Here is a 71720-nt window from a genome sequence, read left to right as displayed (position 1 = left end):
CACACCAGCTACTTTCATATCCTCTCTCACTATGTATATATATATGTATATATATATATATGTTTGTATTTGTTTGTGTATGTATATATGTGTGTGTGTATGTATGTATTGTTTTTATATGTATGTCTGTATGTATATATGTGTGTATGTATGTGTGTATGTATTAATGTGTTTGTGTATGTGTCTATGTATGTGTGCATGTGTATTTATGCATGTTTGCATTAATGTTTGTATATATGTGTGAAAACATATATGTATTTATGCATGTTAATGCATGTCTACATATGTATGTATCTTTGTATGTATGTGTGGTTTATGTATGTATATTTGTATCTGTGTATGTATGCATGTATGCGTATAGGTTTTTGTATATATATGTATGCATTTTTGTGTTTATGTATGTGCATATATATGTATCTGTGTCTGGATGTATGTACGTGTGTATATATGTATGTACGTACATACGTCCGTGTTCATGTGTATATGTATATATGTATGTGTGTATGTATATATATACGTCTGCGAATATATATGTGTGTTTAGGTGTGTATTTTTGTATATATATCTATGTATGTATATATGTATGTATAGATATATATGTATGGGTATGTGTATGTGGCGGTGTCTATGAATGTGTGTTGATGAATATAAGTATATGTATGTGTATGTTTATGCATGTATGTACATATGTATGTATGCATGTATGAATGTGTCTTTGGATGTTTCTGTGGTATTATAAGAGTCACTTATGTATGTGCATATGTATGTGGGTGCTTGTATGTAAATGAGACTATGTGTCTACATAGTATGTATATTCATATGTATGTATGTATATATTTGTTTTGCATGTATGTGTATATATAAAGCTATGTATGTATGTTTGTTTGTATGAATGTGTTTGCACGTTTATACCCATGTATATACATTTAAACACATATCCTGGGTGTGGCGCCCAAATGTTTATGTATGTATGTAAATGTATGTGTATATGTATGCATGCAAGAGATAGTCGTCTTCGGTATCGAACATTCTGGGTTCGAGTCCTGACTCCTCCTAGTGTGTCGAGTTGTTGTTGAGCAAGACACTGAACCTGTAACTGCTCTCCTGGCGCTGGTGGACGACATGCCTACTAGAACATTAGAGAATGAATTTCTGGGGAAGATTATTCCATATATCTAAAGTGTGGGTCCAGTTCTTGCTCATCTTCATGACAAGTGTGCGTCTATATTTATGTATATACATGACCATCTCTGAGAGGACGCCAACCCATGGAGGAGAAGCACAAGGCCGTCTTGACAGCTAGTCAACACGCTGCTGGACTCAACATTTCCTTTTCAGTGTTCACATGTCAACCGTTAACTGAAATAAAATTAGACTGAATATAAAACAAAACATTGTTTGCATATAGAATGATTTCAAATGGGAGATGAGAAATATTGCTTGGATAATGTCAGGCACATTGGATCGGGATACTTGGGAGCACCCTCACTTGAACTGAAATAAGTTAAATAAATTCTATCAGTTTATTCTACTACACTGAACTACTCACACATATACATGACTAACACATATACGTGACTATACATGACTCTCGGAATCCAATGACAAATATAACGTCCAAAATTTTTCTGGTTGGGCGGCTCGGTGGCGCAGCGGTTAGAGCTGTAGCCTCACAGCAAAGCAACTCGGGTTCAAACCCCACAGCGGTTGCCTCTGTGTGGAGTTGGCACGTTCTCCCCGTGTCCGCGTGGGTTCTCACCTTCCTCCCACCGGCCAAAAGCGTGCATTTAGGTTGATCGGCAACTGTAAAGTGTCCCTAGGAGTGAATGGTGTGAATGGCCCTGTGCAATACAGGGCGGCCCTATAGGCTGAGAGATGGGCGCCGGCCACCCCCTGCCACCCGCTGTGGCGGGGGCTGATGCGTGAATGCCCCAGATAGAAAAGGTCCCACATTTTCATTTTATAAAAAAATTACTTATTTAGAGCAGCTTAATTAGCCCTAATTAAAATGTGATATATAATTATAACAGATGTTTATAACACAAAAAATACAGACAAATAGATATAACACAGACAGGCTCATAAATGATGAAGGAACTTTATTCAAGGTTGAGGTTGGACACTGCAGCAGGATGTCGTCACAAATGAAGTTTCTCTCCAGTCACTGCGGCTCGAATCCACACCAAACTATCGGAGTCGCTCGAGGAGATCGCAGCAGATGTCGCACCACTTGAACACTCATTGACAACTCGGGAGATATTTTAAATGGGTTTTACAAATGTGAACAGTTAACGTTGGCCTCATTGAGACTTAATTCAGAAAACTAAAAAAAAGGTGATAATTGCTATCATGACGATAGCAACACCCCACAATGTAGCTGACAGAACAGACTTGACTAACTTAAGACTGTCACAGCAAGATTTAGACCAGGGGTCTCAGACTCGTGGCCCTCGGAACAATATTTTGTTGCCTGAAATCAAAATGTGTTAGTGCAGCCATCACATTTTATACTATAATTTCAACAAAAAAAAAGGCAAAGAAAAAAAATGAAACAATTAAAAAAAATCACAACTTAGCAATGTACTTTTTGCTTCAAAATTTGAAAGCAGAATTTTATGAAAAAAGTCTTGTGACTCTTAAAACAACCTGTTTTCCTATTTCTAAAACAAAAGCAAAAAAACGGGCAAAATTTAAAAGATTTAATAACCAGAATAGCCTTGTAAACATTAAACCTCCTCTTATACATGCTAACAATCCATTTTCTAATAAATTCTAGTGGCCAAGTTTCCCCACAGTAAAAAGATTTTCCCTTTTAACTCAACCTAAAACAACCTTTTCTTTTATTTCTAAAAGAACGGGTAACATTAAAGATTGATTTAATACCCAGAATAGCCTTGTAAACATCAAACCTCCTCTTATACATGCTAACAATCCATAACAAGATTTTCTTTTAACTCAATATTTTTAGGGTGTAATTTCCTCAATTCTTTTATAATAGTCTGTTTTAATATTACTTAATCTATTTTTTAGATGGAAAAACGTGTAGAGACTGTTAAAACAACCTTATATTTTCTTATTTCTGAAATAAAAAAGTAACATTTAAAAGATTGATTTAATAACCAGAACAGCCTTGTAAACATTAAACCCCTTATACAAGCTAAAAATCAATTTTCTAATACATTCTAGTGGCCAATTTTCCCACAGCGACAAGATCAATATTTTTAGGGTGCAAGTTCATCATTTTATAATATTCATTTTTAACTATTTGTCATCTGTTTCAGTTAATTACATATAAAGATTATTATAATTTACCCATTTACCTCCTTTGGACTTAGTGTTACTTCTAGGTAATGATTTTACTGGTCCGAACCAAAATGAGTTTGACACCCCTGATTTAGACAAACTGTCATACGTGTTTTACAGGTCTGATCAACAAAGTAGTAATGATTCAACAGGATTGAGTGCCAAATGTTGGCGAGATAAGGTTTGTTACTTTATCATTTAAAACTTTCTGGGAAGCCCTTTTCCTCTCATCTTCTCCCTTCAGCGAAACATCTGAATCCATCTCTTCCCTGCATTCCTTTTACTCTCAGCAACTAACATCATGTCCTCGTTCAATCCATCCATAATTATCTTCTTCCACACCCTCCATTGCACAAGAGGACTTAAAAACCTCAACATCCTGTCATTCACACACATTTTTTTCTTTTTGCAGCAAACCTTCTGACCTCTGCTTGTTCCACCATCCCACTACACATCACAATATAATCTGAGGATTGTTTTGTCAAAATGCATGCTTACGTGCAAATATTTCAGACAGATTTGGGCTACAGACTGCTGCACAACATTTACATTTAATTGTAATCTAACACTTTAGAATTGAACATAGAATGTAAACAAGAAGTCTGTCCTGAACTGACCAGAGATAGCAAAGATGCTCGATGCTAATGCTATTAGCCTCTTACCTGCTGCCTGCCGACGTCTCACCTTTGAATGAAACAAAATAACAGTTACAAATTTCACTACATCTTAGGAATTTGTTTTGTTGACCAGTTACGCGTTCATCGAATTGTAGCAATTTCATTCGGAAAAACGTTTAAATGTGTTTCTCCCGTAATCGGCGTTCCACTCTATTGCTGTTGCCGCTGCTAGCTAGCTAGCTAGCTCGGCTCCACTTCCGGTCCACTCGTTGGCCACGCCCCCTAATTTATAACATCGGTCGGAAATTCGAAAAAATGATGTACGTCATTTCCTGTGCCGAATTGATTGGACAAATGTTTGTATGTATAGATTCAAAAGTTAAATAGAAATTTAGTAGACATTATATTAATAGGAAGGGCATCCGGTGTAAAACTTTTGCCAAATTCAAATGTTCTGGAGGTCAAAAGAATGTTAGATTTAAGAGTCTGAAACTGGAAATTGAAGGTGTGATGCGCAATGTTGTTAGTAGCCATGCGACACAGGTGGGATGTGAGTTTGAGGAGATGTTCTGGAATGAGCTACATAAAGTGATGCAGAATATCCCCAGAGGTGACAGAGTGATGATTGGTGCAGACTTCAGACATGTTGGTGCAGGAAAAAGAGGGGATGAAGAAGTGATGGGCAGATTTGGTGTACAGGTTAGAAATGCAGAGGGATGAGACAGGAACATAGGGGAACTTAGAGTGGAGGCAGGAGCACGCAGCTAGACTACATCTTGTCTAGACGAGGTAACCTGAAAGAGATCAGTGACTACAAAGTAGTTGTAGGTGAGAGTGTAGCCAGATGGTGGTTTGTGGGATGACTCTGGTGACAAGGAAGATGAAGAGGACAAAGGCAGAGCAGAGGACAAAGTGGTGAAAGCTGAAAAGGGAGGAGTGTTGCATGTTTTTAAGGAGTTGAGAAAGGGTCTGGGTGAGCTTCCAGATGATTGGACAGCTAGTGTTATCAGGGAGACAGGTAGAAGAGTACTTGGTGTGTGACCTGGAAGGAAAGTTGATAAGGAGACTTATAAAGGAAGTGCAGGAGTATATACAGAGAAAGCGGTTAGCAAAGAAGAAGTGGGATACTGAGAGGACTGAGGAGAACAGACAGGAGTTCAGGGAGATGCGGCGAAAGGTAAAGATAGAGGTGGCAAAGGCCAAACAAAGGGCCTACGATGACTTGTATGCTCCGTTGGATAGTGAGGGTGAGAATGATCTATAACAGGTCCGGGTGATTAAGGACAGGAAATGTATTGACAGATGATCGAAGAGTGATGGGAAGATGGAAAGAGTACTTTGAAGAGCTGATGAATGTGGAAAATGAAAGAGGCAAGGGTAGACGAGGTGACCATTGTAGACCACCAAGTAGCACAAATCAGTAAAAGTGAGGAAAGCATTGAGGAGGATGACGAGTGGAAGGGTAGTTGGTCCTGATGATATACCTGTGGAAGTTTGTATGTATGTTTAAAGATATGAACTGATGTATCTATGCATGTGTATATATGCACATATTAATGCATCTGTTTATGTATCTATGTATGCATGCTTTTGTGTATCTATGTATAAATTTAAGTATGTACGTTCATATGTGTAAGTACGTATGTTGTGTGCTGATGTTTGTATGTCTGTACCTATATAGAGACATACATACAGACACACGCATATTTTCCGACATACATACAATAACAGAGATACGTACATATATAGACATACAAGCACACATATAAATTTATACATACATTGTCACAAGTCGCTGGGGCGGACTTGAGCAGGGAACCACACTTCAGAGCAGAGAAGGGTTGCAGACAGGGCTGGTTGCAGGAGGGGACAGAGGTTACACCGGTCAACTGGGTCCGGTCATAACAAGGGAGGGGACAGAGGTTACACCTGGGGTCCGGTCGTAGCAAGGCTGGGGCCCGGTCGTAGCAAGGCTGGGGCCCGGTCGTAGCAAGGCTGGGGCCCGGTCGTAGCAAGGCTGGGGCCCGGTCGTAGCAAGGCTGGGGCCCGGTCGTAGCAAGGCTGGGGCCCGGTCGTAGCAAGGCTGGGGCCCGGTCGTAGCAAGGCTGGGGCCCGGTCGTAGCAAGGCTGGGGCCCGGTCGTAGCAAGGCTGGGCTCTGGGAGCCACAATCCCCCGGCGCCAGGCAGAGCGTGCCACTGCCCTTTATAGGGATCTTGATTAGCGGCATCTGCTGCCGCTGGCGCCGATTACCATTGGGATCAGGTGTGAACCCTGACATACATGCATAGCCATGTGTACATATATACATACAAACACACATACACACATGCATATATACAAACATATGCACATAAACACATACTTAAATATATACATACACACAAAAATACACATACACAAATTCTGATATACATACACAAAAAAATACATACATACATAAATCACACACATAAATCACACACATATTCATACAGTATGTATGCGTGTGTGTTTGTATTTATGTGTGTTTGTACGTATAAATATATGTATGTATGTCTGTTTGTGCATATATATGTATGTGTTTATGTATGTATGTATGCATGTGTGCATGCTTTTTGTATGTATGTATGTAGGTGTGTACATATGTTTGTATGTATAAATTTAAGTATGTATGTTAATAGGTGTTAATACGTATGTATGTATGTGTGTTTTTATGTATGTAGGTATGTTTTATGAAATGCAGCCTCAGGGCGGCACTGGCCCGTGCCTCTCCAAGCCTGCCTTGGGAGGGCACGGTGCAGTGTCTCCCTGTGCCGGTCCCAAGCCCGGATAAATGCAGAGGGTTGCGTCAGGAAGGGCATCCGGCGTAAAACTTTTGCCAAAACCAAATATGCGAGACGACCAAAACTATACCATACCGGATCGGTCGCGGACCGGGTTAACAACGACCGCCATTGGTACTGATGACCTACAGGGTACTAATGGAAATTGGGCTACTGTGGGTCGAAGAACAAGAACAAGAAGAAGAGGAGGAGTGCGTGTTCGGAAGCAGAGAGAGAGGAGGAAAGGAAAGAGTCTGGGACTGAGAGTATGGATTTTGAATATCGGGACTCTGACAGAAAAAGAAGAGAGTTGGTGGACATGATGCAGAGAAGGAATGTGGATATACTGTGTGTCCAGGAGACCAGGTGGAAAGGTAGTAAGGCTAGAAGCTTAGGAGCAGGCTTTAAGTTGTACTATTATGGTACTGACAAGAAGAGAAATGGAGTAGGAGTTATCTTGAAGGAGGAGTTTGTTAGGAACGTCCTAGAGGTGAAAAGAATGTCAGATAGACTTATGAGTCTGAAACTGGAAATCGAAGGTGTGATGCTCAATGTTGTTAGTGGCTATGAACCACAGGTGGGATGTGAATCTGAAGAGAAGGAGAAGTTCTGGAATGAGTTAGATGAAGTGATGCAGAATATTCCCAGAAATGAGAGAGTGGTCATTGGTGCAGACTTCAATGGACATGTCGGTGAAGGCAATAGAGGGGATGAAGAAGTGATGGGCAGATTTGGTATCCAGGATAGGAATGCAGAGGGACAGATGGTGGTAGATTTTGCAAAAAGTATGGAAATGGCTGTAGTGAACATCTTTTTCCAGAAAAAACAGGAACATAGGGTAACTTATAAGAGCGGAGGTAGGAGCACGCAGGTAGACTACATCTTGTATAGACGAGGTAACCTGAAAGAGATCAGTGACTGCAAAGTAGTTGTGGGTGAGAGTGTAGCCAGACAGCATAGGATGGTGGTTTGTAGGATGACTCTGGTGACAAGGAAGATGAAGAGGACAAAGGCAGAGCAGAGGACAAAATGGTGGAAGCTGAAAAGGGAGGAGTGTTGCATGGTTTTCAGGGAGGAGTTGAGAAAGGGTCTGGGTGGTCAGGGAGAGCTTCCAGATGATTGGACAACAACAGCTAGTGTTATCAGGGAGACAGGTAGAAGAGTACTTGGTGTGTCATCTGGAAGGAAAGTAGATAAGGAGACTTGGTGGTGGAATGAGGAAGTGCAGGAGTGTATACAGAGAAAGCGGTTAGCGAAAAAGAAGTGGGATACTGAGAGGACTGAAGAGAACAGACAGGAGTTCAGGGAGGTGCGGCGAAAGGTAAAGATAGAGGTAGCAAAGGCAAAACAAAGGGCTTATGATGACTTGTATGCTCAGTTGGATAGTAAGGAAGGTGAGAATGATCTATACAGGTTGGCGAAACAGAGAGATAAAGATGGAAAGGATGTACAACAGGTCCGGGTGATAAAGGACAGAGAGGGAAATGTATTGACAGATGCTAGAAGAGTGATGGGAAGATGGAAAGAGTACTTTGAAGAACTGATGAATGTGGAAAATGAAAGCGAGGCAAGGGTAGAAGAGGTGATTATCGTAGACCACAAAGTAGCAAAAATTAGTAAAAGTGAAGTGAGGAAGGCATTGAAGAGGATGAAGAGTGGAAAAGCAGTTGGTCCTGATGATATACCTGTGGAGGTGTGGAAGTGTCTAGGAGAGGCAGCGGTAGATTTTCTGACTAGATTATTCAACAGGATCTTAGAGAGTGAGAAGATGCCTGAAGAATGGAGACAAAGTGTGATGGTGCCTATTTTTAAGAATAAAGGGGATGTGCAGAATTGTGGCAACTACAGAGGGATAAAGTTGATGAGCCATACAATGAAGTTATGGGAAAGAGTAGTGGAAACTAGACTGAGAGCAGAAGTCAGCATTTGTGAACAGCAGTATGGCTTCATGCCTAGGAAGAGTACTACAGATGCAGTATTTGCGTTGAGAATGCTAACAGAAAAGTACAGAGAAGGCCAGAGGGAGCTGCATTGCGTTTTTGTAGACCAAGAAAAAGCATATGACAGGGTGCCAAGAGAGGAGCTCTGGTATTGTATGAGGAAGTCTGGAGTGGCAGAGAAGTATGTTAGACTGGTGCAGGACATGTATGCTAGCTGTGAGACACTGGTACGGTGTGCTGTAGGGGTAACAGAGAAGTTCAAGGTGGAGGTGGGACTCCATCAGGGATCAGCTCTGAGCCCCTTCTTGTTCGCAATGGTGATGGATAGGCTGACAGATGAGGTTAGACAGGAATCACCATGGACCATGATGTTTGCAGATGACATTGTGATCTGTAGTGAGAGCAGACAACAGGTAGAGGAAAATCTAGAGAGGTGGAGGTATGCTCTGGAAAGGAGAGGAATGAAAGTTAGTCGCAGCGAGACAGAATATATGTGTGTGAATGAGAGGAACTCGGGTGGAACGGTGAGGCTACAGGGAGTGGAGATCAAGAAGCTGGAGGATTTCAGGTACTTAGGGTCAACAGTCCAGAGCAACGGAGAGTGCGGAAAAGAGGTGAAGAGACGGGTCCAAGCAGGTTGGAATGGGTGGAGAAAAGTGTCAGGGGTACTATGTGATAGAAGACTTTCAGCCAGAATAAAAGGAAAGGTGTACAAGACACTGGTGAGACCAGCGATGATGTTTGGACTAGAAACTGTTACAATGACCAAAAGACAGCAGGCAGAGCTGGAGGTTGCAGAGATGAGGATGCTAAGGTTCTCTCTGGGAGTGACCAGGATGGAGAGGATCAGACATGAGTATCAGAGGAACAGCACATGTCAGATGTTTTGGAGAGAAGGTCAGAGAAGCCAGACTGAGATGGTTGGGTCATGTACAGAGAAGAGATAGTGAATATATTGGTAGACGGATGCTGGAATTGGAGCTGCCAGGCAAGAGGTCTCGAGGAAGACCAAAGAGAAGATTTATGGACGTAGTGAGAGAGGATATGAAGGTAGCTGGTGTGAGAGAGGAAGATACAGAGAATAGGGTTAGATGGAGAAAGTTGACTCGCTGTGGCGACCCCTAACGGGAAAAGCCGAAAGAAGAAGAAGAAGAAGGTATGTTTTATGAATATGTTTGTACCTATATAGAGACATACATACAGACACGCATATTTTCCGCTATACATACGTACACACATACAGTACATTCATACATACATGAAGACACACATACATGCATACACAATAACAGAGATACATACATATATACATAGACATACAGACATACATACACACAAGCACACATATAAATGTATACATACATACATAGACATATTTACACATATACATACAAACACACATACACACATGCATATATACAAACATATACACATAAACACATACTTAAATACATACATACACACAAAAATACACATATACAAATTCTGATATACATACACACAAAAATACATACATACATAAATCACACACATATTCATACAGTATGTATGTGTGTGTGTTTGTATTTATGTGTTTGTATGTATAAATATATGTATGTATGTCTGTGCATATATATGTATGTGTGTATATATGTACATATTAATGTATGTGTTTATGTATGTATGTATGCATGTGTGCATGCTTTTTGTATGTATGTATGTAGGTGTGTATATATATGTTTGTATGTATAAATTTAAGTATGTATGTATGTGTGTTTTTATGTCTGTAGGTATGTTTGTGTATATGTTTGTACCTATATAGAGACATACATACAGACACACGCATATTTTCCGCTATACATACGTACACACATACAGAACCTTCATACATACATAAAGACACACATACATGCATACACAATAAACAGAGATACGTACATATATACATAGACATACATACATACATACATACACACAAGCACACATATAAATATATACATACATACAGAGAAATATGTACATATATACATACATACACACATGCATATATACAGTACATATACACATAAACACATACTTACATACATACATACATACATACATACACACAATATATACATACACACAAAAATACATATCTATAATTTCCTTTATACATACACACAGACATACATACATACATACATAAATGACACACATATGCATGTATACCTACACAGAGACATATATGTGTGTGTGTGTGTGTGTATGTGTATACACATACATACCTACATACATACATACATACATATATATTTTCAACCACAGAAACACACTATGTAAATACATGTAGACATAATTCATAAATATGCACTTACACATACATCCGTATATGCATACACATATCTGTATACAGGCCTGTCTCAGAAAATTAGAATATTGTGATGGAGTTCTTTATCTTCTGTAATGCAATTACAAACACAAAATTGTCATATATTCTTTATTCATTACAAATCAACTAAAATATTGAAAGCCTTTTATTATTTTAATATTGCTGATTATGGCTTATATCTTCAGAAAACTCAAAAATCCTATCTCAAAGTATTAGAAATCATGAAAAAGTGATTTTTGGTTTTTAATTGCATTACAGAGGCTAAAGAACTTTATCACAATACTCTAATTTTCTGAGACAGTCCTGTACATACAAATACTTATATATCTACCTACCTACATACATACATACATACATGCTCTTACATACATACACAAATACATACATACCTACAAACATGCACATACATCAATACACAGATTCATATATATCTATACACACACATCTTTACATAAGTTAGTACAAACACATACATACACATATATATGCATATGTACCTACACACCTACATACATAGTTAGTACACACATACATTCATACATACATACATACACACATAAATACACATATAGACATAAATACACACAAACACACATGCATAAATACATAAACACATGGATACATGCACAAAAAAAACATACATACAAATACACACACATACATACATACATACACACACACACATATACAAACATACAAAGAAAAACACATACTACACATATACAAAGAAATGCGTACATACACACATATACATACACATGCCTACATACATATATTCATGCATTCATAAATACATGCATACAAATATTCATACATACACACATAGATACATACATTAATAACACTTCCACAAATATGCATACATACATACAGACAGACATACATAAATGCCTATATACATACACATATACATGTATTCTAACATAGACAGAAACACATACATAAACATATACAAGCATACATGCACACATGCATTTATACATATACTCATACACAAATATACTTACACACACCTACATTCATACATACATAAAGACACATATATGCACATCATACTTCGACACATACATACACATATTTACATAGATACATACGTACACAGATCCATCCATCCATCTATCCATACATACACACACACACACACACACATATTTATATCCATTCAACTATATATACATTTATACACATACAGACATGCATAAATACATATTTATAGACACATACATACATTAACATATAAATACACACATTCACATATACACATACATACTAACACACATACATACATATACACACAGACACACACACGCACAGACATCCACTCATTCGCACATTATCTACACACAAAAAAACCCTCACTCATTCATCCACCTGGTCTCTTTCCCCCCTTGTGGAGGCAGAAGGTCTCCTTGAAGAGCGCTGGTCCAGACCTGCTCCACCCGGGTCGGGTTTCGGCCGCCACGCGAACAGAGGATGCGGGTGAGGCGTTGTCATGGCAACCGAAGAAGCGCACGTCCGTTGCATGATTTTATATATTTTAATGGATAAATAACAAAACTTGTGAAGTCTATGAAGACCAACGCTGAAGAATCCCTTCAAGTACGGCAGCGGGCTCCAACGTTTGAGGGATCTTGACACCTTTGGAGATCTTTATCATTTTATTTTTTCTCCATTAAAGTTTTTTCTTTTACTGCGTTATTAAACGTCTGTAATTTAGGCCACCCGGCTCCATAATACATCAATAAAAGACCAATAAATAAATACAATGGTGACCAATGATGAAGTACTGTGGACGGCAACGCGTTAGATGTTCTGGAGAGAAAAGTCCCACTGAGATGGTTTGGACGTGGACGAGGAAGGATGGAGAAGATCTGGGTGGAAGGATGCTGAGGCTGGAGCTGCCAGGCAGGAGGTCTGGAGGAAGACCAGAGGACGGAGGGGACCAGGAACGGAGTTGGTGCCGGAGGAGAGGATGCAGGAGAGGGTCAGAAGGAAGCAGGTGATTGGCTGAGGGTTAGATGGAGGCAGGTGATTGGCTGAGGGTTAGATGGAGGCAGGTGATTGGCTGAGGGTTAGATGGAGGGAGTATTAGAAGGAGGCATGATTGGCTGGAGCTTGGTTGAGGGTACTTAGCCGAGGATTAAGACAGATGATTGGGCGAAGGTTGGATGTAGGCAGGTGATTGGCTGAGGGTTGAATGGGGTGAGATGATTGGCTGAAACTTAGCTGAGGGTTAGATGGAGGCAGGTGATTGGCTGAGGGCTAGATGGAGGGAGATGTTAAGGAAGGATTAGAAGGAGGCGTGATTGGCTGAAGCTTGGTTGAGGGTACTTAGCAGAGGCTTAAATAGAGACAGATGATTAGCCGAGGCTTGGATAGAGACATGTGATTGGCCGAGGGTTAGATGGAGGGAGATGATTGAACAAGGTAGTAGATGGAGGTAGATGATTGGCCAAGGGTTGCATAGAGGCAGGTGATTGGCTGAGGCTTAAATAGAGAGATGATTGGCCAAGGGTTAGATGGAGGGAGATGATTGGCCGAGGGTTAGATGGAGGGAGATGTTAAGGAAGAATTAAAAGGAGGCGGGATTGGCTGAAGCTTGGTTGAGGGTACTTAGCAGAGGCTTAAATGGAAACACATAATTGGCCGAGGCTTGGATGTAGGCAGGTGATTGGCTGAGGGTTGAATGGAGGGAGACGATTGTATCTTGCTTATTCGCAGGTTAGATGTCGGGTTGTTGCAAGAGGGTGAAACCGAAGAGGCGCCCCTGCGGGCTGCGGACGGTGTTCTGGTGCGGCGCCCATCTTCCCCGAAGGCAGTGAATGCAAAGCATTGCCACGTGAAAAGCGAGAGGTTTATTTCAGCTTTACATCTGGATGCGAACACAGCGCGGGTACAGGGGGAGGAGCCGCTCGGGGCCGGCGGGGGCGCCGCGACAACGCCGTCCACCAAAAGTCAAATCAGAGCCGGGGGGGGGGGGTGGGAGTCTCTCGTCGTCGTGGCGACACGGCGGCGCAGAATCACAAGTACAGACACTGAACTTTTCAGAATCCCTTTTTTTTTTTTTTGGTTGTTTTTTTTTTTTTAATATTTTCAAAATAAAGGCACAACGGAAACATCGGGGTCACCGTTACAACAGTCAACAGGACCATTTATTTTGGCGGGGGATTTACATGGAGAGAGAACGGGAGCAGAGAGGTTTCTTCCAAGCTCCGCTTTTATTTTCAAAGAGGGGAAAACGATGTCTGCAAGGAAAGTAGAGGCGGCCTTTTTCTGGAAATAATTATATTAATATTTTATTTGCGAGGCTTGATGTCAGGCGAGGTGGGAAAGGAAAAGAAATGCACAAAATGCTTTGATTTTTGCCAGTTCCAGTTTTTGCGTTTCCTCTCATTTAAAAAAAAAAAAGCAAATATGGCAAGTTATAATATTTACAAAAAAGGATTATTTTATACTTACAAATTTGATTTTTTTTCTCCTTTGAAATAATAATAATAATAATAATAATAATATTTCTCAACAAACTTGACATCAAATTTTTTATAGGCTTTTTTCTTTTAATTTGAAAGCTGGGAAACATGCAATTCTTTTTTCTTTCTTTTAATTATCATCGTAAAGGATGGATTTGGAAAAGGAACATTATTGTACAAAATAATAATAACAATAATAATAATTACAGATTTATTAAAGAGCACTTTGGTTTTTTTTTTTTTTAATTTGTAGCACCTTTCGAGTGTTTTGTGATATTCTGCACAACAACAACGACAACAACGACAAAAAAAAAAAAAAAAAAAAAAAGCTCCCCCTGTGGTTGTGTTCAGAGCAGCACCTGGAGCTTCCAGAGAGGAGGCGGGTGGAGGGGACGGGTGGGAGTGGGAGTGGGAGTGGGTGGGTGGGGTCCTCCCTCTGCTGCCCGGAGGTGCTCCGCTGTCCGCCACGGCGTCAAATGTCCTTTTCCTGATGTCGCTCCCGCCGTTCTCGCCTAAAGTCATGTGATTCTGCCCTACAAGGGCGAGGAGTAAATCCCCTGGTCTGCGCGTCCCGACAGGGCCTGGAGGGGGTGCAGGGGTCGGGGGGTCGGGGGGGGGGTTGCTCTTCCTCTCCGGGCTCGAGCGCATTTTCTGGGATACAACGAAACAGAAGGAGGGGGAGGAGGGAGGAGGTGGTGGAGGGGGTCGGGATTTCAGCGTGCGGGCGTTACCACGGCAACCCCCGACCCTGTCGTTTCGCCGGGGAGGAGGAGAGGGGGCGGGCGGCGGTGGTGTCGGTGGTGGTCGGGGGGCGGCGTCTAGCCGAGGAAGCAGACGGGCCCGACCTCGAAGCCAAACCTCTGGTTGGAGTCCCCGAAGTCATTGAGCATGACGTCGATGACGGGCAGCTGGTCGATGCGAGGGGTGTTGATCTCCATCACCGTCTTGGAGTAGCCCTGCTTCACCTGCCGACGGCGGAGGGGGAAGGTTAGGGATTTACCTTTGACCTCTGAAAACCACGAGGCGTTCACAGAGAGATGGACAAACAGCGGCAGGGAAAACATCCCTCATAACAGTGTTATTACAATGTTATTACAGCGATATTGAACAAAGCGTCTACAAGGGTGGAGATAGAAACTAAAAATATTTTTGTAAAAAAATGGGATACTTTTCTTTGCTATTATTATTATGATATAACTACATCTCTTTCTCTCTCTCTCTATATATATATATGAATAGATAGGAAGGGTGCAAGATGAATGATAGCTAGCTTGGTAGATAATAGCCAGCTAGATTGCAGTCTTTCTTTCACCAGCTAATTGCTATCATCTTGTTAGCTCTCTAGCTGGATAGATGATAGGCAATTGATTGCGGTCTTTCTTTCCCCAGCTAGCTAGCTATCATCTTGTTAGCTCTCTAGCTGGATAGATGATAGGCAATTGATTGCGGTCTTTCTTTCCCCAGCTAGCTAGCTATCATCTTGTTAGCTCTCTAGCTGGATAGATGATAGGCAATTGATTGCGGTCTTTCTTTCCCCAGCTAGCTAGCTATCATCTTGTTAGCTCTCTAGCTGGATAGATGATAGGCAATTGATTGCGGTCTTTCTTTCCCCAGCTAGCTAGCTATCATCTTGTTAGCTCTCTAGCTAGACACATGATAGCCAGCTAGATTGCGGTCTTTCTTTCACCTGCTAGCTAACTAGCTAGCTATCTATTATCTGGCTAGCTTTTTGGCTCGCTAGCTGGCAGGATGGATGGATCTAGTTTACCGAGCAGCCGTCCGACAGCGGCTTGATGAAGGGGTTGTTGTCGTAGGACATCTCCTCGTCGTTGGAGCCCAGGAAGCGCAGCGCCTTGTCGTAGCTGTCGGCCTTGGCGTCGTACCACGCCGTGGACTGGTGGCAGATGTAGGTGAAGTTCTGCCGCGCCGAGGAGCTCAGCAGCTTCAGGAAGGTCATCTGCACCATGGTGATGCTGCTCTCCGCCGCGTCCACGTAGTTCAGCTGCAAAAAAAAAAAAAAACGTCGATGAGTGAACATGAAGGAGCCGCGGCCGACTCGCAAGAATGACGCGAGGCTACTCACAATTTTACCGCGCTTGAATTCACTGAACCAGGAACCAGGAGACTCCTTGGGCCAGTTGGAAATTCTAACCTGGAAAAAAAAAAGTCAACAATGAGTACTTTTCACGGGTATTTGCAGTAACACACCTGTAATAACGTGGTCATGTTTGTGAAAGGTTTGCAGCTGAACGGGAACCATCGCTTTTTGCGTCTTCTAAATCGATACTCTGAGCACGCTAACGATTGATAACATTTATACCATTATTACACTGTTATTACACCATGATGGACAACGTCCAACGCACACGAAAACCGAATCCCAGCTGCCGTCGGGAACGGGAGGCGTCGATCACAGGAGTCATTAGAAAGACTTCGCTTAGCTTATTTGACCCCGTCGGACAATTTTGCTGTTTTTGCTAGTAGCATCTTCAGACGGTGTATATCAACGTGAAAAATGATCTCGGTGTTTTTAAACCGCGACGACACAGTAATTACGCATTATTACACAGTTATTAAACATTATTTTTACTTTATTATCTCTAAAGGCTAGCGCTGACAGGATGGGCTCCCCTTCCGACGCTACTATTGAGCGCTACTCACTCCCGCAGACTTCTTATCCGGGTAGATACAGGTTTCTCCTCCCGCCGTGAAGTTGCAGTAGACCTTGATGGAGTCTCCCGTGCAGCCCTGGTTGGGATCGATCCAGTATTCACCTGAGAGGGAGCCGGGAAAGAAATAACACTCGTTGTTTTTCACGCTCGAGCCGTCCTGGACCAGATGGATTTTCACTTTGGAGAACGTCCACCGGGGCACACAACAAATCTGAACATCGGAATGGATGTTCTATATCTCGCTTGGAATGGATTAATCCTCACACAAACGCGCGCACACACCCTAAATATTTCCAATAATTTGCCGTTTTGTTTTCTTTTTTCATCGGATTGAACCATTTTTGCTGATTTTTATCTGCAGGCTCCGGCATCTCTTTGAATTTTATTTCTTAAAGGCCATGATTAAACTGTCAAGAAACGGCCTGAAAATCAATTTTTGCAGAAGGTTATAAGAAAAGGGACCGGATGGGAATGAGCAGTGACTCTGAAAAATATTTATAACTTAAAGAAAAATAAATAAATGAATATTATTGATATATAAGTGTGTGTGTGAATGTATTTTCTATTTTCAAATGACTTTCACATTCAATTTTCAGTGTTTACTGACGGGTGGTGAGGCTGCAGTAGTTAGAAAAGCACATTTTAGGGACCAAATTCGTTCATTCTTTCATTATCTTTGGGCTGGAATGCATCCTAGCCGTCATTGGACAAGAGGAGGGTTCATCCTGGACCAATCATGTGGCGGCACGCCACCACTCCCGCCGTCGTCCACCGTCCTACCGTCTGGGAAGTCGGGCTGGCTGAGGTGCAGGTCGTTGCAGGTCCTGGCCGGGTTGTCCTGGGTACCCAACGGGAACTTCATGCGCTCGATGTCCTGTTTGAGGTTGTTGAGGGATCCGAAGACGTCTTCCATCCCCTCCGCGGCCACGTCTGCGCCGTAGTCCGCCAGCGGCTCGTCTCCTTGCATCTCGGCGTGCCGCCTGGTCTTCCTGGAAACCTCCTGGATGGGCAGCGGCTGGATGATGTCGCCGGGCGGTCCCTGCAACGCGGAGTCGCTGAGTCAAGCTCACGGCAAACCCTTGTTTTGAGTTATAATGCTTCATTCACAGGTATAGATTGAGGTTAGCATCCCTGGCCTAGCCTTATCTCCACTAGCCAGGACTCAGAAGCTCAAGCTACTCTGGGCTCTTGCTGTGCGAGGTGGGAACAAGGTTAAAAAACCTCTCTGCTAAGCCGCCTCATTTGTGCTTTTGGCGGACGGGCTACGGCCTCAACACTGCCGCCTGTCTCTGAATCCTTACGATCCGTGATGTCAAAATCCAATCCTAAGTTCCCTTTTACCCTAAATATCATGGCGTGATTCCGGTGACCTCAGTGGCCGCGGGAGTGTTGTGTAGTGAACGGCATACTCACGGGGGGTCCGGGTGCTCCAACCAGTCCAGGATCTCCCTTCTGGCCTTGGGTACCCTGGCAGGAGGGCAAAGCATTTCGGATTGAGCGGAGGTGCGACCCGTCAGGAACTGACTCGGCGAAAATAAAGCGCAACTCACCGTTGATCCCTTGGAGCCTTTCTGTCCGTGAGCGCCCTGTTAGCGGAAGGGAGGTTGAGGTTAGCGTAGTCACTACAAGAGCATGAAAAGGGCACAAATGCAGGCGCACGAGATGCGGAACTTACAGGAATACCAGGTGGTCCAGGGGGGCCGAGAGGACCTTGGGGACCCATTGTACCCTGATAAAAAGAACGACGGACATCGGAATGTGAGGAACGGGAACCTCGTTTGTGTTGATTGTTTGGTCGCCTAAGTGGCTCAGTGGTTACGATTTAAACACAGCAAAACAGACATCGAGACAAGTTTTACAAATCCTGGAATGTAAAAGACTTACAGAATCACCCTTGCCACCAGCAGTGCCCTGAGGTCCAGGCAGTCCTCTGTCTCCCTTCTCACCGGGTTCTCCAGGGGGTCCAATCAGACCAATCAGACCAGGGTGACCCTGGATTCAAGAAAAGGAAGCCGGTTTTTATTAAGTGTAACAAAAGTGCCAACTCACTCAAGTTTCAGACAAAAGGCTTTGTTTCCAGAGTTTCGGTATGAGGCTAGCGTCATAGCAGTGTCGTCACCTTCTCTCCCTTGGATCCAGAGTCACCTTTCATGCCAGGAAGTCCAGGGGGTCCCTGCAGGGGAAAGGGGACACAACTGACGTGGCACGTATTTCATGAAAGTTCGAAGCAATGGACGTCCATGCAGAAGTACGACTCCGACGACTGGGTCTGGGTGAGTACACTGGTTTGATTAGCCGGCAAGGGGGAATTTCTTCGGCCGCTCTCTTCAGATACCCGACAAGTGGCTGCTCCAAGCTAGCCGGTAGCGCCTTTTGTCCTTACGCATCCAGAGGATCGACTCCCCAAGACGTGGCAACGACAGATTTACGAAAAGACCGGCCTTGCAGAGCCGACGGAGCTCTTCGGGGAAGCCCTCCAGACACTCAATGTGTTCATGTACTGCGACCACATGCGTTTGCTTCTTTACGGTTACATGGGTGTGCAAGGAGCTGGTGGTGTAGCTTGGAACAAACTGTGGAGATCACAGAGGAGGGTAGTTGGAGAGAATCCCGGCGCCGTGGACCCCAGCGTCACGCTAGTAAGCCAAAATTGGATGGCAAAGCTAAAGCCAGGGAATGAAACTCCTTTGAGGTTTACAAACAGGAGCTCCAAAGCCACTTGCTGAATCTCCAGTTCAGCCAAAGTAAGCGATGTGGATCTGTCAGTGAATCCCGCTGCTTCCAAAGGACCACAAGAGAACTCTACACTCTGTACAGGAACCAGACAAATTATAACTGACAGAGAGCTGCCAGGGTTCTGCCAGATCTTGTGGCTGATGGTACCACCCATGCATGACCGGCCTTACATTAACAGGGAGAGGTAGAGCGTGACCGGTTTGAGTTTCACCCAAAAATTATGAACGCTATGAACTTACGACAGTCGGGATAGTGACCACAGTACGAGGCAGAAGTCGTTCGCACGTGACTTCTTTTTTCCAGGCTACTTTCATTCCTATTTTGCATCGTTTCGCGCAAACTACCTACTGTGTCACCTGATGGCTAAGGAGGTACCGGAGGGCTACCACAGAAGATACTGGGTACATTGCCAAAATAGCAGCCTATGGTTTTGAAGTCACAGAATACGGTATGGAGGGGTGGCTCTTACGAGAGGTCCAGGAGGTCCATCTTGTCCGGAGGCACCTGGAAGACCTTGCTCGCCCTGGGAATACAGACATTTAATATTTAGCGACAGCATCGTAGTTTAGATAACGGTGCTTTCCCGTCGTCGTGAGGAGCAAGCGATATGAACCAAAGATCTACTCACCACAGGGCCGGGGATACCACGCAGGCCCTCGGCACCAGACTTTCCAGGGGGCCCCTGGGGTCCCACGGGTCCGGTTTTGCCGACAGGCCCCTCAGCACCAGCTTCTCCCTGGGTAGCAGTCGGAGATGGTCACTTGAAACGGTCTGAAGGGCTCATAGACGGTTGCAACCCCCCCCCGTCGTCGTCGTATTGTTCAATTTTGGAAAATCTCTGGGATTCATCACAGCGCCGATGAGCAGGATGGATTATTCCGGAGCAGTCGTGTGGACGGAGGGAGGGGATTACATTGTTCGGACAGCTAATTAGGCGTGGATCTGACAGGCTTTGTCCTGTCTCCATCACGCCGACGCTAATCCTTCCTATCGGCGTCAACGGATAAATGCAGGTGACGGGCGTCATCGTGTCCGGGATCCGTTGGGGGAGCTTATGGAAGGGACGGGATCTGATCGGGGGTTCAGAGGAGTTGTTTCTCTGGCGGGTATCATGAGCTGGTTTTAGCTAAAAAACGGCACATTATTTCAAGATAATTTGGCCATAACCCCGGACCACAGTCCAATCTCTCCGAGGGAGAACTTGTACCACGCACCGCTCCGCCTCCAACGTCAAACTGCTGATTTTCATTTCACTTCAAATGTCATTTCAAACATCAAACTTCTTGTGGATGCGACTCTTGGTGGAGGCCATATTGGATGACGGCTATTGTGATGTCTTGAAGTAACATTCATGATGTCACTCACCTTGGCTCCCTTTTCTCCTTGCCTGCCTTCCTGGCCCGTGGGTCCAACGCTTCCCTGAGGAGCAAATGAGGGGACGACGTGAATTTATAGTTTCGGACAAAGTCGAGCGCGAGATCGGCGCGGCAAAGGACCTAAAAGTCCACGTTTGATGCGTGCGGAAGCTTTGCCCTTGTCTGATTCTAGAGCCAGAGGGCTCTGCGGAGGTCCCGGACGCCGTCCATATGAGCAATTTGCCCCCGACGTTTCAAAAAAAGGACACGTCGGCGCTCTGACAATAAAACAGCCTCCGGTTAGAACCGTGAAAGGGGGGGAAGGGGGTGACCCACCATAAAAAAAAACAATGATCCAACACACACAACACAAAAACACCTCCAGCCTAGGGAGGTTCTGACCTCAGACACATGCACGTATGCACTAATGGATGCATGCGTGTGCATGTGTGTGTGCTAAATGGGTGAATTGGCACATGCATCAGCGGGCAGTGACCCGAGGTGTTTTCTGGAGATACTTTGGAGCCGGCTGAATTAATAAAAAAAAAAAAAAAAAATGACATCACAAAGCTATTAACGTGGACACGGAGCTGGGGATTCATTTTTGCCCCCCGATAACCCTCTCCCCGCCTGCCACCCCTCCCCCCGTACGCGGAGTTGGCTAGAACTGCCAAGTCCAGCGTGAAAGGCTGTGGTTCTCCTGTACAGCACATCGAGTGGTAGCTCCCATTATCTGGGCGAGGGGGCGAACGTTGTATGCTTCGTATGGGGTGTGAATTAAAGGGTGAATGTTTCTATGTCTCCACATGACGTGATTGAGCGTGAACATTTGTACGTTTATATCTCATGCGAATGAGATGGTGAATGTTTATCTGCCTCTATTCGGCGTTTAGATGAGAGGGTGAATGCCAATCGAGAGGCCTCGCCCTTCTGCGCCCCAGAGTCCAGGATAAGTGAGATAGATCATGAATTAATGAATGGAATCGATTCAACCCTCCCGAGCCCTCTTGCCCGTTGAATTCCTCCGGGTCGGAGTCGCCGGGTTTGTTTTGGGATTTCTCCGGGGAAACGCGGGGCGGCCCCGGCAGAGTGTACGGAATGCCGTCCGAGCTCGCCGAGAAAGATTGATGGCGTTTAAAAATGAAGGCCTCCCATCCCGCCGGCTCCCGTATGGCACGTTAATGGCATGATTCATCGCTAACCGTAAAACATTATTAGCCTAAATGGAAGGAATCGTAAAAAATAAAAACGCTACGACGGCTGAACGGAACGATCCAGGCCGACCCCGATGACTCGACACGAGGATCTTACATACATTGTTTCCAAAACAAAAAAGGCGGACATCGGGCGGAGCTGCTCGTACGTCCGGCGCAGGTTTTTAAATCCGCTCACCCGTTTGCCAGGAGGTCCTGGGACTCCAGCCTCGCCGGAAGGCCCCGGGGGTCCCTGGAGAGAGAGAGCATCAAACGTCAGCTGAGATGTAGCCGTCTTGAGGTTCACAAAGGTATTAACAAGGACACGGAGCCGGGGGGCCGCCCCTCCAAACCCCACTGTCCAATCAGCTCCCTGCCCCTCTTCTTCTTCTTGACGTGCAGGAAACCCTTTGTAACTCCATTTTGGATTAATCGATTGGGAGTTTCGTCAGGACTCACTCGGCTACCGTTTAGCCGTTATCGTCACGGGATACACATGACCCCCCCGACTCCAGCAAGGAGGAAGGTGAGATGTTGGAGGAACTTACAGGTTGACCAGCATCTCCGTCGTCTCCCTTGTCACCCGGCAAGCCGTCGATTCCCTGGTCAGAGCAAAGAATGAATGAGTTATTGGATTTGACAACCGATCTACTGACAGACGCAAAAGGGTCGCGGGTTTGCAGGACTCACAGCGGCGCCGGGCTCTCCGGGTGGACCCGGGTCTCCTGGGAAGCCGACGGGACCCTGCGGAGATTCAAATAACGAAAAGTCTGAGCGGACAAGTTCGTCGGCGGGTGGGAGGCGGCTGTGGGCGTTAGCGGCTGACGTACGGGGTTCCCCTTGGGGCCGTCGTCTCCGGGGGGGCCGCGGGCCCCGGCGGGGCCGGCAGCTCCGGGCGGGCCGCTTTCTCCCTTCTCGCCGGTCTCTCCTCTCGGGCCCTGGACGGGAGGAGGAGGAGGAGGAGGACGGGATGCGAAAAATTCGGTAAGGACGTTGTTAGTACATGTTATTGCTGGTATGCTCCGGCGCTATGCTAGCATAGGGAGGTCTGCTATCCCCTGCACACATTCAAGGTGCTATAAACAACAGATGTTTGGACATTCTAAATGTTTTTTTCATAAAAATGTCATGAATTGAGGAAATCTGAGTTGTGTTTTTCTGTTTTTTTTCTCAGGGTTCTATCTAGAAGTCCTCGCAGGTATGCGCTACCACTAAACGTCCCTCCACGCTCTTCGTACGTTTTAGCTGGTCACAGAGAATTAACGGTACGCATAAATTCACGTCTAGAAATACTTTCTGTAACCATGGCAACAACATTCTGCTATTTTAAAAGTGTACTTACGCCTGTGCCGGGCTCTCCGGGTGGTCCCGGGTTGCCAGCCTCTCCGGATTCTCCCTGTTGTATCCCGGTTAAAAACGAGTGTTAGCGTGCGACGAAGCAAACCTTTCAAAAATACCTGAAAGAATATAAATAGAACGGAAGAACGAAATAACGCTTGAGCGCAATTTCACGTCGTACCTTCTCTCCGACGCCGCCCATTGTTCCGATTCCTCCTGGAGGACCTTGAGCTCCCTGAAGACAGAGGCCGGTGTCAGGAAGAGTACGGGAAAAGCATTCATGCATTCGCGAGTATTTTGAAGTGGAAAAAAATACCGTTAAAGCCTGGTAGTATCAGTAAATGTGCGAAGACAAACTCACGTTGGCTCCACTGGAACCCTGGGGACCTCTGGGGCCGGGAGGACCGGGTGGACCCTGAGGGCGGGAAAAAGCCGGTCAGTATCTCTTGTAGGCTTCTTGTACCTCACAGGTGTACTTTGGTGACACCTTTATTCAGAAAACCATCGGCTTGTTGTCGGCATACTGATTTCAGAAATGGCAGTAGCAGTGCCAAATAGACCGTACTCTATTCAGATCGACACTGTTGATGATCTGGATGTTTCTGTATGTGCTCATGAGCAGGTTTGACTTTTACCCATTTTTTTTTTTTTAACATGTACCTAAACGCAGCACCGGCCATCGGGGTTATCGCCAAATATGGACCCGATGAGATTTCCGATGCGGTAAAAAAAGAAAATAACCAGACACGCGGCATGACCTTGGTACCCTTAGCTACGCAACGATAAAGGTTACACTCGTGACACCCCAAGCTAAGCAGCGCTCGCGTACGAGCTCCGAAAGCCCAAGTGCCGCCTTGCTCGGAATGCTAAAAAAAAAAAAAAAAAAAAGAAGACCCGGTAGCTCACCATGGCTCCCACGTCTCCGTTCTCTCCTTTCTCGCCGGGAGGACCGGGCAGACCCTGGAAGGAAGAGAAACAGAGCGAAGACAAAGGTCACGGCGGGCAAAAACAGAATTTAAAAAAAAAAAAAAAAAACTGGCGTGATTGGAGTCTGGCGGCCGCAGACGCCATGAAAAGGTGCCCGGGGCGTTAAACGGTTTGGCTTCGGGACGCGACGTGATGGAGAACGCGCGAGAGTTCCCGAGTGTAAACACACAATTAGTCAAAAAGGACACCTTTTGTAATTAAAGGGTAGGGGAGGCCTGGGTGTAATCAGCAACTCTAAATTACAGGGTGGGCGCTCCATCCGTCTACGTCCCCTGGAAGGTGGAAACAATGGGGGCGGCTCGGGCGGCGCATATTATCCAGATGTGGGATTCAATCATGCTTGACTAAATAAGTTGGAATGCAACTTTGGAAGGTAAATGAGGGAGCCGTTATTGGCTCTCGCCGCCGCCGCCGCCGCCCGCCCGCCCTCATCCCACCCTCTGCGGTTATTATGGAACGACGGGAATCCAAAAGGCTGCTGACGAGCAGCGGAGGCACATTTGCCGTCGACCTCGTGCCGTTTTGCAGAGGGTTTTTAAGGCTCTTAAAGGTAAGGGTTTGACAGGGTTCCCGCTCATTCCTAGAAAATCGCTTTCCGCAACATTTCCAGCGGCAGCGGGAAGACAAGCATACGCTAATACGTTAGCAGAAGTGTTCTCGTCTACAGTTTTGCACGCACGTCGTCCTCTTCGGCCTCCAGAGGCCCAATTTAAATGATGTACATTTGTAACCAGATCTTGTCAGTAGCGGACAAACACTAGCAACACTCTTCATCTAGAAGATGCTAGTTTGGTCCTGGGACACTTCTTTGGATAGAAGTTCTTACTGGGGTTTGAAAAGTCGCCGAAGCTAGCGACAAGGTCAAATGTAAACACGGGGTAGCAGAGGGGTCTTGTGAATTTGATTGGACGATGGTGTTGGATGGGGCGCCGGCTAGCAGCATAGAAGCACCGTGTCTCAATGTTGAGATGCGCGTCCATTACCGTTTAACCCGTTTGTATTTGCTCACGGGGCAGCAGAAGCGATCGTTTTCTACAGGACAGTGATTATGAGCCGTTCCAAATTGTCCAAATTGTCCACGGCCAACGGTGATACAGCTGGATGGATCCGAAGGAGCTGAGGAGCACCCAACCTCCACCTGTCCGCAGGAGCGTAGACCCGGAGGCCCGAGGCAATCAAACCGAGCGCAACCGCCCCTGAGCGTCTGGATACTAGCGATACGTTCTCTCCCGATGCTTCGGCCCGCCCCTTCCGCGCTCCGAGACCCATTCATTCCCCGTATGGGAAAAAAAAAATCATTAATGCTACAGATAATTGCGCTCGGGAGCCGAGTCGGTCCTTCCTGTTAGCATCCGTCGGAGGACAGCTTAGCCAAACATAATTAAAGGAGCGGACATGAAGTGCATTACGGCCAATTAAAAGCCAATTGCACTTAATAACAGTGTTATCTGGCCCCAGTGCCCCACGGGGCTCTTTTAATTCCGTCCAAGCTGAACCCTGGGATAATTGACTTGGAGCTATTCTAAAAGTGCGACGTTTAGCCAGGGGAGTTGAACAGAAGACGAGGAGAAGCACATGTGTGCGTATATTATGGGTTTCCTTTCCAGGATCTGTTTGATATCCAGGTTGGTGGTGAAGTCAGATGTGGCACGACGGGCCGGCTCGGGTCCGCGCTCGCATTTAGCACCGGCTCCATGCGAGAGTCACGAATCCATGGGGTGAATTGATTAGCTTAGCAAAACAAATAGCAGCGCTGCTCATTTGGGCCCAAGCGCACCCTTGGCTGAGCGGTTTACTGCATGATAATGATGCAGCCTGAGCGGAAAACCGATGGCGGCCCACCGCCGCCCCCCGCTACCCTGCTTCTCGCCATTAACACCGCAGCGAAACGCCAAGTCCAAAATGTTAGCAACGGTGATGGATTCCTTTCCCGCTTTAGCTACATCTATTCTCAGGAAAGTCCTTGAGGGGAGAGAGACATTATTTGCCCGGGAGCGAAACAAAGCCTGATTAGAATCCGAGGCCGCATTAATAAATGATGCTGTGTTTTGATGTCATGTAAATGATGTAAGTGTTGGCTCGAGGGGCGAGACGGAAGCTCATTTTGCAGAGGGGAGGCGATGCGGAGGCGATGCGGAGGCTCCCAGAGAAGGAAAGGAACGGATCCTTGCTTGTCCACGTACCTGTAGTCCGATGGGTCCGGGTAGACCTGGGAACCCCCTGGGGCCTTCGTCTCCTTTCTGACCGAACATACCCTGCTGTCCTCTGGGTCCGGCCTCACCGTCGCTGCCCTGCGGGGGGGGGGGGGGGGGGGGGGTCAAAGTTCACGAGGGTTAGTGAAAATGCGAGTCCACACACACAAAATGTATAGTTTCCGAGGTTATAGGGTGTGTCCGCGGTGGAGATCGTTCGGAGGGTCATGATCATGGATGCATGGATGGACTGGACTTAGATATCTACCTATTTAAGGCCCCTGTTTACATGAGAGCAGTTCAGAGTACATGTGACTCCGAGTGCGCACTCTCGGACTTGTGCACTCTTGTAGTTCAGGGTCACTCCAGGAAGTGACTCCTGTGCAAGCACTGGGTTCATCGCCATTGTCCATGTTTACACCGCCCAACGTCTGTTTTCGTGGTAAGACAGGAAGTGGCTCTTTGCAGGCGCACCTTTTAGTCCATCACAGAATCATACCCGTATCTCTTGTGTGCTATTGTGCTTCTGGATGTTTCTTCTGGCCTGGAGCGCACAGATATCCTTTCAGAACGCTGCCGTCGGCACGTGAATTGGATGCTTTAGTCAATGGAGGGATGAATTACGCGTACCCTCTTCTCGTTGATGAAAGAGTGAAAACGATGTGCGGTGAATTGTTGTTCTTTTGGTTCCTTTCGGTCTTTAGTATGGGAGTTAGCTACTTAACCAGAATCTGGTGGCGCCATCTTTGCTCTCCTAATGAATAAGTTCATAAAATATAAAAGTTTTCCCTTAAAGATACGGGGGTGAGTGGAATCCGGAGAAGGAGTCAGACTCCGGCTGCCGCCGCCTTCCACTGAATAGCCGACATCAAAGGGAATGGCAAAGTCAGCCGTCACCTACATTTGCCGTCAAACTGATGTCCTGGGGGGGGCAGCCGCGGCGAGAATCACAATTCGACGTGAGGAAGTGGACGCTCTGCGCGGCTGAGGAAAAGGGGGGCTTGGGAATGACTCGGCACCTACTGGAGCGCCACCTGCTGCGCCGAGGACGGTCACTGTATGCTGCTAACGTCGACGCCGGTTCGAGCTAACGTGCTCTCGGATTTGGCGGGACTCGTGACCTCCGGTGACCTCCGGAGGAAACCGGTGGCCGCCGCGAAAGGTCTTGCGGCATTAAAAAAAAAAAAAAAAAAAAAGGGACCGGCGAGAATCTCGACGAATATCAGCCTCCTGGTGAATTTTAAAATTTGAACTTTCAGTGACACGGAGAAAAATAGTCTCGCCCTGCAGAAAATGTCAAATAAAAAAACAAAAAAAAAAACTTTTTTCTGCTATTATCCCATTATAACAATGTAATTACACAAATGAAAACTTCAGCTGCCGTGTCACTGAAGTTCGGAGCCCTGACAACACCTGCTAGTTCGAGTTAAACCCCTTCCATGCGTCTAGAAACGCCGTTCGGACCGGCCGGACCCGAAAGCCGTCCGCAGTTGGACTCCCATCACCTGTCCGCCACGTTCCAAGGGACCACGCTGCGATGCGGAGGCGTTTCGTCACCGCGGCGGCTCCGGCGGAGGCACGGGGCGGCGAAGCTCTGCCGGAGTTGAGCCACGGGATTATGGTAAACAGCACGCCAAAGATGCTGACTCCATCTTTGAAGCGGCGGACGCAGAGGACTACAGAGGATTGAAATGGGGGGCGAGGGAGGCGGGGGAAGTGAAGTGCTGACAAACTTGGGAGTTTCAGGTTCAAACGAATGTCAGCACTTGAGAGCGCTCGTTGAAGACTACGCCGGGGAATTGGACGCATTTGGGGAAAACAGGAAGGTGCGATGAGGTGGCCTTTAATTTGCAATGTGCTCACCGGACCGTCGGGAGCAACTTGGAGTTTGGTGTCCAATTTGGTGGCAGATAGGACGGGGCGGGAATTCAACCGGCAGCTTTCAACCTTACAACAAAGAAGCTAATGTGACGCAGGCTAAATGGGTCGGACGATTTCACTTCCAGAGTTAGCTTAGCTTCCATCCTAGCGCGGGCTTGACGGTTTCAACCTAGTCTGCACAAAGCTAAGCTAACCCGAAGCGCCGCGGCTCGGTATTTATGGTCCTGATGTCTGGCTCCAAAAACTCTCCAAAAAATGTCACACCGCTCCTTTAATCACCCGGAGTGATTTTAAGTGATTGCACTAGAATAATGCTGACGACTTCCAGAAGTTTCCCCGAGCCGGAGAACTAACTTCATGGAGAAATTAGTTTTTAAAATTCAAATGCGGCTGATGTAACGGGAGTCCGTGTGATTCAGCAGAAAAAAAGGATCGTCGCTTTGTAGAAGATGTTTCGGAGCGTTCGCGTGCAAGAAGTTCTCGCTTTTTTGGAAGCCGTGGACGTCCGCCAACGCCGCCGCGGAACGGGATTATTAGTTTTCCTATGTGCTACGACGCAGCGTCCCGGCAGGGCTGGCGGGCGACGCCGGGGGCTAATGCATGCTACGGGAGTTTTCCTGTTTGGCTAATGAGAGGGATGAGCAGCGGAGCGGGGCCGGGGTTTCATGCTAGCCGGCGCCGCGTGAGGTCGGATATGGAAACGACGCGGCGGTTTTGTGAGGCGGGCTTGTAACCGGAGGCACGCACGTTCAATTAAGCTAATTGCCGTGACGACGGCGCCCTCCGATCCTTGATTGCGCTGAGCGCGCGGGCCGCCGCCGTAAACGCTAGCGCGATAATTGCGCTAATAAAGAGGACCCGGAGTGTCAGCATTAACCGGAGGAAGCGTCCGAAACTTCCCGAGGCGGCGGTCGAGTCAGATGTTTGCTGAAGTTGGAGGGCCGATATTCTGTGAAAGGCTGATAGGAGTGTGTGTGTGTGTGTGTGTGTGTGTGTGTGTGTGTGTGTGTGTGTAGGCTGCCTTCAGATACTCACAGCTGGACCAGGAGCGCCCACCACACCTTGAAGACCACTGGGACCGGGGGGACCCTGGAACACACACACACTTTAAATACCCAAACCAATGGGATACACGACACGAGTGTGTGTTAAGCGTACACACACACAAACACACACACACACACACACACGGCCTCCTCACCAGCTCGCCCTTGTCTCCTTTGCTTCCCTTCTGTCCGGGTCCTCCGACTTCCCCCTGCAACACAAACCTCTTTTAATGGCGGCCCAGAGAGAATCCGCAAAAAAACACTTATTGATCCAAACGGTTTTGGTGTAAAAGCCGCTTTTTTTTTCTTTTTTACTCTTGGCTCACCTTGTCCCCGTCCTCTCCGGGGGGCCCCTGGGGGCCGGCGGATCCGGGCAGGCCGACGGGGCCCTGAATACCGTCGCGGCCGGCGGGACCCATCGGACCTTTCTCTCCCTGGAACGTCGGAAAGTCATCGCTTATCACATATTGACGGCTCCAATAACGGCCTCGTAAAAGATGATTTATTTAGCGGATCCAATCCAAGTAGGGATAAATCAATAAAGGATTATTACAGTGTTGTAGCGCTGGCAGTTGTTACCGTCAAATGGCAGCGGCTTATATCAATTTCTGTCAATTAATACTTATAATATATGACCGAGCGTGATTTAATGATGACAACACATCGGCATCGCCTTATTATCATGCTATTACACAGTTATTACTAATATCACTGTATTACTTTTTAAATTTTTTAACTCACGGGTGCACCCTTCTCTCCGGCGGGCCCAGGCGGGCCCTGGGGGCCGTTGCGTCCCGTCAGACCAATGGGGCCTCCGGGCCCGGCAGCGCCTCTCTCTCCAGGGGAACCCTGTCAGGAGAAAGAAGGAGCATTAGGCTTCAGAAATGCTCCAAAATTACAAAAAAAAAAAAAAGGAAATGACGCCACAATGTATGTGAATTGAAATCCGCTCTTCAACACACAACAATGAGCTACGCTTTTTACTGATGAATTTGGCCAAAGAACATATTTCATCGATTCCTGCTGTTATTGTCCATATATATGCTAATGTAATGCATACATAAAGATTGTTTTGTATATATATATCTATATACACATATATATACATATTTGCAGTTGATCCATATGTATGTGACTGAGTGTGTAAGTTGGGTTGCTCATGACGCTCATGAAAAGAATAATATTATAATGATAAATATAATAGTAATGATGATAATGCTGACGATAGTAATAGTTATAATAAGAATAATGACATGAGGAAAAGTTCATAAGTATGTTAATGATGATGTTGAGGTATAATAATGTTGATGATAATAGTGATAAAACTACAACAATATTAATTTCAAGGATAATATCACTGATGATAATGAAATCATGATAACTATGATAATGAGGACGATGATGTTAATAATGGTAATTATAATGCCAATAATAAAAATAAGAACAGTAGGTCTGTATTCACCATCCTGCAGGTCCTAATTGTATCCGATTACTTTCCCCCTCCTCCAAAAAAAGCACAATCCACTTGTCTTTCTCTGCGTTTGTTTTTTTTTCAACAGCGGTTTCCCTGGCAGAGGGGTAACCATAGCAACAAGGCTACTTACGATAGGGCCAGGGGGGCCCTGGGGCCCTTCTCCTCCCTTCAAGCCAGCTGGACCCTGAAAACAGAAAGCACAACCGGGTTAGCCGCAATGACACCTGTCAAATGTGTGCGTGTGTGTGTGTGTGTGTGTGTGTGTGTTCAACAGCGGGAAATAATGGGACTGCAATGATCCCATGGGTGAAGATACTGTGTTCGCATATGATAACATTTGAAATGATCATTCATTCATTCTTTCTTCGGACCGACTTTTAGCGACTTCCTCGCCGAGCCTCTACCTGCTTCTCATCTGCTGGTGAAATAGCGACAGTAGCTCGGGTTGCTAATGAGCCGTTTGCTAAACAGGCGTTAGCATCGAATTGGGAAAAAGACCGGCGTAGCAATGCTAACGATAGCAACAATAGCTCTTATTCTTGCAAAAAGGAGTCACGACGCAATTTTAAATTTTTAAATGCTAATTCACAAAATCTATCGGGGGGGGGGGGGGCAATACATTCAGGGAGTCAAAAAACAGGGGAGAAAAGACTGTTGAATAAATAATTGAAAGGAAAAGAAAAAAAAAATTGCCTTAAAGGACATGAGTTACGAGCAGTTGGGAGGGCAGAGACCCATCATGGCGCTGGGATGATGACCCTTTTTTTAATTTATATGTTTGTTTTATTTGTTTTTCAAAACAAAACGCTGGTGCTGACTCACGGCAACAGGAGGAGGACAAGGAGGAGGAGGAGGTTGTGTACGAAAAACACAGTTGAGCAGACACAGTAAAGCCTTTCATTATAATAACTAATTTACAAGCTCCGACCGAGCCAGTGGGCGCTGCCAAACACACACTCTGACCCCCCCCCCCCGCCCAAATTTCTCACACACACACACACTCTCACACACACAAACAAAAACATAATTTATTGACTCTTGTATTGCGACTGTGCCTCGAGACTCCAAGCTGAGAGATTGGACAAATCTGCGCGTGTTTGTGTGTGTGTGTGTGTGTGTATGTATTGACATGCAGAAGGGTGCGTTAAACCCTGAGCCCGGGCTGCTGGGTTCTCCCTGGACGGTCGTCCTCGGAGCGACCCCCCCTCCCCACCTCGGGCGGGTCTTTGGAGGCGCCTCTGACATGTTTATCTGTTTTCAAATGAAAGCGCTTTAAATTTGTGGATTCTTCCTGCACGTGGAAGAATCTTTACCGGAGGGTTGGAATTATGAGCCGTTCTTTAAGGACAGTGAACCCCCTCGACCCCCTCGAAAAATCGGAAAAACAGGGAAGGGGTGAATCAGCGGGCCCTGAAGGCAGCACGAGCTAACATTTGGAAGTTAGCGTGATAGCCACTTATTCTATGTGTGTGTGTTCTGCAGCTGGTGAGCCTCACCATTGCGCCTGGAAGACCCCTAGCTCCCTGGAAGCCCCTCAGGCCCGCGGGACCCGGCTTGCCGCCGCCGCCCTGGGGACCCGGATCGCCCTGCGGAAAAATGAATGGTCGGGTTTTGATTCTTGAGTCGACGTCGGGGTGAAGAAGGAAAAGGCTTATGATGACGCATGAGCTAACGCTTTAGCCGGGCGTAATTGTGGCAAAATAGCTACCTTTCCTCCTTCTTTTCCAGCAGCTCCGGGTAAACCCTGCTCTCCGGGGGGGCCCGGGGAGCCCGGGTGTCCTCGCTCGCCACTGGGACCGACGTCTCCGGTTGGACCCTGCGAGGGATACGGACGGGCGACGCCTTCAACGACCGCCAGAAGCCTCGGCGAAGGTTGACGCTGTTTTCTTTCTCCCACAACATTCCACCGATAGTGTTGTTAGCTGTTAGCATCATGCTAACACACGCACACACACACTACCTACCTGTGGTCCCACCACCCCTCCAGGCCCCGGAGGTCCCGTCTTTCCTTGGAACCCCTGAAGCAGACAGACATCGTGGCATTGAGCGTGCGTTGCTTTGTAGTAGCACGAGCGAACAGGAAGTACGAGCGACGACGGCAGGAAGTCCGAACGGACACAGGAGCGGAAAATCGGAATATCCGGAAAATGGCCGCGTGACGTGGTTACAAGCGGTACGATCGTTTCGAAAAGGAATAACTGGACAGGAAAAAAAACTCTAAAAATGGTTTCCCTTTCCTTCCATGATGAGAACGTTTGAGGAGCTCCAGGAAAAACAAGTCAATTTCTTTTTTTTTTTTTTTAACTTTTTAAAAAATATTTGATCGGCCCCACTCACGGTTTCTCCTCTCTGTCCCGGGTGACCGGGCAGTCCGTCCTTCCCTGGGGGGCCCTGCCGAGGGACGAGAACATTCATGAAGATCTAAACATCTGGAAAACGGAGCGCATCAATGATCGGAGAGAGACGCTTCTTTTTTAACATTTTCTGACTTACGTTCGGTCCTTTGGGTCCCGGGAAGCCGACAGGTCCCTGCGGCCCTTGGGGTCCCTTTGTTTTTTTTAACCGGGGAGACAAAATCACACACACGGTAATTACACGGTAATCACAGAGTAATAACGCTGTAGTAATTCCAGTGTAATTACTGAATCCTGTTCTTTCACTTATAACACGACCACATTTTAGCTGCGAGTACTTATCACGGCGGGGTGGCACTGACCCTCTCTCCTGGAGGCCCTGGGGGGCCGTCGTTGCCGGAGGTGCCCTGAGGAGGAGATTGGAGATGATTAAACCAGACCTGATGTGTGCGGGTGTCCCTCGGCGGCGGCGGCGGTTCCTACCTTGGCTCCAGGTTTCCCGGTCGGGCCCCGGGCGCCGCGTCCACCGCGCGGACCCTGCGAGCAAAAAAAACAAGTCTCAGATCCTCGGCGGGGGACAGGAAACATCCACTCCGACCGGCGGTCGTAAAGTTGCGAGAAGTTGGCTTACCGTGGGGCCGCGTTGACCTCTCGGCCCGGATTTGCCCGCGATACCCTGGAAGGAGAAAAACGGGCGTCATGTTAGCGTTGCTAGCATAGCGGCAGCCACAGACGCTGGGGACGGGGGACCGAGCCGGCGATTGTAGCTTCTTCTTCTTCTTCTTGGGGGCCCATTAGGCCAGGGGTCCACCATTGTTATTCCCATTAGGAATTTCAAAACTATTCTTGTATCATCTCAGCTATTAACACGTCACTGTTAGCGCTGCCTCTGCGTCCATCATACTCTCGCTGTGTCGTCATCACAACGCCGTATTAGCGGTTTTCAAGCCATGCTCTAACTGGTGTATTTCCAAGCGGCGTCTTACCCTCGCTCCTTTCTCGCCGTTTGCTCCCGGGAAGCCGGGGAAGCCGTTGGATCCCTGCAAGACACAAGCAGACCGGGCGTGACCCAAGCAGAAGACGGGGAAGAGGAGGCGCGCGAGTCGGGGACGCCCTTCTGCAGAGCGTCCAGATCGTTAAAATCATTTCTTAAGATCACTGGGCGTTTCCAAATAAAACAGTACAGTGCTTTTTGGTACTTCATACACTGAGAATTTCAGAGGTTCTAACCAACCCTGATTCCAGCTCCTACCAAGGTTTGTCTCCTCTGAGGCGTCTATCCTTCCGTCACAAAACCCCCGATCGCCCAGTGGTTTACCCTCCGAATATAAAAGAGGCTCTGACACGAGGGTCATCAATACGAGGGAATCACAGATCATCAATAAGTAGCTTGAGTAGCTAGTAGCGGTCGGCACTGAGACACCTTGACGCGTCTAAATATATATATATCGGACAGGGATCTCCATGGGGCGTGATGTTTGCAGATGATTCCATCTCCTCCACCTGGACATCCGACCCCTCCATGTTTGTTAAAACCCTGTCACACAGCCTCCACCTTTAACTTCGAAGAGTAAAGTGAGATACCAAGTCCAGGTAGCAGATGGATCCTGGCTGAAGCTCCCATTCTCATTCCCCCTGCCCCCCCCCCTGACAATTTGTTCCTCTATTTGCTTGCGAGTGCTCGGTTCCTGCTGACGCTAACGGGCAGAGCCGGGGACTCTCCTGAGGGGGTGGGATCTGGCCAATCATATCCCTGCCAGGCTGTCACTGCTGACAGCAGCAGAGAGGAACCGGCTGCGGCGGCAGCGGTGCGCGCGAAAAAGCAAGTGCGGGGATCTTCTGGGAGAGATGGAGGTGGAGGTGGGGGTGGGCAGGTGTCAGCGCCTCTTGCAGTTCCCTGCAAGAGTCCGGGCCGGTGTCCACTGGGGTCGGGGTTTGTTAGTTTGAAGCGTTAGTCAGCAAAACCTGCAGGTTTGTCACCAGGAGAGCCGGCCCAGAAGGCCGACCTGAAAATGGGGAACTCGAGGACGGCGAAACCGACGCTTCCCCTCGGGGTTTGCCTGGCATCGCCCCTGACCTCTGACCTCACAGTACGGGTGTCCCCCGTGGGACGGGCTTACCTTGGGTCCTTGTCTCCCAGGGTAGCCCGGCAAACCAGGGACTCCGAGTTTACCCTAGAGACGAAAAAAGGGGCAAACAGGAAGAGGTGGATTCGTCATTAGCATGGCCGCTATCCACTGAAATCCATAAAGTTTCACTCCACTCCCCAGCAACTACCCCTGGCGTCGCCTAATTCCATCACCCGCTGCTATAACCTGACACATGTCAAATATTATCACCTGGGGTGAGTAATAATATCTGGTAATGAGCTGCAATAACTCTGTAATGAACTGGTAATAACTCTGTAATGACTCATAATAACACGTTGGTGACTTGGAATAAAACTGTAATGAATCAGTAATAACACGGACGAAGCAGTAATAGCACTGTTATGGATTTAAGGTGATCCCTGGGTTAAACTAACCGGGTGATGTCGGGTCAAAACCTACTTCATTTAAGCCAAATATGTCTGACAGGTCAGTCGGCGCAGAGTTCTAACAGGAAGTGCACATGTTTGTAAGGGCATCACCTTCTCCCCAGCCAGTCCCATCGGGCCCGATTCACCGGTGGGGCCAGACTTGCCCTTGGGGCCCTCGGGTCCATCTTCTCCTCGGGGTCCCAGGACGCCGACTTCACCCTGAGGGAGGACACGGGAAGACCGCCTCGGTCAACTGGTTGCTCTGACAGGAGCCGGGGTCGGGTTTGGTGACGGACATGGACGCGGAGATGGTTCACCTTGTCCCCTTTGAGACCCATGTCCCCTTTGAAGCCGGGGAACCCGTCTTCTCCCTGAGGACGACCGGGAAAGAAAGAGACGGCGTTAAAAATCAAACAGCGACGCCCGGAGGCCTAGCGGGGGAACCGCGCGCCCCGAGCACAGCACTGCTCTGCTGACATCTAGTGGTCAATCATGAGAACGCAGCTTTTATTCATAATCTTTAATTAATTGAATGAAAACCGTGTCTTGCTGTGACCTGAGTAATAAGCAATAGTGGAGGGAAATCTTTAGCATGCGGCTAGCAAGGCTAGCATACATCAGCAGGACATTTCAATGAGGGGTTCGGGAAGAAAACCCCGGTCGGGTTCCGACGGGGAGTGTTCTCCCCTGACGGCGTGGGGTTCCTGAAGGTTCTCCGGGTTCCTCCCGCGGTCCGAACGCAGACGGGAGGTTCACTGGACACCCCGGACTGTCTGATGAACCTTTAGGAACACTTGTATGCCTCCGAGAGACTGCTGAATGGTTGGACGTCTCCGTCGGAAGAATGAACGGCTGAATGTTTGAATATTTCTGTGGCGTTTGAATGACACGGTGAACGGTTGGACGTCTCTACTAGAAACCGGTCCAGGGTGAAGCCGGCCTCTTTCCCAACAACAGCTGGGGTAGCTCCGAAATGCAAGAAAGGCAGTGCGGATAATGAATGAATGAATGACTGATTTGTACTTTTAACAGCGACGTATGACCCCCGAAGCGCAAACACCCCCCGACGGCTGCGCGAAGACCTCCAAATCCCAGGGTCCCCCTTTCCTCACCTTTTCTCCTTTGCCGCCTTTGAGGCCTCGGATGCCCTCGGCTCCCTGGAACCGAGCAGAAGGTGAGATGTTTCAGGGGTGGGTTGGCAGGAAAACGCAAATATTCGGCGGCGGCAACACCCACCTTGACGCCACGGGGCCCGGGGTAGCCGATGGAGCCCATGGGACCGGGAAGGCCCTGCAAGGAGCAGCGGTCAGAGCACAGATATCTACAAGGAACTACACACCGGACTACGAGTACACCCCAGTATCAATGTATGTGTGTGTGTGTGTGTGTGTGTGTGTGTCCTAACCCTCGCCAGCTTTACGCCCTTCCACTTTGGGTTTACGTGTTTGTTACACACACACATTACAGCGGTACATAGGCTTGATATGGCAACTATGATTACTTGGTTAGCTTAGCATAGGCTTAATGTGAATGTGCCATTCACTGGCGGGCCACATTTCTAATTAAATTTTTAGACGTGGGCCAACTAGGTATCATCTAAATTGAACAAAATGAAAATCGCAATTTAAACATTTACCGTTTTGGGCATTTTATTTCAACTTTAAAACTCATAAACGGACCGACGTTACCATGTAATCATTCATACAAAAATTAAACAAAAGGAAAACAATTCTAAATTCAATATTGATTGAAAATACTTGTTAAATACTCAAAGAAAGTAAAAAGCAAAACGGGCCGGATGTGTTGAGAGGGCCAGGTCTGGTTTAGATGGACCAGCCCATAATAGTCAGCGTCCTATTAGCACGTGGGAAACACCTAGCATGGATGCACATTAACACCCGGCGGAGTTTGTGTGTGTGTGTGTGTGTGTGTGTGTGTGTGTGAGGGGGGGTCATCCACGGACATCAAGTACAAAAGGGTGAACTCAGAGTCCTGGAAATGGATTCCAGATGTGTGCCGTTCCACAAAAGAAAAGAAAAGAAAAGTGCTTGCGCGTCTCCTCCAGTACTTACGCCGGCTCCCTTCTCGCCGGCGGGTCCCTCCTTGCCCGGGTGGCCCTGCGGAGGCGGCGCAGAATCGGGGTCAGACACTGGCGGTCGGGATTAACGGGGAGAATAAGGTCTGGGCTTACCGGGGGGCCGTCGGCGCCCGCCAGGCCGGCGAGTCCTTGCTTTCCTTGAGGTCCCTGCGAGGGAGGAGGACGGGGGTTTAGCGGCGAGCAGGTGAGTCCGCTTCCGCACGTTTTCCGGGGACTTTTTTTTTTTTTTTCGCCGAATGAGATTGCGCCTAATTATCATTTATCCTCCGATGAGGATAAATGATTTCTAACATATGTTTCAGTGGTTTATTTTGGAACGCCGCGCTCGGAAAAAATAGGTTTCCAGGACATTTTCCAGGATGTCCTTCTTGATCTTTTTCCTTTTTTTTTTTTTTTTCCACTCTCTCTCTCTTTCCTCCTCCATGTGTTTCTCCTGACCGGCAAACACTTGAACCGCCTTCCAGGGTTTTCCAGGACGAGCCATATCTGCAGGATCACTTAAAGTGGAAAGCCAGCGCAGCCTGAAGAAGGAGGAGGAGAAGAAGTGACTCCTCTCCTTCTGTACTTACTTTTTCACCGGGAGGCCCGACTGGACCTTGAGGACCAACCAGACCCTGAAAGACACGGGAGATGTCGGTGTTAGCGGTGCGGCCAAGGGGGGGGAAAAAAAAAAAAAAAAAGAAAAAAAGAACCACCTGTCGGGCGGATAAATCCTCCCCGACCGCGAGGAAAATGTGAAATGACACGGTTATAAATCGGTAATAACAACTGGAGGGGGATCTCTGGTTTTGGGGCTCCTGTGGTTTTGGAAAATTAATTACCGGAATTATTTTAGTTTTCTTATTGTGATTCTAAAATTGTAGATTACGGGGATCTTGTAACATTATTCACAGAGTTTGTTTGTTTGTTTAGAAGTTTATTAGGACAGTGTACAATTACATTAAGCACAGAGGCAGAGATGTTTGTGCCAGATTGTAGCTCATCGCTAATTTCCATCTGTCGTCCTGGACAAGGCAAATAAGTTTACTTTAACTCTATTTTTATTTTAACTTTAGATACTTAAAGATGCGGGATCTGCTCTGGGATGCTTAGCTACCCCACCTTCCCCCTCGGAGGACCAATATCTGATTCAAACAAAATAATGTTTCATTTCTTGTCACAAGCCCTCGCCCGGTAGGGCCGCGTATTTAGCTTTTCCACGCCGGACGAAATGTTTTTTCTTTATTGGTGCAGACGTTCGAGGGGTCGTTCAAATTCGGACTTTTATCGCACGGACATGGGGTATTTTAGCTGCACGCAGAGGTGAATTATTTCTACCAATTTATTGATTTCATATCGCACTGGTTTCTTCCCGCCTAGCATAGATGCGGTGTTAAGGGGTTTCGGTTTCTGTGGGAAACGGGTCAAATGACGTCGAATGCCGCCGACTGAACCATTAGTTGTGGGATTTCTTGATGGAGACCGAGGGGCGAGTTCATGAGGGGACTCACATGAGGGCCAGGCAGACCCTGCTGTCCGGGAGGCCCTGGCTCTCCTTGCGGACCCTGCGGGCGACAGAGAAAAGTAAACAACGCGGCGGCCATGACTGCGGTCGGAAGTGAAATCTCCCTCACCATGTTTCCTTTGGGTCCCGCTTGTCCGTCCAATCCGGGGAGACCCTGGAAAAAATAAAATGGCGTCACGTGTTGGGCTTAATCGCAGCGTGTGAGCGGCGAGGTCATTGGGGGGGGGGGGGGGGGGGGGTACGTACGCGTTGTCCTCCGGTGCCCGGGGACCCTCTGGGGCCGAGCAGACCTCTGGGACCCTGTGGCAAGAGGGGATGTTAGACCCAAACAATAACGCAGCCCATAATAGTCACGAAACAGGTGACATGGTGTTGCGGCAGCGCCCCCTTGTGGACAGAGAAGGTCACCGCGACGACCTTCCGAGCGGCGGAGCGGTGAAATCCGTTGGGGGCGGTGCCTCAAAGAGGACTGCGCCGCTTTCCCGACATGTCCGAGTGTCGTGACTTTTGCGAAAGGGGCGGAGCTTCAGAGGATACATTCTCGACGTCTTTATGTGTGTGTGTGAGAAACGCCAAGAGGCCCGCGCTTACACTCTCTCCGGCCACGCCCCTCTGTCCGACCTGCCCGTCTTCACCCTACGGAGAGAAAAGCGGGTCATTGTTGCCGGGGGGGGGGTAGGTTGCCGTGGAGACGGGCTGGGGACCGGCTGCTCACCCTCTGGCCATCTTCTCCGGGGGCTCCTGGGGGACCCGGGGGACCCTGTTCTCCCTGGAAGAGGAGGAGGCGGGGTTATGGCGGCGTTTTTTTTTTTTTTTTTTTTTTTTTTTAATATGCTAAAATGATTACGCGGGTTAAAAAAAAAAAAAAAAAAAAAAGGGGGGGGTTGGAAAATTTTTAAAAAAGTGCACGTTCACCACAACTGGCACGCAGACGTGCGCAGGGCTGTATTTATGGAGCGCTATAAGGACAAGGCTCCTCTGCCAGCCCTGTAATTACTCCCTATAGGATCGGGGTCAGCGGGTGGTTCTGGAGAACGGGTCCCGCCTCTCGGAGAGAAGAAGTGGGTCATTCCAAGGTGGGGGGGTCAAGGCGGGGTTCTGGCACTCACCCTGTGGCCCTTCTCTCCGGGGAGGCCGGGGAGGCCGTCGAAACCTCGGTCGCCCTGAAAAAGAGAACGGCCGACACTTTGGTCTTTCCGAAACGACAGAGGAGCGGGACGTTTTTCAGGATTGGGAGAATTAGAAGAAGCTACCTTGGATCCAGCTTCTCCTGGCATTCCTCGTGCACCGTCAGCGCCGTTGCGACCCTGAAACACACACGAGCGCGTCAGGACCAGCCGCGTTACAAATCACACGAATACATATTTGTGATGATCTTGGACAGCGGCAGGCGGATGCTAAGCTAACGTCCCTCGGCGGTCTTACCCTCTTTCCGGATTTTCCTGGAGGACCGCCGGAGCCCTGGAGGCCTCTGGGACCCTGTGGGGGGGAGACAGGAAGTGACGTCAGCGAGCTGCACGGCCTAGATGACGTGTTCCAGGTTTTGTTTTAAGCTCCCTCCAGGAGGGAGCGGCTCATCTGGTCTCTCGGAGGTAAACACCGGTCGAATCCTGGACGGGTCGGTACCTGCGGGCCGGGAACGCCGCTGTCGCCTTTCAGTCCGGGGGCGCCGGGGCTTCCCTGAAACACATGGGACACACGGGGGCGTCGGTCGCGGAATCTTCCGGGGGGGGATTTGGGGTTGGTATCCATGGCAACGAGACAGACAACTCACCACAGGGCCAGATCTCCCTGCCAGGCCGGTCGGGCCGGGGGAACCTCTCATCGCCAGCTGTCAATCAAAGAGTTGGGTGGTGTTAAGGATACGTACATTGTGTGTGTGTGTGTGTGTGTGTGCAGGTTATTTTAAAGAACATAATGAAACAGATGGATGGGATTAATTTCTGGCAGCTGCTGTGGCCCCCCCTACATAAAAAGGTGGCACGTGACGCCCCAAACACACACACACACACACACACCCATGGTGTTGTGAACGTGTTCATAGGAGTGTGTAAACACACCTCACCTTACTGTCCGTAATATTAAGTACACCCAGATTCAGAGCGGGGATGCTGCGCTGCGTTCCTAATATCGTGGCTATAAGTGGGGCTCGGTCCGATCGGATGGAAACCCGCTGAGAGTGAAGGTGGATCTAATGGAGGCCTGCAATGGAGGCCTACATGTGTTGCTAGGCAACCAGCTTTGGTTTCGTCATTTCATGGCCGCGGATTAAACCGATCTGAATCCACCGTCCTCGTCTCACAGGCCGCTGCTGCTCGGAGATGCTAAGCTAATGACCTAAATGTGGCTAAATGTGACCAATACTCACCCTAGCCTGGGACAAGATGGCCTGGGCCTGAGCCTCCTGGGCGGTGACCACGGGACCCTTGTGAGCTTCACCGCCGGCGCGGAACTGTCAGTCAAAACACACACACACACAAATGTTAGGGTCAATTTAAAAAACACACACACTTGTGTTTGGATTTATTTATTGTCACGGAGAGAACGGTGAGGCGGGCTCGCGCTGTGGGCGCCGCTCACATGTTTTCCTGTTGGATCTGTAAAGCTGTCACTATTAAGCACGCACACACACACACACACACACACACACACAGGTTTATGTGTCGCCGAGTGTGTCGAACCCTCACTAACCGGTTCCTCTTCGTTGCACTTGCTGACATTTACGACGTAAGCCGTTTGTATCCCAAAGAAAACATGGCTGACATCTGGCGGCGCCACCGCCGCCGCCAGCTGGGCGCGAGCGGCGCGAGCCCCGAGAAAGCGGCGGGACTTACCGGGAGCATCAGCACGGTGCCTGGAGGTCCGGGGACGCCGTCTGATCCTGGAATCCCGGGACGTCCTGGAGGACCCTGGAGAACGACAGGATGGGGAATGAGTGTTGACGGCGGCGCCCGATTGGACGGCGACGAGCGTCTCATCTGATCTGCGGCCCAATCGCAGCGAGGAGAAAGCTACCATGTTAGCATGAGGATGTAGCACCTCGTATGAACACATGGAGGTGTTTCCTCGTTGAACCGGCAGGGCGGCCATGTTGGACGGGGCGAGCGAACAAGTGATTGGTTGTTTGAATGAGAGGGTGAACGACTGAATCTGATATGTGACATTTGAATGAGCCGGTGAACGTTTGTCCGTCTATATGAGGAGGGTGAGCGGCGCCCAAATTGATGCCATGTGTGATCCTGTGGTGGGAAAGCAGCTCTGACACTAAGGAGAAGTGTGTGTTTTCTTCTACTTTTGTTGGCAGTTCAATAGTTAACTTCCAAGCCTCAGCGAGGGGGGGGGGGGCGCGGGGTCACCCCATTTGCCATCAGATCGGTCCCTTTAACAGGAGGACCCGCCCGCCGCTGTGTTTCAGGATTTTGTCTCACGAAAGAGAAATTGTGATGATGATCTGATTTAGTGAAAAAAAAAAAAAGAAAAAAAAAAAAAAAAACATGGCCGCCATCCCGAGGATTGGCCGTGAGGGGAAAAACAAAAGAAAGAAAGAGAAAAAAAAAAAAAAACAACTCACCCTCTCACCAGGATCTCCGTGGGGACCTGGGGAGCCCTGCAATCCTGGGGTACCGGGAACACCCTAAAAGCCACACACACACACACACACACACACACACACACACACACACACACACACGCTGAGCGTATAATAACCCCAACCTCCTTGGAAAGCAGCGTTCTCACCACAGCCGGCGTGTCCAATAACACGCAGGCCAACAAAGACAGAGGCAAAGACCCGGGTTCAAAAAAGAAATAAGCCTCAAAAGCCCCCCACCCCCCTTTCCTGTCTCTCCTGCACACACACACACACACACAAACCAGACACAGACGTCCACCGACACACACACACACACTCCACACTGGAGCTGGGCTGACGGTCGGCACCGACTCTTTCCATGCAGACATTTTTTCCCTCTCTAGCTGTTCTCCATCTGGGGGAGAAGGTGATACTCACTGGCGGGCCGGGGGCTCCTGGGGGTCCTTCTATAAGCATCCCCTGGAAGAGGAAGCACAAGGAGAAGGAGAAGGAGTGGGTACAGTGGCAGGGCGGGAAGTGCTGCGGGTTCGAGTCCACTCATAGCAAGCGGACGAAGATGCTAACAGCGGCGGTTTAGGCACCCGCGACACCAGATTATCAATAGCTGGTGACGCTATAGATGCTACATAAAAGCGGGTTGTTATATGTCCACATACAAAAGTATGCATACGTATCTAAATATATGTGCAGATTTATATACATATACAACATGCATACATTGTTATATACCGGTGTATGTATATATATGAATATGTGTGTTCATAGCATGCAGTATATCTATGCAGGTATTTGCGTGTATCAGTGGGATAGCTAGATAGCTAGTTGGCCGGATGAATAGATCGATGTAACCTGAGCTGCCGGTGCTGTCGCATTAGCCGCCCCTTTTAAGCACTCTGGAAACCGGGGAGGCCGGTTCCCCTTTAGCTAGCCTTAGCAGTGAGCTAATAGCAGATGGCAGGACTGCCTTGCTGTGACAGTGAGATAGTAACGTTGTCATGTGGATGCAGGGGGACGGGCAAACGTGCGGGGCGTTTTTGTTGTTTGGACTCGGGACACAAAGCGTTGGGAGTACAAGTACTGCTACTTACAGGCTCGATGACCGCGGGCTCACCCTTCTCTCCCTTCTCTCCCAGGTAGCTCTGGCTGCTCACCTGCGGACACAGCGGAGACTTGAGTTTTTTTTCCCCTCTCCGATGTCGCATTTTATCGGTGCAAAGACAAAACACCGGCGGTGTTAACTCTAGAAAAAAAAATGGAAAATGTGAGACCAATGAGTAGCAGATGCTCCGTTGCGGAGGGTGTTGTCCCTCCAACGCCGGCTGGCTTTGTGAAGGCATGAAAAAAGGACTGAGGTGGCTCTTTATTATTTCTCTTGTCTGGAAAAATGTAACCTCAGGAATAGTTTTCTGAGAAACTTATAATTTAGACTTTGGTCTATTTATTAGGCCTTCTGCAAGACCGTTCCCGAAAAAAAAAAAGAAAAAGACCCCAACTGAGCGCAAATGCAGAGGTCGTTACCTGACACTATCCACACAATGACTTCACGTCGGAGGAATTCGCTAAACCGCCGGCGGCGGCGGCGTCTCCAGAAGCCGCGACATTGTATGGCCGGCGAGGGGAAAGTGCTTTGGGAGGGATGCGGAGCGATGCCGCCGAGATCGCTGGCGAAGCGTCGCCCGGTCGACCCCGGGCTCGACCCGAGCTCCGGCCTGCGTCCAGACGGACACTGTGTCACTTCCTGCCTCGCAGAATCCCGGGGAGGAAGGTGGCTGGAAACTGGCCACAAGAAGATACAGGAACTCTTGAGAGGAGTCCTTTTTGGAGCTGAATCCGAGGGAGGGTTCAAGAAGCCGTCATCAGATAGAGCCTACGGGTTACTGGCGGAGGAGCCACGAAGCCCTTTGATAAACAGGAAGGGGTCGCCGGGCGTCAAGAGGTCATGGCGGGGCCTATTAGTGCTGACAGCTGGGCCGACATCTGCAGAAGACCTGGACGAATGGGGACCGTGTCCCTGCTCCGATTTGCGGCGAACGCTTCAAGGCGCAACCCGACACCGTCGGTGAAAAAAACAAAAAACAAACAACGTCGGCAGGCCAAACACCCCCCACCCCCCATCGGGCAAATACCGTTCCCTTGACCGGCACTTACGCTGCTCTCCCTGAAGTCCGTCTGGGCCGGGACGCCGGGGCCGACCTCCTCTCCGTACGCCTCGGAGGTCGGGTTGACGTCGGTGGGGCCGTAGTCGCCGTAGTCGCCGTAGTCGTACGTCTTCCCCGCGTAGCCTTTGTCGTTATAGTCCTTCAGGTCGTACTGCGTGAACTCATCCACGGCGGTGCCGTCCACGGCCTCCTTGGCGTCCACTGGCGCTGGCGTGGGGTCCGCCCCGACCTGCTCCACGCCGGTGATGTAATCATCTACGATTTCCCCCTCGTAGGTCTAGCGATCGGCCCGGGGGTTGTTCGGACGGCAGGGATAAGGAAGGGTTAGTTAAACACCATGAACATCCATAAAACCCGTGCAGGGTTTAATCACGGCGGCTTGATGAATGCCGCAGGGTTAGCCAAATAATTGGTGATGAGGTTTCAGCGCACTGGCGCACACATGTGGAGATCCAGATTTTTTGGCCAACAGGGACTAAACATCTAAGAGCGTGGCCGTAAAAACCAAAAAATACAACAATAAATCAAATACGAGGGGATCGGGAAGCATTTAAGACGGTCTAATCTTCTGCGGAACCACCTTCAGATCTCCATCCCGGGGGCGGTAAACCTCTCTGTGCTTAAGAATAGATTTAAACCCTTTTTTTTTTTTTTTTTTAAAAGAGAGCTAATAGTTAGCGCTATGCTAGCCCCTAGCAATGCTGCCTTAGGCTTACTCTGCAGATGTATGTCCCATGATGCACTGTCATGTCACCACATTCCGCCCTATCCTGTCTGAACATCAGCAGTGCATGATAGTATCATGTCAGCTGTTAGTGTGTGACTGCTAACCATCTTAAAGGGTGGTGGTCCGGTCCTGCATGGAAAGTATCGTAAAACGGCTGTGTTGCATTTCAGCGCCAGATAAATAAAATCTGACCTGAATCAACGGCTTGTCAGGAAGTATTTAGGTTGACTGCGAGAGCCAACCGGGCCCTTCACCAGATATCACCACGGCCCGGGACATCTGGTGAAGAATATTAGCTTTGCTAGCTATTTTTATTTCTGTCGACTAGTCTTTCCATCGTTGACAGTTACTAAAGTGATGAGGTTTCAGCCTCTATCTAACATCGGCGCTTTTGGTTTCGTAATCTTTGCACCATCGAAACATGTCTGCGCTAGCGCTCAAGATTTACGGCTCCGGGACACTTCGGTAGCGGAGCAATGTTCTCAACATCAGACGCCGTCTGTCAGCGATTTAGATTTAGAACTAAAGAGATGGAGATCTGTCAATCAAACCCGTGGAAATGAGATTTGCTACATCCCGTGTTAAGGGAGAGGCGTGCACGCAGAACAAAAAAGAAAGGATACTCCGTCTGTGGGATTTATTCACGCAAAACAAAACAAAAGCTGGACTTAGCGTGGAGATAGATTGGCATTTGAGGAGTCACCTGGCCGTTTCCTGCCGTTTGCGTGGGGTTCTCAGGCTGACTTCCGTCCACCGTGGGGTAGCCGTAGTCGACCGTGAAGTAATCCTCTTCGGCGTTACCGTCCACGATGGCCTGGAGCAACGCAGGAGGCACGGAGACACGCGGAGTAGAAATACCGAGTTAAGAACAGCGAGAGTTGGTGGAAACGGTCAACTGTCTTTGTGTGTTTCATTGAGCGTTAAAGGAATGCAGCCATTTTTTTAGGGAAGTTCTCCGGTTTGCCTTTTTTCAAAGCACATCCTTTTTCTTGAGAAATTTCAAAAAAAAAAAACCATCCTCGTGGCCGATTTCTAGCTCCCATCGAGGTGTCCGTCGCCTTAAGACGAGGAAAACGGCAAACCGGCGAAGTTCTCCCGAAAAATGAGCACGTTAGCGTGTTAGCATAGCTTGGCAATTGAAGACGGCGGCCTTGAGGACTGTGTTAGCGGTACCTCGGTCTTTGCTCCTTCAGTCGGGGGAGTGTCAGTGGTAAGCTCCCCTTCACTGTAGTCATCGAACTCACCATAATAATAGTTAGTGTACTGCAAAGGAAAAGGTGGGAGGGGGTATTCAATTAATGAGTGCAATCATGTAAACAAGCTAGCGCAAGATTTACATGGCGTGTCAATCCAGACTCCCAAAAAACAAACAAACAAAAAAAAAAAACGTAACCATTTACAATATTTCCACCATGCTACTCGAGAAATATCGTGGCGTGGGACACATCCATGCGACGTATGGATGAAACACCCCGACACTCACACTGCCGTGTTTCCGAAAACGGGACGTTAGTGGTCTGTCTTCTATTCGGAGATACGTTAAAAGAAAAAGGAAGGAGTTTACGGTCTGGACTCGGTGTGAGACGGTAATTTATGGTTTATATACAGACGACAGTAGCGGGAAGGGAAGTTACTGTGATAAAATAAACAAAACAAACATGCTAGTTTCAAAACAAAAAACACATGTGGGGCCTCAGAGCAGCGAGCCCCCGACGCTAACTCTGTTATTAATATTTTACAGCTCTTTGAAACGCTCCGCAGAGATGGTACTCGGTCTGTTCTGTGTATAACGCAGGCGTTTATTTACATCTCGGGCGAAGCTTCAACATGGCGAACCGCACAGGAAACCCAATAATAAACACCACGCGATGACATAAGTGGCTAATACGTGCCCGGCTAATGGATATTAACTGAAATAGCCCGCGCTGGCAGCCGCCGATCCATCGTGAATTCATTTCTAAAGTATGGCTCTACCTTTTGGGGAAAACACGCTTGTCTACGCTCCGGCCGATGGGTAGATGGGCTTATAGGACATGCTAAGCTAAAATACCACTCTTAAACGTGAAAACAGTTGCAAAATGTCAAAGAGCTCCTTGGCGTACAAACCAAACCACAGTACTCGCGGTCAGAGCCAGAAACGACGACCATCTGGAAATTGAGACACGCGTTTTAATGCTACTTCCATTTGGGCTAACTTTGTAAATGTGACACTGGTAAACAATAGAACTGTTATGGATTTAAAGTTATCGAGAGCTATTCGCGATCCACAGAATTTTGCACAGGGGCGCAACATTTCCCATGATTCTTTGCTCCCTATGTTCTTCGGCGGCAAAAAAAAAACAGAGAGCCTCTAATTAGCACAAATGCTAACGATGCTTGTGTTTTACGTTGCGCGTCGTTTTCGTTTCTTTGCGGACGATCCTGTCCCTGACTGGCCACAAAACGCAACCGAATACCGATTTCAAAGTGGGGGGTTCCAAGATTGTATCCAGATTACAGTACCTGTCGGTGTAAATCTGAGTACCGCTTACGCCGGTCTGGCTCGGCTTAACTTTATTGGTTTAGTGGGATTCGCCGCCCGAATATCGGTCACTTCAAGACTCGAGAGTTGCTTTAAAAAGCGAATTAGGCAAATATAAAACTGTCAAAAAACCCAGGTAGATTAAGCTAACTGACCAGCCCCTGACGTGCACTGATCTAGACGTGCGTGCGGGGGATACATATTAGCCCCCAGACAGCTGCAAAGCTTATGAAAATAATAAAAAGATCCCCAGGCCGGCTGCGGCGCTGGCCGGGGCCTCCGTTCGGTGGCCGCGGCGAGTAGTCACAAAAGAGAGGAGTCCTGGCAAGAGCTAGAGGAGGGGGGGGGGGGGGCGGGTCGGAGGGGGATAGAGAAAGATAGAGAACGAAGGAAGGATCTATAAAGATTTATATGCCGGCCTGCCTAGCCGGGATGAAGGCCTTCACCGCAGACTTGGACGAAGTGTAAATACTAAAGTGTTCTCATAAAAAAAAAAAAAAAGAAAGCGTCCCCCTCGCGGACATGTGGCCGGCAACTGTGAGGCGCTGGGCGTCGGGGCAGGGCGCGCCTTCGGAGGTCGCCGTGCCCGTTCCGAACCCACGCCCCCCCCCCTATCGCGACGTTGATGAGCTAGAAGACGAAATTAAAAATGAATAAATCAGCAGCCGCGGCCTCCGGGTATCTGGTCTACATCTGGATCTGCATTTTTCTACGGGGGGGAATATTGCGCGTCGGGGTAATAACTCTTCGAGCCTTCTTTGTGTTGGAATGTCGGCGGAGAATTCCTGCTATAGCCGTACGCGATCGACGATGAATAAACCAGATTTACAATGTTCCCCGAAACCAAACTGCTCCCTACTGTCTATTCAGAGCTGACAGGCTCCTCGTGTTGGCCCTCGCGCAGAACCTGATGATGAAGCAATATTTTCCGGGGACCGGTATCCACTGTGCGGCCAAGCGCTTTTGAAAAGCGGGAGCAGCAGCTTCTGATTTTTCTCGAGCCGGAGATCCAGCGTCTGCTTTTCCAGGTACTGGGAGTCTAGCTGGGAGCCGGGGAAGGAAAGGCTTAAATTTCCCTGGGAGTCTGAGCAGAGCCTGCAGAACTCGTTAGCGATATAAATCACGGGGCCGCTCCAAAGCGGGGCTCAGACTTGATGGCAGGGAGAAAGGAAAAGTTTCCAGCGTGAGCTCATCAGTTATTTAGCGAAATGCTAAAGGAAAATGTCGGTCGCCAGAAGAATAGTTTAAACTAGAAAAATAACCAAAAAATGAAAACGAAGACGCCGTGACACAAAAAAATAACATTTGGGTGAATCGGTGACGGGACGGACGATGCAGGCTCGCGGAGGGTCGGCTAGGAACCGTCGCGTTTCAGGGGAATTCTTGGGATAGGGTGGGGGTCGGGGTACGTCTCAAGTAACGCTCGGCTTCCCAACCCCCTCCGCCAAACAACAATATCAGCCTTCCCTTCACCTCGCAGCTTGACGTTGAGATTCTCCCTCCCTTTCAGAGGAGCCGCGGCCGCCGATTCTCCCCGTTGGCTCCCGATTGGACCCTTTAAACGTGGCCGATCTGACGAGGTACCGCTACCCGCCGAGGTGCCGTACCCAACCGGTGTGTCCCGGGCCTGACGGTGACTCAGAACCTGATTCCCCTTCTAACTTTAAGTCTTGAGGACGGACTTGTTAAGAAATATGTTAAACCCGCCCCGCGTCATCAGAAGCCTGGATAGCAGAGCGGCGCCAGATAAACGAGGCGTTCCCATCGACTACGAAGCCACTGGTGAAAAAAAAAAACGTCGGTTCATTTCACAGCGGTCTCGACCTGGGTGAAATGGCATGCTAGGATCTTAAATTAGCCCGACGTGATAATGTTGTGAAAGGCTGACGCACGTTGGGATTTTTAAACTGCTTGTGAATTGTAGCCCGATGGCGCTACGGTTCACGTTTAAGCTATAGTTGCGGGCCCCGTAACTTCCACCAATACTCTGTTGTGTATGGTATCTGGGAGCCTGTGAGTAGTACTCCAATAAAATCAAAATCCACCATTCCTCTGGCTCTCTTCTCTTGGACTTTCCGGGCCAGGGTGCAACAGGTGGACGGTTCCATACATATGGTGTTCAAAGTTTTTTTTATCCGTGTCCAAGGCCGTCGGCGTATCCAGCTCCCGTAAAACATTCAACGCAGACACCTGGAATGTACGCGGACCCGTTCCAGGACACCTCCGACCGGGACACCTCCTGGAGGAAGCGCCACAATCTTCCTGGCTAATATGATTCCCGAAAGAACACGTATGATTGGCATGAACCGACACTTTGGAAAAGGGATCACGCGGTGCGCTCGGCTCCCGCGAGGTGAACGTACGGGCCCCGCGGCGCTTTCATTCGATCGGCTCATCCAAGACGGCTGGTCCGACGAGGCTTTTTCCAAAACGGTACCGCCAGAGATGTCAGCTCCAGCTTCTCGGCCACTCCGGTTCCGCTCGATCCTGAATTCCGAGCTCCTGTTATCAGCCTACCTCAAACTCAAGCCTGCTTCCTCTCCCTGCGACAACAATTCCTCCCCCTTTGCATCTCCTCAATCCATCTAGTCTTTGGAAAAATGCCTACCTCCCGCTCCCCTCTAGAAGATAACCCCCCCCCCCAAGCACGACCTCCGTCCATCCATCTCCCAGAGGTCGCCCTTCATTCCTCTCAGATACTGACCTCTTCCTCAGGTTCCTGGGCCTGGGGTGTGTCGTGGTGGTTGGGGGTTTCACAGTCGGGGCTGTAGTGTTCACAGTAGTCATAGGCTGCCCGGGGGTCGGCCACGATCAGCAGCTGCTGGATGTCACCCTGAAAAAAAAAAAAAGGGGGGAGAAGAAGAGCGACGTCAACAGGCTTCTTTTCCACCGAGTCATGAGCACCTAAGTATTTTTCCATCCTGTCAAACCCCCCCCAGAGCCTCCATCTTCCCCGCCATAGAGTTCTCCCACATGATTTATAGCACGGCGGGTCGATGTTTTAGCCATCGGGTTTCATTTGGCGGACGTGTCCGGACACATGTCCTACTGTCCTCGGCGGGACGTCCTTCCATATGATGTTTGTTCCGAAACAGTCGGGACGCCTCGCTGAGTCGATTGAAGTAATGTGTCCGTCCGCGACGGGCGGGGAAACGGGGTTCCACGCCGTATGTTCTCGTTCGCCTGCCGCCATTTTCCTAAGCTTGCTAAGCACGGATGCCTGAAAATCGAGGCGGAAATCTCCGTTCGTAGTCCACGGGAAAACGATCCAGAGGCTGAAAGTGTCGTGATTAACTGTGAACAGGAAATCCCGCTTTTGACTCCAGCAGAGAAGATTCATGCTGCCGCCGGAGGTCCGGCCGAGCCGTCGTTTACTCAGAAACAGAACTTCCAGAAGTCGAACATGACCTCGCATCTTCGTGATGATAAACCAACACTATTCTCCTTTTTTTTATGTTTCAATAAACACAGGCATTGCCCTTTTATGATGCAACTACCTCTTTGCTACAACAGCCCCGTGTCATCAAGGACAAGGAAAAGTAATCCGGGTTCATCCTTGGCCCCTTGCACTTTAATGAAACAGTCCTTGCTGTGCTTACGTAATTCGTAAACGTCTGCAGAGACAGGTGGAAAGGCGGAGCTACCAAAGGCACAGATTGCCAGCAGACGCCACTTGACCGTAAGTGGCAGGGGACGCCGCGATCGTCCGAAAAGATCGTGTCGTCCCCACCCTCGCGTCTTCCGGAAGCGACGAGACCCCCTCGCCCAGCAGATAAATAAGCACGGAGGCTGTCTGTTTTTCATGAGCTTTTCGGAAAAAGGAAATTGGATCCCCGCTCCCAGCCCCTCCGTCGGCCGAGGGCTCTTTTTCCACGATGGTCCGCGAAGGAATTTCCAAAGCGAGGGCGGCCGTGCCACTTACGGCGGGAGGATGTTATCTATACCCGAAGAGACCCTCGGCCCCGCCTGACCCGCGTCCGCCTCTGTCTTTGCCAGATTCCGCCTGGATTAGGTCTGAAACGGGGGATGGCGGGCAAATAAAATGAGAAAACAAGTGCTGTGCGGAGGGGAAAGGGGGGGGCAGGGAGGCACCATCAGGGTGGCCCCTAAAGAGGAAGCGTGTACATGCAGATTGCATTAAAGGGGGCCGACATCTGCACAAGCTTAGACCTCTGGAATACATTAAACGTTCGGCGCCCTATGAATCTATATAAGCTAGTCCCCGCTAGCTAGGTCGCCCTCCAGGGTGAGTTAGCCCACCGTTGATGGGTTACGAGGGAACATACCGAGGGTCGTCCACATTACCTTTGCCAAATTTTTTAGGTCGACGGTTCTTGAATATTCCATTTTCAGGCGATACCGCGAGAGGAATTCATCGGCGTACATTTCACGGAGGTGGCGATTTTCATATTCTTTGACTGTCGGCTCTGCGCTCTAATTACCGCTGAAGCTGTACATTGACGCCGGCAGCTCTCACCACCGCCTGATCCTACTCGCAGTCTCAGAGAAACCCGTCGACACCGACCGACAGCTTAGACTCAGCTGTGCCATGAGTTCCATTTACACCACGGCGCTAGCGGTACCATCCAAAAGAAAGAAATACCGGATACCTGGCATTTAGATGAAGACCTTTCTCCTCCACTGCTCCTTGGCTGCCCATAAAACTCATTTCCTTTCTTTTCACTGCATTGACTAATTCAAGCGACGACAGAAAAGTCTACGAATCGGGACCTTGTTCGATGCTAAAGGAAGAGGAAGCGGGCGGAGGAGACACCCGCTGTCCCAGAAGAGCTTCCAAATCCTGTAAAGAGACAGAATTGGGCCATTTGCACCATGATGTCATCACTCCCACAACCAAAAGACCCATGGAGATCAGACGTACAATAGGCGCTGTCAGAAAGCAACCTTAGAAGGACTGTCCGGCTTGAGTTTCGTTCCAGGAACTTCCCTCCCCCCCCGGAGAAACCTTTTCCTTTTGTTTTCCCTCGGCCAGGGAGGGCCCACGGGAGGGACCTACGTCACCGTCACACCAGTTCCTACAAGACCCCGGATCTCCGACGGTTCTGGGAACTGAGATCCAAGGGTCCCGGGTTCCTATGCTGTCCCAACCGATGCACCAAAAAACAGCCTAATTCCTGAAAAGAATCTAGGAACTGAAAAATCATTCACCTCGACGGGCCGCACTCCCGCGACGGACGAGTGCGCGGTAAAAGAATCGTTCCTCTGTAACAAAAGAGATCATGCGGGACTTCGCCCCGTTGGCCGATCAGTTTCTCGGCAAGCGGCTGATCGCCGGCGCTCGTCTGTTCTACAGCATCTGATTCCAATCTAAGGGAGGCTGTGCGGAGAGCTAGTCCCCGCGCGCCGCCAACGCCCACAAAGAACAGGAGACACCGGGCTCGTAGTCCATCGCCTCCGTCCTTGACAGCGCCGTCGGAGGCGTCAGATGTCGGGACGGCGACTTTGATTAGACGAAGGCGGGAAACCTTTCGCCGCCGCCGTCGCTCTTTCAGGAGACGAGTCACAGCGGAGCCCCCCCCCCGTGACCAAGCCTTCAAACCAGCGCGGAGAACATTCAGCACGGCTAATAATCATCCGTGTAAAAATAGAATAAAAACAACTACCCTTAAACGGTTCCGACGTGCGCCGCTTCTAACTGACAGACTTGGTTTTCGGTGCGAAGCCAGACGTACGGCGGGGACTTAAAAGTGGCAGCAGTAGTTTTGCATTTGTAACACACTCATGGGACGCAGCTGTTGCCCGGACCGCCCTCCCGCCGCCGCATCTGCTCGCATCCCTGCGGCGGAGAAGTCGAAGTTCTGAGCGCTAACCGGAAACGGCGGCGATCTGCGAATCCGGGTAACACGGAAATCCGACTTGCGCCGTCGACGCGTTCGTAAACCCGGCGAAAGCCGTCCCCCTCCGAGATGCGGCATTATATTTCTTTAATTCGGCACTTTAACTTCGCCGAAGATCCCGGAGCCCGAGTGTGAAATTCCTCCGAGCATGTGCGTGCAATTACAGAGGGAAGCGGGGAAGGGTTTTTTTTTTTTTTTGTCTGCCGTGCATCAGGTAGCTTAGCCTGCGGGAACAGCTGGCGGAGCGTAATGAACCCTGAACGCACATTTTGGAAACACGCCCGAAGCATCTGCAGGCGGGCCGTCTGAAAAGAGGTCAGAGGAACGAGGGCGCCGTAGAAATTCACCATAAGAACGCCGCCGTTGGAGAGATGGCGGCGATATCGGCGGCTTTATCGCGGCATTTAGGGGAACATTGATCACACGAAGAGCGTCCGGGCTATTTAGTCATGCGCTCTCTGAGAGTAATTCTGCGTTGGGAGAGGCTCGACCGAAAACCCTTTACGACGTCACCGCGACCTTCCCGTGACACGGAATCTCGTCCGGCGGCGTCGGCAAACACGTGCGCTTTCAAGCCGCCGCATCGACAGTTCCGACGGCCCCTTCGCCCGTTCGGGTCGGTGTCTTTTGTAGCCGTAGCTTACATCTGGATTTTCTTCATTTTATCTCTTTGCACCCATCTCTGCAAAAACTTGGCGGGCTCGCCGATACAAGAAAAAAAAAACAAAACAAAACAAAATAAAAAAAAAAAGGGCTGTTATTGCAAACTCTGGGAGGGGAACACAAAGAGCAAACAGACAGATGGAATTTCAAAACTGCACAAGGACAACAATTAAGCGAGAAGCGAGGAGAGAGGAAAATGCATAATACGCTCCAGATTTCTCACAGCTTTCATCGAAGCCAGCCTCTGTGGTCAGCGCCGGGATAGGGTTTCTTTTCAAGCACTGGAGGCGCACAAATGTCTTGCACCATTCGAATATTAAAAGATTGTATCTGCCAGTAGCTCTGAAAAACTGGTGAACTGTTTGAACCATCTGCTCGCCTGTCCGCATGATCTTTCTTCGCTCAGCTTTAGGAAGCGGACCCCGCGGGGAAGCCGGAGTCCGACGATCCTTCCGAACGACATGCGGCGGCGGGTTGTCTTTAAGCCACGCCCACAAGGGGGCGTCTGTCGTGGCGAAAAAAAAAGCGCTATACATCCACAGCTACTTCCGGAGAAGCCCGAAATTTTTTCTTTAACTGAAATGAAGCGATGTTCCGACTGTCCAAAACTAAAGTTCTTTGCAGACGATGCGCATCAGTTCCCGCCGGTAACATAACAGGGGTCTTCGCGAGGTAAATCATCATGCCAATCCGCGACAAAAGGCTAATTTAAATTAAAAACGCGTATGACAACGTATGCCTCTTTCTTAGCATGTGCATTAGCACCAGCTCATTGGCCCATACCGCGATTGTTTGTCGCTTGTCTAAAAGGGACGCAGAAGTGAGCTGTGCACTGCCCTCTAGTGGATGTTTTGCTGTACAGGACAGCGTAAAGCACACATGGGATGTACGGTACGTATTGTCCTCGCGTGAGCATCTGTTGTCGCGGAAAAGTGCTAGATGCGCCTTTAAGGGGAGCCCAGAACTTTTCCTTGAATTAAAAAAAAACATGATTTTAAGACGTGATTTATCGCAAATAATACTGTGCGAATGTCAGCATCGGGAGGGCGATACTACTTAGCAAAGACTGCGCGACTTTGCAGATGATATACACTGGCACCCGTGATGTTCCAGGGGTCTTAGCTAAGTAAATCGACAAGCTAATACACGGCTGACACCTCCTGGAGCCGAGGCTGACTCGGGACTCTTAGATCGGCGGATATCATGGAGTACGTCGGATACCGCCGGGGCAGGGAAGTGCGGTAGGGATAACTTTTGCTAGCTTGTAGCATTCAGTGTGGGCGCTGCGTCCGCATCTGGGCGCCTTGTCTTTGTGAATGGATGAAAGGTGAAATATAAAGAACCTACTGAGTACCTGATGACTTGGGCTTGGTGAGGCGGAGGGGGGGAACATGAACATCTGTTTGCAGACGTACATATTGAAAACATTACATACGCGGTGTCTGAGGACTTTCTCTGTAACAGTAATACTCAAACAAATATGACTTAATTATAATATTCCTATTACACCGCCCAAACCAAAATATCTTCTGATGGATCCTGGAGGGCAAAAACGTAAGGGAGGAAGGGAAGGAACACTCAGAAGTTTCTCTTCTGGCCAAGTCAAACATTCGACGGTGATTCATCCGAGCTGAGATCGATTCTCCTGCCAGGGACCGTCCTGCTCGGAGGGACGGCGTTCGGGAAGGTGGCGTTGTGACAGAAGCGGTCTGCGTTCCCGTTCCCATTCCGTACACTCGTACGCATTGACCATTCGCGCGATGGCTGTCGCCCAGCTTTTTGGAGTGTGCTCGCAAGCACATGTGACAGAGGGTTTTTATTTCCACTTAACACGTCTCAAGTCCTTTGTCTAACTGAGGGCTGATGTGAACAACCGCACCTGCTTACGCAATCCCTCGCAACAAGGAGGCGCGTGGTTTTCCTTTAGACCGCGGTTTCCCAGGGCCTCATCTCAACCTCGCCGTCCGCCCGCTTCTGGTTTCGCCACGGACGGAGGCGTCGCTTTCCGGCCAATCACGCGTGCCGGTCTCAGATCCCGGCGCGCATTCCGGTCCGATCCACGAAGTGGCGTTTTTTTTTTTTTCCTTGCCCAAAAATAGAGGTAGACAAAATGCAAAACGGAGATTGAGAGACCGCCTCCGTTTTCAAACCCCGTAATTTCCATGATCTGATAATTCAAGATGACCCGCAGACATAGCTCCGGCGACCAAAGTCGACAGCTCGGCTTTGGAAGAAAGCCTTCCTCCCCCGCGGGCGGCGAAGCCTCCGGGAGGCCCGACTCATCGCCTCCCCGCCGGCGGCACGAGTTCCTTAAAGAACCGATCGTCCCGTTTCACGCCGACGCAAACAAGATACGGCCGCGGCCGACACATTCGCGCGAAGCCCGTCTCCATCACGACCTCCGCTGTCGGAATACGCACAGCGTTCGGATTTTTTTGCTCTCCGGATCAATCCAGCGAGGCCCGCTCCCAAAAACTGACTCCATCGCCGCAGCTTGGTTTGTAACGGAGGCACAAAAACCATGTGATCGGGATTAGGGGTTAATCACTGGGTTGAGGTCGGAGGGGGATTATTACAGTATCGCAAATGAAAATATTTATCAACAGGATGCGAGTAACCAGGGGGAGCCAAATCCGGCGCTTGGAATGAAGCAAAGTTCCGTTCTCTCCGTCGTGATTATGCTGAAAGCGGCGGCGGTCCGAGCGCTTTGCGAGGTCGGACGGAGAACGCCTCCCTGGCCACGCGGAGGTGGCTCGCATCCACCTCGGCGAAACCGCGTGTCCCTGGAGGGATATCGGACGGATAATTGCGGTTTTCGATTGAAATCCCCGCCGGTTTGGAATTAGCGCCGAAACGTCAAAGCGGGGCCGACATAGCGATGGCGTGACGAGCTATTTTACCCTCGCAGTTTTGCGAAAGCCCCTTAATGCCCCGGACAAAAGCGCTCGCTTTCTTGTTCCCCCTTTTAAAAAAAGGGAGAGCGTGACAAATTAGCAGGAAATTCGGCAGCGTTTACCGCAACGGGAGTTCAAATAAAGAAAAGCTCGCAAAAGCCAAACGGCGGGTCTCAAATGAGCGTTTAAAATAGAAAAGCCTCCCCGCTCCACCTTCACGCACCTTAATTACCCTCCCTGGATTTTCCCCTCGGACTCTTCCCCGGGATGTTGTAAAGATGATTTATCCGGCGCCGCTGGGATGAACACGAGCGCCCGCTTTGCTTCGGGCGACCCTCCGCTTATCAGTGCGTTCAACCTCCATATCAGAGAAGTCGGATCTAGGGGGTAACGGAGCCGCGCTCGTCGAGGACGAGCAGGACGCCGCCTTCCAGCGGCTCTTTGGTGCAAAGCCGTCCTGACCCCGGAGGGCGAGCGCTCCGCAGGCCCTTCTACTCGTCGAAGAGGGGCTGCCGTCTCCCGCGCTGGCGTTTAGCTTCGGATTCTCCGCCGCGCTCGGGAGCCGGCCTGGAGGTCTGAGCTCCCAGGACGAAGGGCCGCTCTTCAGGATGGGAGCCGGAGCCTCCGCCTACCGAGCTCGTCTTCTGTGGAAACATCTGAAGGTCTCCATCCAGGGGGGGGGGCAAACACCCTCTCTTTAAGAAAGTTAGCTCCTTGGCTAGCCCCCAGATTCATTCTCCTGAGGAACGCCCCATGATGAGCTCCTCTCGGACCGCCACCTCCTCCTCAGCTCTTCCCCGAGTCCCCGGGCTCTCTCGTACCGCAGGTTCCCAAGGGGCGTGGCTTGGGCGTCCACCATCGGATCGTGTCAGGAATTAGCATGTAACTGTTAGCGCCGCCGGTTTAACTAACATGTGACGATGATAGCACCCGCTACTCCCAACCCTCTCTGCCTCTGTCGCCCTCTTGCTTTCTCTCTCTCTTTCCACTCCATCTGGTTGAGGCAGAAGGCCTCCCGCCCCGATCTGAGCCGGGATCGGTCGGAGGTCAGGTGTTCTGTAGATCCTATTGAAGAGTCCGCTCCGCATGGAAAGCGTCACCAGGCGCTTTGGGTTGTGCTTTAGCGCCGTAGCGATAAAATCTGACCCGACTCGACTTAATCGGAGAAAAATTAAACGCCGGGCCTCCGTGGAGTTCGGATTCCAAATATTTTCGTTTCCACCTCGGGCCATGATTGGATCCCGCGCACTAATCCGGAACGGATCGCCGGCTGGCATCGGGACGAGCTTTCCGAACTCCCTCGTGACACGGGACGCCCCGTTGCCGTGGCGAAGACTTGATTTTTTTTTTTTTATCCGAAATCGCAGGTTTGAGGAATCTTCCGTCGGATTTCTTTCCCCGCCGATTTCCCGTCTGCTGGATTTTGTGTTTTCAGAAGGGAATTAGACACAAGGCACGACTGGAGGAAACTGTCCGCAGACCGATCCTCTGGTCTCCATTATCGACACGATGATAGAATTAAAGGCGACATTTTCTCGCGAAGACGGGGCTCGGCTTGGCGTTAGCTTAGCACGCGGATCGGACCTTAACGTGAGAAAGCCCGAACAAAAGAAGCGGCGAGCTCCGACGCGGCCTCCTTACCTCGAAGACTTCCTCATCGAGGATCCTGGTACCAAAAACGGTGATGCCCTCCGTGTTGATGACGGCCTGGTCGCTTCTGCTGAGCTGCCTGGTCACCTTCTTCTTGCAGTCCACGATCATGGTGACGCTCTTCTTTTCCACGCTGATCGCCACGCGGTGCCACCTGAGCGAGGAGGCGAAGGTCGGGGTTATCTGAGGAACTGAGCCCGCCTCGCGTCGGGATTTGTTTCCGTAGACAACGGGTATACTCGTAATCTCGCAGGACTTGTGATCACGACTTTAAGATTTCTTGTTGGTATTCCTCACAAACGAGGCGTGGATTGATCTCAAGGCTACGCGTGATTGACTGTGACGTCTAGCGATGTCGCCCGCCGATTTACAACGGCTGCATACCATGGGTACGCGACCGCCGTACAGGGTTATCAATCCTGACATCGACTGGCCGCCCGTGGCTTACTCAGCTGTCAGCGCCTGGCTCCTTCCCAGCGGAATTAAGGACTGCGCGGACCAACGGAGGCAGTGAGTCTTCGGGTCCGGCAGACTAGCGGCGCTAAGTACAACACAGTTGGCTGCTTGGCCTGCAATTCAGGGTGGCGGGAAGGCCGGAGTCTATCCTAGCTGCCGAGAGGCGGGATCCCTTCAAGGATGGCGAACGCATTCCGGGAGCGATGTAGCGACGCGATTCGGAGGATGTCGACATCCACGGGAAGAACTCGGCCGTCACTCACCTTCCATCGGCGAGGTTGATGGAGCGGAACAGCGGGTACTCCTCGGGGGCGGGTTTGCCGTGTTGGTCCTCGTACAGGAAGACGGGAGCGCGGCCCACCTCCACGCCGAGCTGCTGGAGGCCCTGCTGGTTGTACACGGACAGCAGGAAGGACTGGAGGCCAGCTTTGGGCTTGATGGTGAAGAGGATGGAGAAGTCTTCCGGGAAAACTCCACCTGTGCGAGCGGCAGATGCGCAGGTTGAGCGCGGCAGAATGCCCAGAAGGTCTAAGGCGTAGCTTTCGCGGGTGACCAGCCGAGACCCTTCGCTTTTCTTCCGGTGACTTTGTAAAATATCAGATTGAAAAAGCAAAACAACCCGTAGCCGTTTGTTGGAGGCCCTCTCCTGCGGGTCCCGGACGTCCACAACCGGAAAGCAAGCAGGAGCATCTGAGTTCAGTTTTGTTCCCCTTCTTCCTCACAACGGGTCACTCTTTTTGTTTAACGCAGCACTAATGAGTCAGATTCCCCCCGGCGAGTGTCGGTAACGGACAATAAGCAGACCATCTCGGGAGGTTTGAGGTGCGGCGGAATTCCTTTAGTCTCGGGGTAATTGTTCCCTGGCATTCGGGAGAACGTCAACAAGTTTGGATTCGGACATTAAGCGCATGCGTCACGTTTCTTTTGAAGCTCCGAGGAAACCTCCCAGTCGGAGATAAGGTTCGTGATGTGTAGCGCAGCTCGCCGCACCACGTCTAGACGTCCGTCTGCCCGTCTAGGGAGCCGGGGGGAGAAGTTGGCAAACTCTTAAATGTCACATTTCACTCGGGTTATAATTACAGCCACTTATAAGGAAAATACATGTATGTATTTTAAAGTATAATGTCTGGAGCGCAGTAAGAAGAAAGAACACCTCGCTCAGGATAAACCGCCGCTCGGATTTTCCACTGCGCTCACAGCCGCAGCCAAAATACAACGGGCCGCTTGTATCACACCCCCAAATCCAGCGAATTCCCTGATTGCCGACGCAGAACTTTCCCCACTCTGGCAGCCTGGAGTCAAGCAGGGGGAACACTTTCCACGGTTTACCCTCCAGAAACGTTCGCATAAATTCAGTCATTCGATGACAAAGCACAATCCATCTTGTTGTTCGGCGTTCACTTGTTCTCGCGTCTTTTGTGAGATGCTAGGCTACCTCAGACTAACATTAGCCGATTCCGGCTCAAATTTCCTTCCAAGACTAATCCTCCTCTAGGAGAACTTTTCAGTTTAGCCACCTTCAGCGCCGCACTCCAAAACAAATCCACTCTGCAAGGACTCTCGGATAAGTTGAAGTGTTTTTATCTTCTCCCAGCAAAGAGCCCCATTGTCGGCTAATTTATTTTGTGCAAAATGCTCCACAGCGGGAGAGCAGGCCAGAGGAGCTTGGACGTCTTCGTCACTCCGCTTCTGTCCATTTTGTCACAGGAAAACAGCTGACCGGTGTATGCCAGAATTTTTCAAAATGGCGTGTTTGGGCCAATCACCGAGCACCTACGCCACAACTGCACTTTAAAAAGACCCTGCCTCGGAGTAGGCGCTAAGATGCTTCGAGAAGGTCCGTAGTCCCCGCTTCGCATGCGTCCCAACGCAAGGGCACACGGTCTGGTTCCTGAAAAGGTTCTGCAAAAAGTTCCTTCAGTGTGAAAGCGGAGTGATGCCAATATTTCCATCTGAACTAAATGAACCTTAAGTTGGTCTTGGAAGACCAGATGGGACCCTGCAGTGCCAGCAAGCAGGCAGCAGAGGGCTCCACCGCCACGAACCACAGGATTTGTTTACGAACTTCAAATTCGTAATCGTAGGCTACCTCGGGTATCGAGCGACACCAATCTGTGTTTGGCTCCGGGAGTAACTTGTATGCTTATGCGACCAAAGAATACACATGATTACATCTCCGGGCTACTGGAGCCACAACGTCTGCTTTACATTGGTGAGCGAGGAGGCTGAGGGTGGGGGTTCAGCTGCGGTTGCCCACTGCGTCAAAGACCTCTGGGATTTCCAAACGAACAAGTAGAAATAAACAACTGCAGGCTTTTAATCAGAAAGGCGGCGCGGGGGAGTCCGCTGGGGTTACCTGGGAAGAGCTGCTTGGTCGGGGCGCTGAGCTGGGCCTGCTTTCTCACTCTGTAGGCCACATCGGGCTTGGATCCCCTCCGCACCGAGCAGAAGCCCGTCGTCTTCTGCACTCCGTCCGGGGAGCTCTGGAAGTCCAGCGCCCTCAGCACGTCCACCGGCTCAGCTGCGGAGGCAGAAACGACACTTTGGTGAACACCAGTTGGACGACTCGAGTGACGGACGGCGGCGAGCTATTTTGGACGGCTCGACCGCCCGTAGTAAGCGGCGGCCTCGAATCCCCCCGTTTTCAAACCCCGAGGATTTTTTTGAGACATCCTGTTTTGTTTTTTGCAGTCCGAAGCCATACTTGTGGCGTGGCTCCAGGGTCCGCATGCTTGCCTCCCTCCCAGTCGGTCAGCCAATTACGTGCAGACTGCCATATAATTTGGTGCAGACACTCGTGAACCCCGACGCTTTTCTGGCGATCCGCTGACTCCGCCGCCGGCGCTACCATGAGGTTAACATCTGCGGGTTCCAATGATTTACTGTCGCCGTGGCCGCGTGAGACACCAACGCCAGTAAATCACAGAGCGAGGCGGGAGGCAGAGGTAAACAACCAGAATTGAAATAATCTGACAAACACAATAAACTGCCAAATACATACACAAACACATGATGTTAATAGTTTTTATGGAGGACTTGGCTAGCTGGAGCTCTGCTAGCTAGCCCGCTAAGTTAAGAGTTATGTAAATACCACGAATATGTAGTACATCAATGTAACTGTGACACCAGACTGTGTGATCCATTAATGCTTCTGCATGGAAGCCTTAAACGCAATTAAAAAGCTAATTTTGGCTAGGTAGCAACATGCGCTAACGCAGGTTTCAGGCTAAGGCGGAGCTTCATTGGCGGTCTCTCCTTTGGTCAAAGTTCCATCTCTTTGTCGGCTAGTTTCACCGACGGCTAATCGACCGGTCCCGGAACTGGTCCTCGCCCCTCACGCCGCGAGGGGATCACAGAGAGCAAATAGAAGCTACTCTTTTAGATTCGCTAACTGCGTTTACCCTCAGGGAAGCCCGGTTAGCTCCCGACGTGATTCCCGACTCGCTTCAAGCTTCGCGAATGCATCACCGCGGGCCCGGATCCATCGCTCCCGGACTCCGAGCCGGATTTGGAGGCCTCGTTTACAGAGGAAACATTAAACTCCGGATTTATACCGAACATTGGTTTCCTGAACAGACGGCGGCCGTGTCCGTCTTGAGCGTCGGCGTTACTAGCATAAAAATGTGGTTGGCGTGGTTTTTCTTTCGCTCTTTAATCCTTTTTTTTTTTTTTATTTTGGTATTCTTCAGCCAAAATAACGGCGGATATGACTATTTAAAGCTCAAGCAGTTCCTGCGCCTCACGTAAACACCCGCTGGGCGCCACGACCATGAAAACCAAGGGAAATCAACCCGACTAATACGCTTTTATTGTCCGCCGACGTGTGAATGACACAAACGCGTGAAACGTCTCGGTGACATACATCACGACGATGGAGTTTTTCACCGCCGTTACGTCATCGGAAAAGGTGCGCGTGTTTTACAGGAGATCGTAAACGCATCACTGACAAGCAGGAGGGGGAAGCTAATGGTACACGGCATTTTGACGATAAGTCAACATTCGGATCAGACCGGCCCCTTCGGCTGAAACCGTCGGGGGGAGCGGCCGTCGCTTTACAAGTTTCCGCAGCGGCGGGGGGGGGGGCTACAAGACGCACACACACACACACACGCCAACCCTCCATTATAGCTAATGGATGTGGAAGAATGTAAATACGGGCATTAAAAAGAGACGGTTCACTCGGGTTCACCGCCCCGCTGCTGAAAACATCCTGGTTCTGGGTCTGGAGACGCTGCAGGAGGCCCTGATCAGCGTGACCCCTCATGTCTCTGGGGGACGAAGGTCATCATCAAGGTGGAGGGGGGGGGATCACGGTGACCCCCCCCATCACCTCTCCGGATCCAGTTCAGGATCACAGTGACGCCGTCGCAGACCTTCGTGGCTTCTCTGGGTGGAGTTTGACCTCCATCACCTCAGGGTGGAGGTCGTGATCATGGTAACCTGACCTCAGGGTGGAGGCTTGTTTTAGGAAGGAGATGAAAGAATTTTTTTTTTCTTCCAGGGTTTAGATGCACTCCGCCGTGGAGGGAAAGGAAGAACCTCCACCCGGGTGGCGTTCCCCTTTAAGACAAAACAAGCGCCCCTTAATCAGCTGAGCGAGCGGAGGGCGGAGGAGAGGCCTTTAAGCGCAGCTTCACGGCTAATCTCCCTCCACGGAGGGGAAGGAAAAAAAAAAAAAGATTCATGTGTTTGATACCGGGGTTAAAAATAAGAAATAAAACAAATTAAAAAAAAAAAAAAAGTCAGTGGGAAAGGGATCTGATGGGGATCAGCTGGGGGGAGGAGGACGGGGAAGGAGGGGAGGAGACGGAAACTGAAATACAAATATTAATAATAATAATAACTGTTGCATTCAAAGACGGGAGCCGTGGATTCCTTCTGTACTCGCGCATGGATTAATAGATATGTGTTTTCGCTTTTTCCCGGGTCATGTGACACGTGAGGCCAGGAAGTGCTGATTGTGCACTTCCTGTCCGCTCCGAGCGATCAAAAGCGGAGGGGCGGAGCCACCGGTCCACATGTTGAACCCATTACGCCCCCCCCAACTAAAACATACATCAGACTAAACTGGGACCCGTCCATCACCCCCACCCATCCTCGCAGCTTCTCCTACCGTGGGCGGAAAAATGAGTGTGCGGACCCCGCTTGGTGTGTGTTGGGGGGGGCGAATACACACTTTTATTCCTTTGTTTTGCGGGTGGAGGTGGTTGGGGTGGAGGGGAGGGGGGGTGGGGACAGAGCTACTGCTTCCTGGGGGGGGACTTGGACTGAAGGTCTCTTTGTGAGCTTCAGAATACCTTTCTGCATTACTGCATACCTCAAGGCTTCATATATTCCAGATGTGCAGAATTGCCTCCGACCCCCCCCTCCGCCCTCCAAGCACCCCCTCCTCCTCCACCCCTCCTTGCAATCAGCGCTTCGCTCTACAGAAGCTCTGAGAGAAAAGGGAGCGGTGGGTTACGCCGCTCCTTGAACACATCGTTTAAAGACGAAAAGGCAGAACCTGCACGTTCTAAAGGTTCCCCGACAGCACCTACGCAGACGTCATTTTTTTTTTTTTTTCCAGATCCGCGGTTCTGATTCAACAGCGCCCCCTAGTGGCTCGGAGGGTGATCTGGGGTTTTTTTGTTTTTTTTTTCCTCCCCCCGCGATCTGCAAGGCCGCACCGAAGTGCACGGCGAGGTCACGCGGGTCTTCGAAACCCTCCGCTCGGCCCGTCCGGAGACTGCAAAACCATGCGAGATGATTCCACAGCCGAGCGGTGGAGGCGGGCAGGAGACGGGGGTGGAGGGGGACGGGATGCTCCAGATATTTTTTTTTTCCTTTCCATCGACGCCCCTCCTCGGACTCATTGTGAAGCTGAATAATGTGGAAAGAGGGGAAAGATCCTCCTCCCCAGGCCAGAATGTGAATTTCACTCCAGGAATTCAGCAGCGCTCTTGCCCAGCGTATTATATAAACCCCACACACACACACACACACACACCATCCATAATAAAAATATAGATTTGATGTGGGGGGACAGACAGGAGACAAATATATATCAAACTTAATATATCTTCCAGCTGCTCCGCTCACTGTTATTCAAAGCTCGGAGGGTGAAAACCACAAGTTTCCAGTAGTATTTCCACAAGCGAATTAGGTTGTTTTTTTTTTTTTCCTCAAAAAAAATCCACGATGATCTCCATCACTTTTGCACCGTGCCTATTGCACATCTATTACACATTTGTTCACATTCTTTTTAAAAGGCTCGGGTTATCGGTTATCGTCAATAAACGAATACATAAAAATAAAAGAAAGGGGGGGCCACAGGGGCCACACCTAAAATATCAGGGGACACTTAAACGACTTATAAGGGAGAGCAATTCAGATGCTGTTGTTTTTTTTTTTTTTGTTTGTTTTTTCAGACGCACCTGACGCAGAGGTTTGCTAACGCACCGGGATATATTATGGGATGGAAGTGGCGGGGGGAGTGAGAAGCTGCTCCTTACCTGCCCTGACGGTCGCAGCCTGCAGGACCAGGGTTATCGTGACGGCGGCGGCTAGCGTAGAATCCCAGAGCCACCTTTTCGTTCTCCACCTTCGCGTCTCCATGGCGATGACCCGAAGCCGGTCAACGAAGCGGGCGTCTTTTTTCCTCCTCCTTTTTATTCACTTATAAATTAAAAAAAAAAAAAAAAAAAGAAGAAGTGTCTCCCTTCCTCGGTCCACCCTGCAATCACACCAACCTGCTCCTCACAACTACAGCGCCATGTGTGGAGGTGTGTGTGTGTGTGTGTGTGTATGTGTGTGTTAGTGTGTGTGTATGTGTGTGTCGGCCGGACCTGGAGCCGTTGCACCCGCTTCCCCCTCCAGCCCCGGCTCACACTGATGCAGGAGGAGGGAGGAGAGGGGGGGGTTCTGGTGAGGGGGAGGGGAGGAGGAAGAAGAAGTAGAAGAAGAAGAAGGGGAAGAGGAAGAAGAGGAGGAAGAAGAGGAGCGGAGACACTCGGGCTTCTGGAGGGAGTTGTGCGACCGGGTTGTAACCGACGCTAGGACACGCCCCCTCTCGGTGGGGGTGGAGGGTTGGCCACGCCCCCTCTTTTTTTCTTTCCTTTCTTTCCCCCCCCCTCCCTTCACCGACCTCCACCTTCTGCGGCTCGGGAGCATCAGCGCGTCCAGGTGCACCGGGAACGCCGCTTCCACCATTTTGGTTTTTAATTGAAGGTGGTTGAGGGCGGGGATGCGATGGGATTGGGTGCAATTAGCACCAGCTGGGGCCACTGAACACTTCCTGGAGGCTTCGGGGAGATCTCCTGCATCCGTCGGTGGCCAATAAAAAAAAAAAAAAAAAAGACGAATGTTTTCCAGACGGCGAGCTGATAATAATTAATTGGATAAAAAAAACAACTGGAAGACAGAATGGAAGCACAGGTGGAAGCGATAGAGGACCCCCCCCCCTCCGATTCCGTCCACTGATGGCGGCCTCTGTCGCGCAAACCCGAACCACATTTTTGGAAAAAGCACGTCGGGTGTTTACGGGTTTTATCACAAGCAGAGACGAGCGCCGCGGGCAGACAAGTCGGGGGGGAGGGCGGCGTGATTATCTTTTAATTTTTTTTTTCGAGGGGGGGGGGGGGGGGCTTCGAGGAACATGGCCGCCGCAGCAGATGTGGCTAATCTAATAAGTTCTGGACAAGGGACAGGTAGGGATTAACCCAGAAAACGCAGGACTTTTTGATTACTTTGGTGTGCGCAGTGATGGAGGCTACGTGGGTTAGCTTGACACGTTAGCTCAGCGCTCAGACAGCACGTTAGCATGCTTAAGGCGCTAAGATGTCATTTATTGATCCCGGGACTTGGAAGTAACTGGGCAGCATCAGCGTAACATACAAGGAACAGCGACAAGCTAAAAATGACATTAAATTAAAATCTGAAAGTATGAAAGGTATAAAAGTATTATCACACATATCTTTACCACATGTACAGCAGGAAATAAGAGGCGATGGAAAGTGAAAAAGACCAAGAGGTGAAAAGAAAGAAAAGACGGGATTGCTAAACAAGGACGCCTTAAGTGTGGGCAAAAAATTCGGATTTCATTTCAGATCCCAACCCAGTCGCCCGATGACAGTTTCCTTCTAGAACAGTTCTGGACCACGCTCTTCTACGAAAACAAGCCTCGGACGGATCCCTGCTCGATGCGGCAGCCTTCTGCCTCGACCAGAAGCTCCGCTATTCGATGAGCCCTAAGGCCACGCCCTGGGCGGGACATGGGGACGGGAAGAGGTGCATCATGGGATAACTTAGCATAAGCTAACACTAATTAGAAGCAGTCTCGGAGGAGCTTGGGTTACCATCCTCCAGATTCGAAGCGCAATAGCAAGCAACGGGTCTGTGGAGGTTCTCGGTCATCCAGGTCACGGGGAATTCTTGTCGTTGCAATCGGACTTGGATTTCTTTATTTGACTGCGTTTCACCCCTCGTCCGAGAGGCTTCTTCAGTTTCAATGACCTGCGGGGAGTTTCCCAATAAGGAAAATATATCCCTAACCCTAACCCTAACTCCCAATCTGTACTGAAGAAGCCTCTGAGATGCAAGTGTAGAAATTCAAGTCCGGTTCCCACGACAAGAAGATTTTGCCCTGAACGTCAAACACCGTGTCCATGTGAATCGAATAAATAATCTCCGCTCTTATGGAGCCATGCATGTACCCACTCAGGTGTTGACCATCTCGCCCGGCTCTTTTGTGACTGGAGCCCCCAAAAGCTCAACGCGATCGAATATCCGAACCGCTTTCCAACTTTGGAGAGGAGGGGGGAAAGTCTTCAGAGTTTCTTCTCCACAATAATTTCTTTGTTTTTTGTCCTTATTTTTTTCATAAATTGTGGTTTTGGTTACCGCGCTATGTGTGCAGTCTTCTTTGTCCCATCTGAGTGGCGTCATTGTTTTTAAGCTCCTTCCCAATGGGCAGCCTCGCGTCGTCCCTTCGCGCAGGGTCAGGTATTTCTGTGGCCGGTCCCTGCCGGTTTCATCCCAGCCAATCACAGGGGGGGTTCTTGGCCGGGCCCTGAAAGCGGCGCAGAAAGTGCGGTGACGCTGAATAAAAACGACCCCCGACCAGAAGGTCATGTGGCTCAGCGAGGGCTGCCCTGACGCTCGTCCTGGTCGGGGTACGCACTGGCAGGGTGTCAAAGATAGTTTCCGGCCGGGTACGGCTCATAAAGACAGAGCGCTACGGCGCTAACGCGGACATCTTTGAGCGCCGTAAAGAAATAAATGTAGTTTCCCGTGTCAAGAGGTTTGAAGGTGAAATTGTATCTGGGCTTTCTGCCAGCGCCGACTCCCAGACGGGTGAGTCAAGGTGTTGTTAAGTAAAGAATTCAACGTAAAACAAAGGATCCGAGCGTGAGTGCCAGATGGAAGCACTCTGTATCACTAGAAGCACTTCTGCTTCAACTCCTGAGACTCTTTTTTTTTTTTCCGCATTTTTGGGCTTATCAGGTCCCGATGGATATAAATTTCGTCATCTCATTCATTCATTCGTTCATTATGTGAGGGTCCTGAAGGGGCTCGAGAGGCAGGGTTCAGTCGAGGTTAGCGGGCTAACATCGCTTTTAAAAACTGGATTAACTTTCACTTTTGGGAAAAACATTGTTCTACCTCAAGATATTTGGAAAAGAATGGTTAAAAGCGTTTTGTGTAAAAGACACTGCATATTTTAGCGGTACATGGAATTGACGCACCGTTAATATGCTAATGTGGCTAATTAGCTTGCAGATGAACGGTGTGTGACTAATGAAGCTGCTGCCAATGATAAATTCATGGAGAAAACAAGTCAAAAAAACAATATATCTGCGATACCGTGCCCGGACGCGATGACCTTGCACGTCCTCAGCGGTTCAATCGTGTCCAAAGAGCAGCTGCGGCCGCTGCGTATACTGGTTTTGAGGCAAATGTCAGATTTGTTTCTTATTTTTTGTCGAGTTGTTTGGCAGGCCGAGTCAGAACCTCCTGTTCATGTTGCTCCCCGGGACCGGAGCCCGAAATGTTCGGTTTAATTTGAGGAGTCCTCCTGCGCCGGGCGCGGCACAACAAAATCCGAATAACCAAAACCGAAAGGCTCGGCCAACAGAATGTACCGACAGACGTCCCTGTAGATTCTTCATGTCAGGGAGAGTCTACAATTTTCAGGAACACTTGACTTCAGAGAAGGCCTCTTTGTAGTCCAAAGCATATGATTACAACTGATGCATTCGCTGCCCATGTGCGCCAAGATTGTAGATTGTATAATTATTCTATTATAAGTCTCTACATACATGGTTCAGCCCGGGGCAGCTATAAAAACAGCGCCTTAAAAAAAAAAAAAAAAAAAAAAAAAAGGAGCTTTTAATCTGGGTGCTTTCAAGGGTTCAATTTGAAAAGGCTTCCTGGAGCTTCCAGAAGCAGCTCCTGACACATCGTTCCCTGGAGATGCCCAAATCGCACTTTGAGAATAAAAGCCCGACGAACAAACACACGGCGGTAAGTTTGGTGCGCTTGTCTTTCAAGGTTCGGTTGGTTCCTCGAAGCGAGCCTAGGCTCCGCCCCCTGCCTCCCCCCCCAATCCGGATGAACGCTTGAACCCCGTGTTTGCTTGTGAGTTCCCTTCGACAGCACGCCAAACCAAAAGGCAAGCGAGGATAAGCACAGTGCGCTTCTCTGAACTCCCTGAACGCCCCTCCACCCCCCACCCCACCCAGCCCTGCAAGATCAGAGGTGGATGCGACCTCAAGGGCTGCGCGCCGCTATGAATTATCCGCCGAATGCGGCTCGCTGCAGGGGCGGACAGGCTCGCATACTAGACGCTGCAGACCGCATAACGACTAAGTGGAATGTATGTATGTCTGGGCGTGCTTATTATAGGTGCACCAGATACCAAGACAGCCTCACCTAGCGGGGGAGGGGTGACGTTACGAGTAGAGAAAGGGGAGGGCCGGCTGCCTTTTTTTTTTTAAAATACAAGTCATCACGCATCATCCTGGTGCCCCAGGAACAGCAGGAGAGCACATAAGAAGCGTATAGAAAGTATGGATAGAGAAGGACCCGGGCTAACCAAGCCAACTCACACCAACAAATGGTTCACCGACAGAGTTTTCCATCAAGTTTTGAGTTGAGCCGCGATGCACACACATACAAACGAACAAACAAACTCACTAGCGTTCCGCACTGTGGCATAGCGGCTGTCGTACGTTATTTAAACTGTCAAAACTCTGCGTTATTTCACGGTTCATCCTTGTGTTCTCTTGTTGGAGTGCTTTTTCCCCACGGTAAACTAGCCCTCATTATGGCTCCGGAAAAGGTCAAAAAAAAAAAAAAAATGCTAGTGCTCGTGGTGCTAAGAATTTCAGTCAT

The 71720-nt window shown here is 49.4% G+C and overlaps 1 protein-coding gene across 1 annotated transcript; it reads right to left on the bottom strand.

Annotated features, from left to right (window-relative positions):
* Positions 1 to 15069: 15069 nt before the first annotated feature.
* Positions 15070 to 67058, bottom strand: col11a1b (collagen, type XI, alpha 1b). Its single transcript, XM_086153254.1, has 67 exons — positions 66842 to 67058; positions 62707 to 62871; positions 60614 to 60827; positions 59886 to 60048; positions 51534 to 51662; positions 47482 to 47571; positions 47012 to 47122; positions 45571 to 45858; positions 44511 to 44573; positions 43840 to 43881; positions 43402 to 43464; positions 42665 to 42739; positions 42199 to 42282; positions 41605 to 41661; positions 41457 to 41510; positions 41256 to 41309; positions 41084 to 41137; positions 40940 to 40993; positions 40546 to 40599; positions 40422 to 40466; positions 40077 to 40130; positions 39940 to 39984; positions 39817 to 39870; positions 38896 to 38940; positions 38420 to 38473; positions 38301 to 38345; positions 37465 to 37518; positions 37341 to 37385; positions 36546 to 36599; positions 36340 to 36447; positions 35831 to 35884; positions 34697 to 34750; positions 34342 to 34386; positions 34194 to 34247; positions 34073 to 34117; positions 33850 to 33903; positions 33694 to 33747; positions 33321 to 33374; positions 33065 to 33172; positions 32853 to 32942; positions 31487 to 31540; positions 30624 to 30731; positions 30209 to 30316; positions 30038 to 30091; positions 29872 to 29925; positions 26947 to 27054; positions 24683 to 24736; positions 24138 to 24191; positions 23958 to 24011; positions 23781 to 23834; positions 23269 to 23376; positions 23129 to 23182; positions 22987 to 23040; positions 22638 to 22691; positions 21256 to 21309; positions 20519 to 20626; positions 20360 to 20413; positions 19274 to 19327; positions 19039 to 19146; positions 18830 to 18883; positions 18705 to 18740; positions 18568 to 18621; positions 17935 to 18193; positions 17144 to 17256; positions 16566 to 16634; positions 16251 to 16484; positions 15070 to 15447 (listed from the first exon to the last, which is right to left on the bottom strand). Exons 1-67 carry the CDS (start codon positions 66942 to 66944, stop codon positions 15301 to 15303), a joined length of 5448 nt encoding a protein of 1815 aa, XP_086009380.1. The 5' UTR covers positions 66945 to 67058; the 3' UTR covers positions 15070 to 15300.
* Between the last annotated feature and the right edge of the window lie 4662 nt (positions 67059 to 71720).

Source organism: Fistularia commersonii, chromosome 10 (assembly GCF_037954325.1).
Source record: "Fistularia commersonii isolate RoL2024-O1a breed Wild chromosome 10, RoL_Fcom_v1.0, whole genome shotgun sequence".
Taxonomy (NCBI): Eukaryota; Metazoa; Chordata; class Actinopteri; order Syngnathiformes; family Fistulariidae; genus Fistularia; species Fistularia commersonii.
Note: the sequence above shows the minus strand (reverse complement) of the source record. Positions and strands in the feature narration are given on the sequence as shown.

Coding starts and splice junctions, on each gene's coding strand:
- col11a1b (XM_086153254.1), bottom strand. CDS start 66,944: ATGGAGACGCGAAGGTGGAGAACGAAAAGGTGGCTCTGGGATTCTACG. Junction 62,872..66,841: donor GGCTGCGACCGTCAGGGCAG/GTAAGGAGCAGC, acceptor CTGCCTCCGCAG/CTGAGCCGGTGGACGTGCTG. Junction 36,448..36,545: donor TGGGTCTCAAAGGGGACAAG/GTGAACCATCTC, acceptor GTCCTCCCTCAG/GGTGAAGTCGGCGTCCTGGG.